Genomic DNA, 54,291 nt, shown 5'->3' with positions numbered 1-54,291 from the left:
TCGTCGCCTCTCGAGTGGACCGCATCCGTCGACGTGACCACGTGGTCTGTCCGTACTTTCACTCTGCCCGGTCCGTCCGGTTATTTCTACGGATATCTGGCCGGCTTTCTGTTGAGCTTTGACTTGAACAATGCCGTGTTCACTCCTTGCGTGCTGCAAGGCTTGTACGATGACTTCCTGACGTGGCCCGCAACCCTGGGCTTCAGCATTGAACTTACCCACCCCGGCGACCCCGCTAACACCATCACACTGCGTGATCAAACTAAGTGGAAGAAAGCCGGCAAGTGCTCCGCCTTCCCAAACATCGTTCTAGAAGGGTCCGGCATAACCATAGATTCCTCGACGTTGCAAGATGGTGGCTACATCGCCAACGGCAAGCTCCGCATGCGATTTAACCTAACCCGTTAGAAGGCTGGTCTTCTCCGCGACTCCATAGCTTTATACCACCACCTTTCGTTTCTGAATTTATTTTCTGGTTGAACGTGTTCTGCGAACACAATGACAATAACAACGCTAAATCCCATTAGACTAGTGAAATATTAATTGAAAAGAAAAATCCACATTTGTTAATTTTGCTGTAACAGGATCATTATTAGGACGAAAAATAAAGACTAAAGTTCCTTTTTTTTGTCCATTGTGTGCCGGAACCCGGCGTTGGCACGTCAGTGTGACGACCCGCGGGTTTCAATTGTCTTTTTTTCGTATTTGAGCTGTTGTAGCTCGGGAAATGCCCTTATACGTTGCGAAGCTTTATATTCGGATTTTATGAATGCAATGTAGACAAAATATGCAATGTACTGACAAAATAAATTATCTAGGCCGGAGTAGGTGCCGTAAAAGTTCATGATATTACGGCACGCTAAAGCGGGAATTTCAAGGCGGCGGCGCCACTTCTCATTTTCCCGCCTTTTCTAGCTCACCAATATTCTTCTCGCAGTAAGAGAGTCCTTTCTGACAGAGGGGCAATTTACTAAAAGAGGTCGAATGACCGCAATATTCTTTTAAAGAACGTGTGTAGCTATCGCGTAGGTGGTGAAGCTTATTCCTTGCTTGCGACCTCCCAGAGGCATTACAGAGGGGAGTGGAACCTATGAAAAAAAGAAAAAAAAAAGACTTACGATATAGGCTTTGTTTTGTTAGACAATGTTATCTGAAAAGATGAGAAGCAGGCGGGAACAACAATAATTCAAGCACTTGACCGAAAACAAACGTAATTAGATACTTAGCTAGTTGCACAGTAATTAACATAATGAAACTGGGCATAGTAAACAGTGGACATGACTGATTTCGGAATATGGTTCCAGTCCTGTGAGGTGCGGGGCATAAATTCTTGATAACCCGTTTGCGTTAAGCACGACATTATTCCCACCTTTTGTGCATGATTGAAACGAGGGGAAACGTATGATGCGGGAAGAATAAGGTGCAGGGCGGGACTGTAGTACATTTAGTGGAAGAGGCGGGTAAACTTGCGGCAACAGACGAGTGGCGGAAGCTGTAAAGACTCTTTCATTAAAGTGATACTGGCAGTACGACTGTAGTTTCCGAGAATAAAGCGGACACAGTTATTTTGGACTAGCTCGAGGGCGTAGGTTAATATATCAGTGCTTGGGTCCCAGATGGAAGCGGCATATTCGAGTTAGCTTCGGACTAGAGTTTTGTAAAGTAGAAACTTTAAAGAAACACGGAGAGATTAAAAGTTTCGCCGGAGGTAACCTAACAAGCGGTTAGCATTGCTAATTAGTTTGCTAAAATGACGAGACCAAGTAAGAGAGGGAGTTATGTGAACACCTAGGGCGTTACGGATTCGAGAGCGGAGTTCTCGAGCAAGTAGGAAATGGGGCAAGAAGTTGTGCGGGAGACAAGTAATTTAGGTGTGTTCAGTTCCATCAACCAGACTTTACACCAGTTAGATATAGAGTTGATTTAGTTTTGAAGGATCATAACATCATTTTGGTCAGTAATTTCTCTGAAGACTACACAAATATTGGTGAATAAGTAAATGTTAGAGGTCACGGCAAGTCATTAATATAGATGGGAAACAGAGGAGGGCCGAATACTGAACCTTGGCGTACGCCAGAATGAACTGGCCTAAATGGGGAATTTAAAGCGTTAGCAGACACGAATTGTGAGCCTCCGGATAGAAAATATTCGATCCAAGACAGTAGTTTCCCATCAATGTTCAATTTGCTCAATTTAAAAAGAAGAAAACTGCTGCAAACTTTTTTCGAAAGCTTTTGCGAAATCTAGGAAAACACAGTCAGCTATAGGACGGCGATCAAGAACTTTGTGTAGTTTGTGCGTGAAGGAAACCAGCTGTGTTTGACATGCAGGTAAGGAATAGACGGAAACCATGTTGAGCCTTTGAAAAGAACGAGTTAGCATCAAGGAAGTTAACGATGTTTGTGTAAACGACATGTTAGAGGATTTTACACGGAATACTAGTGTATGAAATAGGGCTGTATTTTAAAGGTGATTTTGTACTTCCTGATTTATTAACTGGAACCACTTTCCCAACTTTCCTGTCGGATGGCAGCATGAACTCATCAATTGATTGTTGGAATATCTCGGATAGAATAATACTACAATATAGTTTGGTAGTTCTTTGATTAGAAATTAGCATTGATGAGATCAATTCCTGGGCTTGAGGACACTTTTAATGATTCGATATCTTTTTAGATGCCAAGGGTTTGAATAATTCGTGGATCCATAGTTAAACAATCAAAACACTGCACGTTGACAAATGTTGTACACGAGGTTGTAACAAAATTAAGACAATATACATAATTTAACACTAGGGCAGTCGGCAACAGAGATTGCTTCCCCAGCAGAGTCAAGTAATTTACGGTCGGGGTTAATGGTTCGCCAAAACTTTTTGTAGCGTTAGCTACACTGGCCTAGCCAAGCCCGTTTCGCGCGGCACATCAAGAGCCGTGCTGCGCATGCGCAAGGATCAGTGATGTCACACGGCTTGCGCACCGGAGCCGGCACCTCTCGCGCACTCCGCCGCCGCCGCGCGCGACTCACCGCCGCCGGTCTGCGCATTCCAGAGGAGTGACGTCGTAGCCGTGGTAGCATTTGGTGGTAGACGCACTGGCGCTGGCGCGCGCTCGCTGTGCAGTCGCCGTCTGACACTGCGCTTCTGACTGGCGTTTGCCAGTGTGGTATAGCCATGGAGAAGGAGAGCGCAAATGCTGCTCAACAGCGCAGAAGAACAGAGAAGCTTGACTCATCGGATCCCGAAGTAGTTGCCTGGCAATTAGCGGTTGAGCGTAGGAGGAATGAACAGATGAAGGCTATATACATGTGCCACATAATACGTATACCGCGTGCGTGTCATTGGAGCAGCAGTAAGCATGACAATCAAGCTAATCCTTGACAATCTAGACAACCAGGAAAGCTATGAATAATCAGCTGAACCTTTGCTAACCCTACGTAAATCAGAGGGCACGGCAGCTTGCTGGCGGACAGCATGCCTAAATCGCCATTACTGCTTGTGCAGGTTTTGCCGTGGTTTTTCGCCGTGGTATCTACAGCAAACAACGGGACTCAACCAGGTCTCTTCGATGTGCCGCAACGTGGCAATGACACTGCGGACCGTCTACTTGTCAACGCCTACCCCACAGGAGTGACGTCATCGCTGGACAACCTAGAAAAGGCGCATCCCGGCATCGATTTCTTCAGAGGGCACGGCAGCTTGCTGGCGGACAGCATGCCTAAATCGCCATTACTGCTTGTGCAGGTTTTGCCGTGGTTTTTCGCCGTGGTATCTACAGCAAACAACGGGACTCAACCAGGATTCTTCGATGTGCCGCAACGTGGCAATGACACTGCGGACCGTCTACTTGTCAACGCCTACCCCACAGGAGTGACGTCATCGCTGGACAACCTAGAAAAGGCGCATCCCGGCATCGATTTCTTCAGAGGGCACGGCAGCTTGCTGGCGGACAGCATGCCTAAATCGCCATTACTGCTTGTGCAGGTTTTGCCGTGGTTTTTCGCCGTGGTATCTACAGCAAACAACGGGACTCAACCAGGATTCTTCGATGTGCCGCAACGTGGCAATGACACTGCGGACCGTCTACTTGTCAACGCCTACCCCACAGGAGTGACGTCATCGCTGGACAACCTAGAAAAGGCGCATCCCGGCATCGATTTCTTCAGAGGGCACGGCAGCTTGCTGGCGGACAGCATGCCTAAATCGCCATTACTGCTTGTGCAGGTTAGTCAGCGTGGTAATTTGCCTGCTTATCGTAGTGATAATAGGTTTTTGTTGGTCATGCCGTGCCCTCAAAAGTGTTCTGCAATTTTGTCTGACTGCTGGTCGATGCTCATGTTGTTGCTTGTGTCCGGTGACATAGAACAGAACCCTGGGCCGAAGGTTAATGAAATGTTGCAGGTTATTATTGATAAGCAGGAGGTTGGAGACCGCAAGATGGACCAAACAAGAGAGGAAGTTGCGGCTGTTAATGCTAAAACTGATAAGTTACAGGGTATTCTGACTTTGTTTGAGGAGATGAGCAACAAAATTGAAAAATTGGAATCTGTTGTCCAACAGCAAGCATTGAAGTTAATCGAGTATGAAAACAGAAGTAGGCGTAACAACCTCCTAGTATTTGGAATCAGTGAAAGTGCTGATGAAACAGAAATTAAACTCAGAGAACAGGTCCTAGACGGTATTTTTGACAATACTTTGGGGGTCCCCGTCAGGACAGTTGAGAGAATTCACCGTATTGGAAAAGCGAATCCGGATAGGTCAAGACCAATTATGAAGTTCCTTGATTCCAGGGAAAAGGACAGTGTACTAAAGAACTGTTTTAAACTGAAGGGCACTAATGTTCGTGTCAGCCAAGACTATGCTAAAGAAACAGCGGAAATACGAAGAAAGCTATGGGAAAGTGCAGCATCGGATCGGTCAAAAGGCACGAAAGTCAAGCTTATCTACGATAAACTTAAAATAAAAGACAAAATGTACACTTGGGACCTCACACAAGATAAGCGCACACTATGTGGACACGAAGAAAGTAGATCCGGTAAAGAAAAACAGAAAAAAGTTGATACGGCTAGCCGCCCGCCTAACTTGGACGATTCAGGAAGTTCGATGGTGACGCCCAGCTCGTCACCTACGTCATAGCTATGTTTTCTTGTTTTAAACGCACGCAGCATCGTTAACAAAATAACTGATCTGGAATTTCTACTGCTTTCACAGAGCCCTCATATGGTTTTGATAACAGAAACCTGGCTGCACTGTGGTATACAAAATGACGTAATTATTCCCCCTGGTTACCAAATGTTTAGGAAGGACCGCGATTCACGTGGCGGAGGAGTGTGTATCATAATAAAAAATTCTGTCCATGCGACCCTAATTGATAGTGACATCCCTGAAACAGTTTGGTGCAGGATTTCTTTTCAAGGTGTTGTTTATCTCGTCGGTGCAATATATCGGCCACCTGCGACTTCCCTGGACATGCTAAACCAACTGAGCGCATTCTTGTGCGACAATGTACATAGGAACACACGGTTAATTATGGCCGGAGACTTCAATTTACCACACATTAACTGGCAGGACCTAGCTTGCAGCGGCGTTGAAGCATCCAGCGCTGATAAACTACTAGATTTAATGTTTTCTTTTAATCTGAATCAAATCGTTCAACAGGATACAAGAATAACTTCTAGGTCGCGGTCATTGTTGGACCTAGTGTTCCTATCCAATAATATAGAAAATCATTTGTTGACAATTGAGGACGGTATTTCTGATCACAAAATGATTGTAGTGAATGTGACCGCTAGCAATGTGCCCCATAAGAAATACTCTACTGTAATTACGATAAAAAACTACAAACGTGCAGATGACAACTCAATTTTAGATTTTTTGGAATTTTCGTTCGGCCAATTTGAGCACCACGCAAAGGAAAAATCTGTAGATGAGCTATGGCATGAATTTAAGGATGTAGTAAAACATTGTGTGGACCGATTTGTGCCAACTCAAAAAAAAGAAGTCTAAACAGCGCCGTCCTTGGATTACCCGCGGTATTATTCACATGAAAAGAAAGCTAAAACGACTGCGTAAAAAGAAAAAGGGTTCGGACGAAATAGCGAGACTTCGTGCAGAATTAAGACGTACTCTGACACAATCCAAAAAGCAGTTCTTTGAAAAAACACTGACAGGGTTCCTAAAAAGTTCTCCACAAAAATTCTGGAGATATCTCAGCAGTAGGAAAGATAAAATTGAAGAAATCGTAAAAGGCACTGGAACGTTAACAAAGACTGCCGACATTGCTGAGCATTTCAATTACTTCTTTCAGTCTGTGTTTACTAACAACACAAACGCGAATACAGGCGAGCATTTACAGTATATTATACATTATCCAATGGAAAATCTTGTAATCAAACAAGAGGGAGTATTCGAATTGCTGCTGAATTTAGATGCAAAAAAATCTAGTGGACCCGACGGGGTTTCTGCTGATTTTCTGAAACGCTATGCCGAGTGGATGTCCTACTACCTAACGATAATTTCGAGAAATCATTACATACGCATTCATTACCCAAGGACTGGCGCAGGGCCGTAGTTATACCAGTGTACAAAGGCGGTGATCGCACGCTTGTAAATAATTACCGTCCCATTTCACTCACATGTATCAGTTGTAAACTTCTGGAGCACATCATCGCAAAACACATCTTAAAATTTCTAGAAGAGAATAGATTACTTTACTCATACCAGCATGGCTTCCGTACTGGACTATCCACCAATACACAATTAATCGAAGTGGTTCATGATCTCGCTGCAGCCTTAGACGAGAAGCACCAGATTGACGTCATTTGTATAGATTTTGCAAAAGCCTTTGATAAAGTGCCGCATGATAAGCTGATCTTTAAACTGAGAGAAATAGGTATCGATGAAAGGCTAGTGCTTTGGATAAAAGAATACTTAAATGATCGCAAACAGACCGTAAGTTTAGATGGCAGTTTGTCGAGTCCACTCCAAGTGCTATCAGGTGTTCCTCAGGGATCGGTGTTGGGTCCACTGTTATTTCTTATATATATATATCAACGATATCCCATGTGTTGTTGAACAACCGGTGAAACTGAAGCTTTTTGCAGATGACTGCCTAATTTATTCTACCGTAACCAATGTTCAGGATCAACTCAGAATTAGTCGTTGTTTAGAAAATTTCAGTCAATGGTGTAATTTATGGGGAATGAAAATAAACTACTCTAAATCAACATACACACATATGACTAGAAAAGTAAACGTCCTACCTTTTAACTATTACATCGATGGTAATTTGTTAGTTCGTGCTAACCAGTTTAAATATTTGGGTGTTACAGTCACGCATAATCTGACATGGCATACGCACATAGAAAATGTGTGCTCGAAAGCGAACCAGAAACTAGGTTTCTTAAGGCAAAAACTACATCAAGCTTCGCGAGATGTAAAGCTGATAGCTTACAAAACTTTTGTTAGGCCGTTACTTGAATATGCCTCAGTCATCTGGAGCCCTCATCAAAACGCATTGACTACAAGGCTAGAAAAAGTTCAACGTCGTGCTGCGCGCTTCATATGCGCAAAGTACCGCAGATTAGATTCTGTCACACAGATGTTGCAGTCATGTGAATTGGAAACACTAGAAACACGAAGGAAAAGGAATCGGCTCAAAGTGTTTTTCAGGATACTACATGGTCATTTGAAAATTAACAAAGATGAGTACGTGCAACTCCCAGGGAAACGAAGCAGTCGTGCCAATCACCAATATGTTTTGAGACCATACTTTGCTCACAGTGATGTGTTCCGCTATTCTTTTTTCCCCGCCGTGATTGAACTTTGGAATGCGTTACCAAGCTTTGTGGCAAATGCCAGTGATGTTTGTGAATTTGAAAAATCGTTGAACCCGTATTTCTCTGATTTCGCTTCTACTTGATGTACCTGTATATATGATTTGTCTGTATTTAAAACCCTCCCTGTAAGAACCCTCAACAGAGGGTTGACAGTATGATTAAAATAAATAAATAAATCATGGCTAAGCCGAGCTAAGCCACTGCAACTTTTTTGGATCATTACTGAGTATAGTTGGCAAAGTGTTTTGTAGGAAATTTTTACGAGAACGTTTCAATGCGAAGACATAATCATTATTCGCTTTCACATATGCGACCTACTGCTGCTTTCCGTAGGGAGAATGCGTGGCAGAGCGATAGAGCATTTTTTTTCGTTACAAAGTCGTTTTAAATGCGAGTTATACCAAAGTGCTTTGCAATGCGAAGAAATAGTGCGCATAGATATACAGTTGCAGCGGAAAACGATTGACGCAAGTGACCGATAAGATTAATAGCGGCAGGCGACGCTGTTGTGCCCTAGCACGCCGGAAACGAGAGAGTGTCATGTCTCTGAAACATGAATCATGTGGCACTTTAGATACCCGATCGGTCACTTGTGCTAATCTTTTTGCGTTGCAGCTGTGCGTGTCTGTCAATTATTTCATGCACTTACGTTGTAAACGTATTCCATCTAGTCTCGGTTGTTCGACTTCCGAAATCATCTCAGAAAACGTTTAGAAATCTATGCAGTTCATTATTAATAGCTTCAAAGTTGGCTTTGTTGTAATTGCGAAGGCTCTTTTTGATTCTCCGGTTTATAGGCTGACAATATTTTACGTCAAAACAGAGCGCCGAATGATCGTTTAATTACACCACGCAGATACGATAAATCAGGGACCAAAGTGCTTTGGAATGCGAAGAAATAGTGCAAATTAAGCGTCTAAATAACAAATTAAGCGCTTTCCGGCCCTTAGTGAACGAAAACTTGTTGCCTCTTTGGTAACCGCGTTATTACATCAATATGACAATCACATGACGTTATATTACATGAATACATGTGCCACACGTCGCGCACATGTAAACGGTGGTGCTGGTGCGCTGGGAGGTGAACGCAGCGCTCACGTTGCTATGCGTTGAAAACGGCAAATGTGACGTTGACAGAGCACTTCCTCAACTAAGGTACGGTCAAGAAGGGTGCCATGACGGGCACGTCGGTATTCGGTTAATTTCGTTGCAAGGGCGAAGCAGTAAACCAGGACAGACACGAGGGGCCCTACATGTCTATGGGATGGACAGGGAAATTCTCGAAATGCGCATGGTAATGTACGTCCTCGTCGTCATCGTCATCAGCCTATATTTATGTCCACTGCAGGACGGAGGCCTCTCCCTGCTATCTCCCATTACCCCTGTCTTGCGCTAGCTGATTCCAACTTGCGCCTGCAAATTTCCAAACTTCATCGCCCCACCTAGTTTTCCGTTGCAGCCCAATCGGCAGAAGATGTCGCCGCTGTCGATGCTCACCCGCAGCTCCGACAGCATAGAGAGCTTGCTCTACAAGCGCTTCTGCCCGAAGGCCATGACCCCCTCCCTCCTGGGCTTCCACGCCGGGAACGCGTGGCACTCCGCCGTCTACGCACCGGCACGGATGTGCCAGCCACAGCACACGACTTGCTATGGCCTATCCTCACTGCGAATAATCTCCCTTGCTGGGCTGCAGAGCTCAGTCGTCACACTCGATGACTGGATCCTTCCAAGAGGGACCCCTCAACACCGCAAAGCTAGATATGACAGCTTGCTCATCTACCTTACAAGAAGGAAAACCATTAACCTAATCTTGGCACCTCACCGGAAAAACCACTCGGGTTGCATTTTAATGCATGTACAATTTACTTTATTTAATAATCGTCTCTCTCTCTCTGCCGTCCTCGACTGCGCCCCCCCCCCCCTTTTTTTTTCTATCCATTCTGTAACTCTAATGGTCCACCGGTTATCCATCCTACGCATTACATGGGCTGCCCAGCTCCATTTCTCCCTCTTAATGTCAACTATAATATCGGCTATCCCCGTTTTCTCTCTCATCCACACCGCTCTCTTCCTGTCTCTTAAAGTTAAGCCTAACATTTTTCGTTCCATCGCTCTTCGTGCGGCCCTTAACTTGTTCTCGAGCTTCTTTGTTAACCTCCAAGTTTCTGCCCGATATGGTAGCAACGGTAGAATGCAATGATTGCACACTTTTCTTTTCAACGACAGTGGTAAGCTCCCAGTAAGGATTTGGCAATGCTTCCAGTATGCACTCCAACCCAATTTTATTCTTCTGTAAATTTATTTCTCGTGATCGGGGTCCCCTGTGAGTAACTGACCTAGATAAACGTACTACTTTACAGACTCTAGAGGCTGACTGGCGATCCTGAATTCTTGTTCCCTTGCAAAAAAATTAAATATGGGGTTTTACGTGCTAAAACCACAATCTGATTATGAGGCACGCCGTAGTGGGGGACTCCGGAAATTTGGACCACCTGGGGTTCTTTAACGTGCACCTAAATCTAAGTACACGGGTGTTTTCGCATTTGCTCGCAAAGGAAGAATTTTCGTCGAACAATGTTCACATATACATATAAACAGCAAAGTAATCGCGCATATGGAGCAAGAAAGGAAAAAAAAAAAACAGGAGATAAAAAAAGAAAGAAAACACACGATAGTGATAGTTAATCGTAAGCAAACATAAAATATTGTTCGAATGCCAAACGAACACTTGTGTAAATAATAGGTAAACGCAAATCCCTTATCACGCATACATGTCCGATTTACCTGATATGGAAGGCCGCTGCTAATCCTCGCCTCAACTGGTTACCAGTTTTGAAAACTATTTCTGTTTGAAACGAGATAGTACGGATCCCTTCTGCAATGATATGCCAGATCTGATAGCCCAGATTATTTGAGTGACGCCTGATGCCAACATCAGATGATGATAATGACGATGATCGATGTGGCCTTTCTTTTGGTATCCGTGACTGATCTAACCTAGTGGAGATCAGTGGTATCGTGCGGTCTACGGAGAGATAAGGCCGGGATCTGACCTCCAAGTTACAGAAAAAGAAAAGAAAAAAAAAACATTCTGTAGAGAGAGAGAAAAAACAAACAAACAAAAGAAAACCAGGATGTTAATTGTAGTGGCCGTTTTGCCCGTTTTCTGGGCCACTTCGTGTGCCCCATCAGTGTTCGAGTCGCCGCATCATATCCTCAACGACTTAGAGATTGACTCCAACCAAATAAGGGAATTTATTAACCCGACGTTTCGGAGCCAATTCGGCCCCTTCTTCAGGGGATATTCTTCGGAGGTGGCGGTGTGCCGCTTTTAAAAGGTCCATCGTAAGAAGCAGAGGAAGGGGGCGAGAGCGTAAGGTGGGGAGACACTTGACAGGGCACCTGTTCTTTACAGGTGCGCTGTCAAGAACAGCAAACCACATCCGGCAAATCCGGCAAACCACAAGGCATCGGTCGCAAATTCTTTATTAAAAAGAGCCGAAACTCATTGCACATTGGAATCAAATCAAAAGAAAGAAAGGAGAACGGTTCTCAACGAACATAAAAGGAATGGCTATACAACGGAATTCATTCAAAAAACCACCCGACAAAAAAAAAAAAAAAAAAAAAAAACTACGAGACCTCCAACCGTTTCCTTCCCCTCGAGCACAGAAACGCGTGTCCATCCCATACGTCAAAGGTACCAGCGAAGCTCTCAGCCGAATATTAAAAAAAGAAGGCCTAAAAGTCGCGCACAAACCGATGAACACGTTGAATATCCTCATTTCTAAACCAAAAGACCGTCCACCAAAAGAAAAAGCTCAAGGCGTCGTATATAAAATCATCTGTGCCGACTGTCCGGCGTCGTACATTGGGGAAACCAAAAATCTAAAAGAATCAGACAACACGAATATGACGTCAGAAAATTCAACCGAATATGCAGCGCCGTCGCCGAACATTCCGAAGACACCGACCACAAGATTTCTTTCCAAGAAACCCAAATCCTTCAAACAGAGACCAACAGGCGAAAAAGGCTACTACTGGAGTCATGGCATACTCAGAATACGGCGGGTAATGTAAACCGCGTGAAGGGCATCCTTCCTTCTTTGTATATCCATGGCCTTGCAGACGCGACGAAAGGGAGAAAGGGCGCCCCGCTCTAGGTCGCCAACACTAAAACATCTCGTTCCCCCGCCACCTATCACCTCTTTCGTCTGTCAAGAACAGGTGCCCTGTCAAGTGTCTCCCCACGTTACGCTCTCTCCCCCTTCCTCTTCTTTCTTACGATGGACCTTTTAAAAGCGGCACACCGCCACCTCCGAAGAATACCCCCTGAAGAAGGAGCCGAATTGGTTCCGAAACGTCGGGCTAGTAAATTTCCTTATTTGGTAAGGGAGTCAATCTCTAAGTCTTAATCAATTTTTTCCAACCAGACGGGTAATTCTGTTGCAATGTTTACGCATCATATCCTCAACGACTTTCCAGTAGGGCAGCTCGCCACGTTTGTGAAGCCCACCACCAGTCGGGCTTTTAGTTTATGAGGAGTCCGGCCTTGCCCTGCGCCTGGGCGAAATAATCGTCGCTTACGATGTCCTCTGATTTTGCGTAGCTCCAATTCACGAAAGCAGCGACAATTAAATCGGCCGGCATAAAAAAACTACGCTCCAGTTTTCTCGTCTGCTTCGTCGTTGAAGTCTGTCATCGGCTTCTGGGAAGACAAACGGGCGCCGGAAAACGACGCGGACGCCATTTTGCTTTTGCGAGATGCGCGTAAAAGGTGCGACGACCGCCATTTCGGCACCGTCGCAAAGATAGTGACTCGAAAACATTGTGTATCTCTTCAATTTGCATCCTACGGTAAATGAAGCGCTTCTTTAGATCTGTATTTCATGATAGCAAAATGCGCGCGATATGTGGCACTACTTTCTGCAGCGGCGTCACACGGGCACTTCGGTCTCAAAGATGCACCAAGGAAAGCGTCCACGCGAGTCAGTTCTCAGTTGTGAGGAGAGGAGCAAGGGTCGCGTGCGCCCAAGCAGTTTTTGTTCGTGTCACGTGTGACTCCTTGAGCGTCGCCACTTCGTGGACCGCCGTCGGGTGAGTTGTTGCCCAATATTTATTTATTTATTTATTTGTTTGTTTGTTAATAATACTGCAGTCTTGTTGCCAAGATCTTTACCGGGTGGATACGTATTTGGAAGCACAATAAGCATATATAAGATGGAATTACAAATATTCATTTAAAAAAGAAAGAAATTGAGAGTGATGAGATCAATTTACGTGAGCAACAACAACAAAAAAGCATGGTTAATTTAAGTCTTATTAGAATAATCACAGGGATTATTGTTTTACAATGTCGTCAGAATGGTGACAATCCTAGCAAACTAAGGAATAGTTGCAACAATTATTTCTTTGAAGAAAGGGTGTTACGGACCGGAAGTACCGTTTCCGTGTGGTATAACCAGTAGAATAAGTGAGAATATGTTATGCGTCGATTCCGTAATGACCACTGATTAGTTGAAACAGAAGTTTAAGCGGGCATTTACGGTTTCTTTGTACTACAGACGGCAGTACACTTAGTCCAAGGAGCTGGGCGATGGATGTGTGTTTGTAAGAGTTATAAATGAAACTAACGGCCTTTCATTAAACATTTTATAGTTTACTAATGTCACTCTTTGTAAATGGATATTGTATTTTATATGTCACTCTTTGCAAGGGATTTTGTATTTTTTAATTTTAACTCGCGCGGCACGAGGTTCCTTGTTCGGGTCCAGACGGCGGCGACCGCATATCGACGAAGGCAGAACACAAAACTTCTCGCGTACAGTTTAGAAGGGGATCGGAGTTTGGGACGTCCCATTTACTGTGGAGAATGGTAGCGCGAAGCAAAGCAACACCGGAGGGGAGACAAAACAAAGGCGAGCTCTCGTCTTGTCTCCTTCCAGTGTTCCATTCTCGACAGTTAATCGAGTACAGTGCTTTCTTTGGATGTCCAATGAACATCCCTGGTAGGTCAAAATTAAACCGCAGCACTTATTTTAGGGCCTTTCTTATAGCCCTCAAATTAACGTCGGTTACTTCGTGCCGAAATATGTAGAAAAAAATAAATTCTCGATCTGACGGGCCACGATCTGATTATGAGGCAAGCCGTATAGTGTGGGGCGCCGGTTGAAATTTTGACTACCTGCAGGGTTCTTTAACGCGCAACTAGTGCACTGTACCTGGGTGTTTTATTGCGATAGCAATTATATGGACACACCAAAGCGGATTTCTGCCGTCGCCGTGAGGTTCCGTATGACGTCAACGGCGATGAAATTGTCGCCGTGCGCCGTATGCTGTTGCGAGTGAAAGGGCGCGAGGCACGCGCACTTTCACGGGGAGCGAACGCACGGCGGAAGGCACACGCGCGTTCTGCGCCATGCTCCCTGAAGGGCTGCACAAATACGCATCTCTTTCCTCCTTAACAATCACCATTTATAAAGAGCAAACGCGACTTCCGTCGCGCGAAAGGCCGCGGGGGGACGGGAGGGAGCGTTGCTGGTGCTGCTCCCGTCCCTCACCAGCGTTGCTGGTGATGTCGAAGTTTGTACAGCTGATAAAACTACTATCCTTACTTCGTATAGCTCTCGGCTAATTTGCTATTGCAATTGATGCTTCGCCTTTCGGGTGAAACTGTTTGACACGCGCGTCTTCCATAGACGCCGGCCGCGCGCTATCAGCGTGGCTGTAGAACGACAACGCAAGCAGCAGACGAAACCTAACGCTCTGCTCAAACGGCGTCGTAGCGAAGCGTGCGTTGCCGATGTGAGCGTTGTACGCAGGCGTTTCACACGCGCCTTGTCGTGGTCATCGAGTCTCCCTTCACGTCGGTCTGCCTACACCGCATCACGTACAGCTTCTTACTTACTAAGCTCATGTATTATACTACAATTCATATTGCTACCAAAGCCGCTCACCTTACTTCGTATGACATTGCTTTGTGTTGCCCTTAGGGCTAAGCAGTGAATGCGTTTTTCCGAGTGTGAAAGAAGCCCGCGAATACACGCAGAATTGCCGCGCGGCTGGCCGCTCAAGGCACTTTGCATGCATTTGCGAGCTTCTTTCACGCTCGGAAAAACACTTCTATGCACCACGTATTGAGCAACAGAAAGCTGTATCGGTAGTTTTTCAATGTTGCTCTACAACTTTCTCATTGACACTTTGATAATTACGACAGTACTTCGCGAGTTAGATAATTAATTGCAATTAGCCTAATTAAGTGTCAGTAACGAAAAAATTACTGGCGGCAACTCCACTGTACTGGAAACAATACACACTAGGTCTGCTTCGCGTAATGCCGTTCTTTTTTAAAATCGTGCTGCGTGATAGCTGGGACACCATGTATGTATGTATGTATGTATGTATGTATGTATGTATGTATGTATGTATGTATGTATGTATAAAATGAGAAGCAAAACTTCGTGGTCATCTTTGGCTCATTTACCCAACAGTTTCGGTCGGTGGACCGACCTTTTTCAAGGGATAGAAGAAATTCTCGCAACAGCCTTTTTATATCTTCAGGCAGAGAAAGAAGGCGCCAAAAAGAGAGAGGAGAGAGAGAAAACAGAAAATAAAAAAACATGAGGGAGAGAGCCGATGGCCAGAGAGGTTACTTGGTGGTAACGGGGTTCTGCATGACGCGTTCCTGTCATCATTGGCAGTGGGCAGGTCTTTGATGCGGTCCCCGTTACACCCGCTTTTGCCAGATCGACAACGTGCCTGGTGCATTGCCGTCAAATGTGGCAGTAGACATGTCATTGACACGGTCGCTGTTAAGCGTGTTTGACAGAGATGATTGACGAGCACGCCTGTCATTCTGAGCTCTCAAGCAACGGCACGGTAACCGTAAGAATTTCAAGCGCCTTGGACTTCATAATTAAGGGCATAGTTCCGACCATTCCATCTGACATTCAGGACATCAACCAATTTCTTCGCACAATAACTGGACTCGAGATCTCAAAAGAAAGCTTCCTGGTGACAATGGATGTAGTATCCCTATGCACAAACATACCAAAACCAGATGACATTGACGCAACAGTCAACGCTTACATGAAGGCAAACACGCCTGTAAGTCTAGACGAGGACCCTCTGTCAACGCTACTTCGGTTAGTACTAGGATACAATAACTTCGAATTTGACGAGAAATACTTCCTCCAGATAAGCCGAACGGCAATGGACACGAAGATGGCTCCTAATTATGCGAATATTTTTATCGCATCACTTGAAGAACCTTTTCTTGCTGCCAGACGTTTGAAGCCGCTCATCTATACAAAAGGTTCTTAGACGACATATTCTTTATTTGGCACCACGACGAAGAAAGTCTCCTTATATTTGTAGCAGATTTTAATTCAGTTCATCTGTCCATCTCTTTCACTTACAGCTATTATGTCACGGTACAAATTAAAAATTAAATTATGGGGTTTTACGTGCCAAAACCAGTTCTGATTATGAGGCACGCCGTAGTGGGGGACTCCGGAAATTTGGACCACCTGGGGTTCTTTAACGTGCACCTAAATCTAAGTACACACAAATTAAAGATAATCGCATATTCACAACCTTATATAAGAAGCCAATAGACCGCCACCAATACCTTCATTTCAAAAGTTGCCATCCACAACATTGCAGGAAGGCCATCCTGTATTCACAGGCCCACCGATACCGCCGCATCTGCTCTGACGAGAAAGACTTCCAATGTCACGCAAAGGAGCTCAGAACGGCCCTGGTGGCGAGGCACTACCCGGAGCGTCTTATTGATGATGCTATACGTCGAGCACAAGCCTTAGACAGAAATGAAATTTTGACGGGCTCAAAGCCCCTGCCATACTAAAAACCAAACCAACCTTTATCCTCACCTACTCGTCTACATTACCGCACGTGAACAACATCCTAGCCAAACACTTTAATATTATTCAACTGAGCACACGCTTGTCTTCAATTTGTCTTCGCTTGTCTTCAACTGAGCACACGCTTAGCCGGGGAAGGAAACTAAGAGATATCCTCGTCAGAGCTAGAACAACCACGGTTCAAAACATAGAATCAGGCTGCAGACCTTGTGGTAAACCACGCTGCAAGGTCTGCAAGCACATGACTTCAACCTGTCTTGCTAAGGCTACTTCCTCTGATTTCATATTCAAAATTAAGGGACCTCTAAATTGTGACAGCCACAATGCGACCTACATGCTACATTGTGAAGTCTGCGACCAACAGTATATAGGCCAGACTGGAACCGCCTTCAGACTCCCTCTAAATCACCACAGAGCTCACACCCGCGCACTACCACATCTCCCATTTTCAAAACATATTAGTCTGCCTGAGCATTTATTTGACAAAATACGTGTCACTCTTCTCCAGGCAGGCTTCCGCTCTTCTCGTGAACGGGAACAAAGAGTCCTATTTTATCCACAAATTTAGAACAATCACGTGCGGCATAAATGAACACATGGGAAACCTCTCGTTTCTTTGTCCATAAGTTAAATTAGCTAAATAAGAACTGAATCCCGGCATAGGCAAGCCGAACACGTGTGTAGTGTTGACAGAATGCCCACTATTCCAGTGGGGGAGCGGACCGAACCACCCACATTATTGTGCCTTGCTTTTTTTTATTTCATGCTTATTGCACCACGTGTTAATATTTGTAGTTTATTTCTTCCTCTTTCGTGTTTCTTCTGTTTTTCCCTTTTCTTTATCTGGCACGACCAGGTCTTGGTGTCTGTCCTTTTTTTTTTTTTTGCACGTTCAGCTCAATACGGCAGGCGTGCCCGTCAATCATGTATGTCAATTTCAAGCATGTCACACTGCATGGGTAGTGCGACATGCTTGAAAACGCTTAGAATATGGCAGTTCGATTTGTAATGCGAAATTATACTAAATAGCTTAGCATGCTTGAGAGTAAGAGTACTTGAGCTGAAATGGAAAGACCGAAGCAAATGGCTTTAATATTTTTTCCCACAGCATATGCTATTCATAATTCTAAAACAGGTATAGATAGAGAAGCGTACATTATACCACCATCACATATATCGCAAAGAGGAGGCCATAGTTTAAAATTTATGAATTGTCTCTTAGAGTTGACGCGCTGCGTTATTCGTTTCAGTTTCTTCTTTGGACCATATGAGAATGGAATGCTCTTTGCCGCCTGTAAATGTTTACATAATGCGCAATGAGGATTTACTTCGCGCATTGTGCGCTATATTTGAGTGTGAATTATATTCTGCTACATAGGATGTATAACCCCTGCTGTAATGACACTATAGGCGAAGCAGGCACTAAATATATAAATTCATTATTTCATTGTATAATAAGAGAATAAGTTAACCGGTGGGAATGGTTCTCGTAAAATTAACGGAGCCCGTAGTGGCGTCCGATATCGTTAACGTTATCGAAATTCTCTCTAATGTCATTATGCATGTAATATCCCACTGATACTACTTGTGAACGGTCGGAAGGGCAATTGTGTACATATCACAAGAGGGAACCGCGAAATCAGTGTTTTCATATTTTTTTTGCACCTTATAAAGTGGTTAACTGTATTAACGCTCTCTGTATGAAAAGACAGTGTGGAGTAACGCGTTTATGTCAATTTCCTTGGCTTGCCGACAACTGTGTAAATTCTCAAATAAGGTATTGGTGGGGCCGACAGACTTTGCGCAGTTATAATACGCGAACAATTTCCCTATTAGTCCAATGCGTTGTTTCATTTTCAGGTTCCCCTGCGCTTGTAACAGCGACCTCATTTGGACTCTAAAACGCAAACTTGGAGCTATGTCATGCTCAGAAACCGGATGCGGCATCAATTACGCGTCGCGTTTTCATGTAATTACGCGTAAAGGCCGTTCGTTGCTATTCTATCGCGTTTCAGTTTTTAAGCACTGTACACGTGTTAGCAAAAGTAAACTGACCACAGGGTCACGGAGAAAACGAAATTTCTTCGTATTAACACGCATAAGCTGAAATTGACGAGTGTACCGGAAAGTTCGCAATTCCAAGTCCTAAATTTCAAGTTCTATTCACAGGCAGAGGATAAAATCAGCTTTATCGCGCAATCTGTGGTCCGCATATTTTCGCTCACGGGTGTACATCATGCAGAGTGTTCGTCATAAGCATGCTGTCGTCTCGAATGTCTAGATAGCCTGTGCGGGGAATTTGCCGCATCTGCTTTATTTCGACGTGTATAATCATCGACAACCTTTGGTGACTCTATATTGCAGACGCCGGCCACAGTCGGCTGTGAAGCGAGCAAGGCCCAAGCCAGCCACGATGACTTCCACAGTCGGGGCCACCATACAAAGGGTGTTCGGCTTCGGCACCGCCCTGGACCGGATCGCCACCGCCTTTGTGAACGCCTTCCCTTCGACGAGGATGTGCTGCGCCTGCGGAATGGTGCCTTCCACGTTGGTCATCCTGTCCTGCCACCACCCGCTCTGCCGACCCTGCTACGACGAGCACGAGCAGAAATACGGACACTGTTGCCCCGTGGACAAGCAGCCCTACAGAGAAGAAGACCTCACGTGGATGGACTTCAGCAGCGCCGAGCTAATGGCTCGCAGAGTGCTCTGCTGGAACACGCCCAACGGGTGCGGTTTCGAAGGCGAAGCGGCCGACATGGTGGACCACTTCCAAAACGACTGCCGGTTCCACGCCACGACCTGTCAGCGCTGCGGCATCACCTTCCGGCAGCGGCATATGGCTGAACACAGGCACTCAGGTTGCCTGCCGCAGCGTTCACGCCAAGAACCGCCTAGAACAGCTTGCGCGGTCACCGTGCAGTTGGAAGAACCACTCAAACTGATCGCCGAACATATCGGGTCCTTGCTGGAAAGCCTCGAAGTTCTCCAGGACCACCTCTGCCGCGACGGATGCAGTTCTGTCGTGTACAGACTCTCTCAAATGGACAATACCCTCCTTCGCATCGAATGGAGCCTCAACGATGAAGGCCAGAGCGAAGAGTCGCACCCGAGCTGGGGCTTTGTTCGCACCCACGTGGGAGACATTGAGAGGCGCGCCGGAGTCCAGACTAGGGCTATACTGGCTCAACACCGGGCCGCACTCTCCTCGCAGATTAGGACCGCCCTGGATGAAAGCCAACGCACCGCAGCGGCCGTTTTAAAACGCGAGTGCAACGCGGCCGCGGAAACGTTCGCCCAACAGAGGACGAGGGCACAAGACGCGCAGGCCGCCTCGAGCTCGCGAAGCCGTCTACTCTGCGAAGTCAGCCGCAAGATCGACTTGTTTCAAGAGACACTCTCCAAGAAGGAAACGGTGTCCGGAAAGGACTTGGCCAGGTCCATGCAACTGCTGGCCGTCACGTCGCTCGCTGCCACCAACGACGTGACCAACGTCTCGTCGCCTCTCGAGTGGACCGCATCCGTCGACGTGACCACGTGGTCTGTCCGTACTTTCACTCTGCCCGGTCCGTCCGGTTATTTCTACGGATATCTGGCCGGCTTTCTGTTGAGCTTTGACTTGAACAATGCTGAGTTCACTCCTTGCGTGCTGCGAGGCTTGTACGATGACTTCCTGACGTGGCCCGCGACTCTGGGCTTCAGCATTGAACTTATCCACCCCGCCGACCCCGCTAAGAACATCTCACGGTGTCATCAAACCAAGTGGAAGAAAGCCTGCAAGTGCTCGGCCTTTCCAAACATCGTTCTAGAAGGGTCCGGCATAAGCATAGATTCCTCGACGTTGCAAGACGGTGGCTACATCGCCAACGGCAAGCTCCGCTTGCGATTTAACCTCACCCGTTAGAAGGCTGGTTTTTCTCCGCGACTCCATAGCTTTATACCACCAGCCTTTCGTTTCTGAAGCACGCATTTATTTTCTGGTTGAACGTGTTCTGTGAACACAATGACAATAACAACGCTAAATCCCATTAGACTAGTAAAATATTCATTGAAAAGAAAAATCCACATATTTTTGTTAATTTTGCTGTAACAGTATGATTATTAGGACGAAAAATAAAGACTAAAGTTGCTTTTTTTTTGTCCATTGTGTGCCCGAACCCGGCGTTGGCACGTGAGTGTGACGACCCGCGGGTTTCAATTGTCTTTTTTTTTCGTATTTGCGCTGTTGTAGCTCGGTAAATGCTCTTATACCTTGCGAAGTTTTATATTCGGGTTTTCTGAATGCAATGTAGAGTATCTTTACCGACAGAAGAAATTATCTAGGTACGAGTAGGTGCCGTTAAAGTTCATGATGTCACGGCACGCTAAAGTGAGAACTTGAATGCGGCCCCGCGCCACTTCTCATTTTCCCGCCTTCTCTAGCTCACCAATGTTCTTCTGGCGGTCAACTTAGGGGCAATTTACTAAAAGAGTTCGAATGACCGCAATATTCTTCTACAGAACGTGTGTAGCTATCGCCTAGGTGGTGAAGCTTATTCCGTGCTTGTGACCTACTTGAGTGATCGCCCGCAATGTGTCACGGTTTATTTATTAGTATTACCCTCAGGGCCAGAGGCATTACAGAGGAGAGTGGGACATACGAAAAAAAAAAGAGAGAGATACAATATAGGCTTTGTTTTCTTAAACAATGTTAGTTGAAAAGACGAGAAGCAAGCGGGAACAACAAAAATTCAAGAAACGTAATTAGATACTTGGTTAGTTGCACAGTAATTAACATGTGTTTAAAACATAATGAAACTGGGAATAGTAAACAGTGGACATGACTGATTCCGGAATATGGTTCCAGTCCTGTCAGGTGCGGGTTATAAATTATTGATAACCCGTTTGCGTTAAGCACGACATTATTCCCACCTTTTGTGCATTATTGAAATGAGGGGAAACGTATGATGCCGGAAGAATAAGGTGCAGGGCGGGACTGTAGTACATTTAGTGGAAGAGGCGGGTAAACTTGCGGCAACAGACGAGTGGCGGAAGCTGTAAAGACTCTTTCATTAAAGTGATACTGGCAGTACGACTGTAGTTTCCGAGAATAAAGCGGACACAGTTATTTTGGACTAGCTCGAGGGCGGAGGTTAATATATCAGTGCTTGGGTCCCAGATGGAAGCGGCATATTCGAGTTAGCTTCGGACTAGAGTTTTGTAAAGTAGAAACTTTAAAGAAACATGAAGAGATTAAAAGTTTCGCCGGAGGTAACCTAACAAGCGGTTAGCATTGCTAATTAGTTTGCTAATATGACGAGACCAAGTAAGAGAGGGAGTTATGTGAACACCTAGGGCGTTACGGATTCGAGAGCGGAGTTCTCTAGCAAGTAGGAAATGGGGTAAGAAGTTGCGCGGGAGACAAGTAATTTAGTTGTGTTGAGTTGCATCAACCAGACTTTACACCAGTTAGATATAGAGTTGATTAAGTTCTGAAGGATCATAACATCATTTTGGTCAGTAATTTCCCGGAAGACTACACAAATATTGGTGAATAAGTGAATGTTAGAGGTCACGGCAAGTCATTAATATAAATGGGAAACAGAGGAGGGCCGAGTACTGAACCTTGGCGTACGCCGGAATGAACTGGCCTCAACGAGGAATTTAAAGCGTTAGCAGACACGAATTGTGAGCGTCCGGATAGAGAATATTCGATCCAAGACAGTAGTTTCCCATCAATGTTCAATTTGCCTAATTTAAAAAGAAGAAAACTGCTGCAAACTTTTTTCGAAAGCTTTTGCGAAATCTAGGAAAACACAGTCAGCTATAGAACGACGATCAAGAACTGTATGTAGTTTGTGCGTGAAGGAAACCAGCTGTGTTTCACATGCAGGTAAGGAATAGACGGAAACCATGTTGAGCCTTCGAAAAGAACGAGTTAGCATCAAGGAAGTTAACGATGTTTATGTAAAGGACGTGTTAGAGGATTTTACACGGAATACTAGTTAATGAAATAGGGCTGTAGTTTAAGGGTGATTTTGTACTTCCTGGTTTATTAACTCGAACCACTTTCCTGTCGGATGGCAGCATGGATTCATCAATTGATTGTTGGAATATCTTGGATAGAATATATTTTGGTAGTTTCATTTAAGAAATTAGCATTGATGAGATCAATTCCTGGGCTTGAGGACGCTTTTAATGATTCGATAATTTTTTCGATGCCAAGGGGTTGAATAATTCGTGGATCCATAGTTGAAGAATCAAAACACTGCACGTTGGGAAATGTTGTACACGAGGTTGTAACAAAATTACGACAATATACATCATTATTTAACACTAGGGCAGTCGGCAACAGAGATTACTTCCCCAGCAGAGTCAAGTAATTTACGGTCGGGGTTAATGGTTCGCCAAAAATGTTTTGGATCATTACTGAGTATAGTTGGCAAGGTGTTTTGTAGGAAATTCTTACGAGAACGGCAGTACAAACAGACACAACTGTTAGAGACAACACAAAATCCATAACCGAAGCATTCACACAGACACCCACACGCTCGCCTGCACACGCAACGGCAGTACAAACAGACACAACTGTCACTGTCACAGACAACACAAAATTCATAACCGAAACATTCACACAGACACCCACACGCTCGCCTGCACACGCAACGGCAGTACAAACAGACACAACTGTCACTGTCACAGACAACACAAAATTCATAACCGAAACATTCACACAGACACCCACACGCTCGCCTGCACACGCAAGGGCAGTACAAACAGACACAACTGTGACTGTCACAGACAACACAAAATTCATAACCGAAACATTCACACAGACACCCACACGCTCGCCTGCACACGCAACGGCAGTACAAACAGACACAACTGTCACTGTCACAGACAACACAAAATTCATAACCGAAGCATTTACACAGACACCCACACGCTCGCCTGCACACGCAACGGCAGTACAAACAGACACAACTGTCACAGACAACACAAAATCCATAACCGAAACATTCACACAGACACCCACACGCTCGCCTGCACACCCAAAGACTCAAACAGAAACAGAGGTGGAACTAAGTGAGGCAATGCGGAAACAAACCTGCCAAACAGAAGCAAACGACACGCAGATCTACCCGCCAAAATGCAAATAAATGACAGTCATTGCAAGTTAATAACCACTCTCAGCCACGCAGTACAGAATTTCTGTAGGCTAGAAAAGTTACCAAGAAACGTGCGTGTTACACTTTCCATCTGAAAACGTACACAGACTGCACACAGAACAATATAACCCCCAAGGGACTAACCCTGAAGGCTATACCAGCTCTAGGAACACTCCCACCCCATCATCGTGCAAACTGGCAGACAACATTATACAATGCCTCCTTCTCACTTTTGAATATACTCACGGAACACTGCGAAGAACAACTGGAAAGTTTTAGCCATAGACTTCAGAACATAGCTCTGACACCGGATGAGACGAAAGATTTAGAACAGTACCACGAAGCAGTCTCGAAAACTGGTTCAAAAACAGAGGAAGAAAGCGAACTTCAATCAGAAAACAACCTTCCAGGCAAATGGCTACCTCACGCCAACAAAAGGGAGCTCGAATCTACAAATACCAGACGTGGCTGAAGTCTCCCCAAAATTAAATCAGTCTAATGTTGTAGACATTTCAAAAACATTAAGTAGGGAAGAAATAGGCGTACTTAGCAAGGGCCTAAACTTTTGTCCCACGAACAACACAATAAATGAATTTGAGCTTCACAAGGATCTTTCGGAATTTTCCCGACGAATGCGGATAAGACATTTTTTCGCCGACAACAACACACCAGACACCGGGACGACCCCACTTAGAGCCCAATCTACTTAGACTCCTGAACCAGAACAAGCCGTAGAACTCGACCTATACCTTAAAACTGTCACTAAAGAAATTATAAGCCAATCCAAGACAGCTAAGCGACCTAAAAACATAACTTTATCAGAGAGTCGTATCGTTTCAAATCTTAGTTGCCGGAACGACATTGTCATTAAGGAAGCAGATAAGGGTGGAAGTATAGTTATTTGGCCGATAGATAAGTACAAGCACGAGGCTTACAGACAGCTAAACAACCCTGAGCATTACCGTAAGCTAGACAACGATCCGACGTTACCATACACACTGAAAATTACCAACAGGCTGAAATCACTTTTGGATGATGAATTGATAACACCGTCAGAATTCAAATTTCTTAAACCAAGCAAAAAAGCTGCAGGGCGCTTCTACCTCCTTCCGAAAATTCATAAAATTCGACCCACTGAACTTCACACCGCTAATATCCCAGGGCGTCCGATAGTACCGAACAACAACACCCCGACAGAAAGCCTCTCCACATTTCTTAACCACTTCCTTGGTGACTTTCCGAAAACACTTGCGTCATTTGTACAAGATACCCCCCATCTACTCAGAATTATAGAGGACATTAATACAAAAGGCGCACTACCGCAAAACATAATTCTCGCAATACTAGACGTCACGGCCCTGTACACCAACATTCCAATCCCTGATGGTTTAAACTCGATAAAAGAAACGCTGTCCAAACACAATGCACAACACTCTATTGAAGTATACTTGTCTCTTCTTGAGCTAGTTCTGACATATAATTACTTCGATTACTTCGAATTTGAGGAAAATTACTATCTACAAATACATGGGACAAGTATGGGCACACCTTTTGCACCAACGTACGCGAACATATTTATGGGTACTCTAGAAACGGATTTCCTATCTCGTTGCACCCACAAGCCCCACACATACCTACGATACATAGACGACATATTCATAATATGGGAACATGGTCAGGAAAGTTTAGATAAATTTGTAACTTTCCTAAATTCTTTTCACACAACAATAAAATTCACATCGGAATCTTCAAATGAGTGCATAAACTTTCTGGACACAACAATATATATTGATAATGGGACACTAAAGACAACGCTGTATAGAAAACCTTTTGATAAACAACAGTACCTAGAATATACAAGCCACCATCCCAGACATTGCAAACAAGGTATCTTTAAAGGCCAAGCCACACGACTTCGTCGCATTTCCATTGAAAACCATGACTACATAGACAGACTCGATCACCTTAAGGAAATCCTATTAAGCAGGAACTACCCGAATACTGCCCTTCAGAAAGCCTACACCGCTGCAACCAAGCTTGATCGAGCCAAGGTCCTCAAACCCCGACCTAAGATCACAAGGACAACAATGCCTCTTCTTACTACTAAATTCTCAAACGCACTCCCCAACGTGAACAATATCCTTAGTAAATACCACCCAATTCTCACCAGCAACCAGAAACTTAATAAGATCTTTCCCGACCTGCCCAGAGTAGCCTACAGACGGAACAGTAATTTCAAGGACATTCTTGTACACGCCAAACTAAGGACAAAGACGAAGCCAACATCCGGTCCCTGTGGCCGCTCCAGGTGTTCCACATGCAAACATATTCACTCTACTACTACAGTAAAAAGTACAGCGTCAGATTACATTCACAAGGTAACTTCGAATTTCACCTGCACGTCAAGCAACGTAGTCTACTGTCTAGAATGTGCCGCTTGTAACAAGCAATACATAGGTGAGACTGGACAAGAAATGCACACGAGACTCAACGGCCATCGCGCAGATACAAAACACAATTTACCTAAAGCAGTAGCCAGCCACTTCAATGAGCATGGCCACATATTTGATGAAGCAAGACTCTATATACTACAAACAAATTTTCGTTCACCTCGCGAGAGAAAATATACAGAATCATACCTCATACACAAGTTTAAATGCCTGCACCCGACGGGGATGAATTTATCACGTGGCAACTTAGAATCGCTAAAAGCAGTGACATAAACCTTAAATTGTTATGCCATTAACAAAGGCGCAAAACAAGTTAAGCCTCCAGCTAATCTCGATGCTCAACCTCACCTATTCTCCCATTTCCAGTCCTTCCCTGCATCTCCCCTACCACTCAATTTATTATCCTCCTCCATGCTTTTACTCATTGATCAACCATACGAACGCTTTTCCAGGTACACCTGTCCCCCCGTGTTTATGTTTCAAATTACATTTCTTCCGCTGTCACTCTCCTGTGCCGTCCCCCCCCCCCCCCCCCCCCCATCCTCCCTCAACGTTGACTCACCTATTCTTCCATTTCCAGTTCTTCCCTGCACCTCCCCTACCACTCAATTTATTATCGTCCTCCATGCTTTTACGCATTGATCAACCATACGAGCGCTTTTCCAGGTACACCGGTCTCCCCCTTCCCGCCCCCATGTTTTATATTTCTGATATTTTTTTCTCCACTGTCACCCTCCTGTGCCGGTCTTTTTTTTTTTTTTTCTCCTCACAAGATCCACACCGAGACAGTCCAAAATCCCAGACGCCAGGATACAATTTTCGGCGCCTTGATCACACAGGGTCTCGCCAATTCTGTATACCACCGCGACGACGCCTACGGCGAACTAGTGAGGCTAACGTCCCTTGACGGACCAAGCTGCTCTCTGTCAACCACAAAATTACCCGATGCTACGCTACTCAAGTCATGCTTTCAACTCGTATTGTTACTTGCACACTGACCGGCTCTTCAGGGACCCCAAACGCACGCCGCCCACGACACCTCCGAACGCTCACTCGCCTCTCGCTCCCCCAACCCCCTCTGACGTTATTTCTTTTTTTTCTAAATTTTTTTTTTTTTGCCGCTTTCTCGCTCTCCCGCTCTTGTCCCCTCGTCTTAGAAACCGCGCCTAGCCAGCCAAGCGCCCGAGCTCATTTTCTTTTCAGTCTCTCCCTTTACAGCCAGCCACAGCCGACATCGACGTGACGTCACTCCACTAACCCTTTAAAACTAACCCGCCGAGGATGACGAGACCGCCTTTGACGAAGATAGGTCCTCCTATCGAAACGTTGGCCAGCCTTTCTGAGGCACCTTATCCCTGTTCATAATCCTTATTCCTCGTGTGCTACTCCATTAGTCAGCCATCTTTTTTTTATTTTGGATTACGAGAACGTTGTAATGCGAAGACATAATCATTATTCGCTTTCACATATGCGACCCACTGCTGCTTTCCGGAGGGAGAATGCTTGGCAGAGCGATAGAGCAGTTTTTTTTTTTTCGTTACAAAGTCGTTTTAAATGCGAGTTATACCAAAGTGCTTTGCAATGCGAAGAAATAGTGCGCATAGATATACAGTTGCAGCGGAAAACGATTGACGCAAGTGACCGATAAGATTAATAGCGGCAGGCGACGCTGTTGTGCCCTAGCACGCCGGAAACGAGAGAGTGTCATGTCTCTGAAACATGAATCATGTGGCACTTTAGATACCCGATCGGTCACTTGTGCTAATCTTTTTGCGTTGCAGCTGTGCGTGTCTGTCAATTATTTCATGCACTTACGTTGTAAACGTATTCCATCTAGTCTCGGTTGTTCGACTTCCGAAATCATCTCAGAAAACGTTTAGAAATCTATGCAGTTCATTATTAATAGCTTCAAAGTTGGCTTTGTTGTAATTACGAAGGCTCTTTTTGATTCTCCGGTTTATAGGCTGACAATATTTTACGTCAAAACAGAGCGCTGAATGATCGCTTATACCTCACAGATACGATAAATCAGAGACCATATCAGGACATTTCGTTAGTATAAGGTCTAGCGTATTTGCTGTTTCCCAATAGGTTTTCCAGCCACGGTTTCCAGCTTGTTTCCCAATAGGGTGGGAAACAAGCTGATAAAGAGAAAATACGGAGCAATGATTGATTGAAAATGCGGAGCAATGAATTATCAAGTTAAAGCGTTCTGATGAAAACGGTCTTGAAACCGGAGGATCAGAAGATCAGGAAATGTAGGGAAAGTTAAAGTCTCCCAGGAGAAAAATGAAAGCGTTAGGATGACGTACAATAATGGTATCAATGGCGTCATGCAAATGGGCAGCAACATTTGAGCTATCATTGGGCGGACGACAGCAAACCCCAAACACAAAGCTTTTATGACCCATACAGTTTCAAGATTAGTTTGAACACGAATATAAGAAGAGGGAATATCTCGCGAAATAGCCACCATAACACCGCCTCCTATACACGTGATTCACGGTCATAGCGATAAATGGTGAAGCTGGGCGCGTCCCGAAATATTTCGTTGTCAGCAATTCTTGGGTAAAGCCAGGCTTCCGTGAGCGCAATGATAGCTGAATTGCACGTGTCAACAATTGATTTAAGTGACTCTTGCTTATTAAGTACGCTTCCGACATTTGCCAAAAGTACAGACACTGGGTGCCGGCAACAAACCACCACGTACCTTCGCGCTCATCTATGCTGGTGTTTCACCACTCAAGTTTGGAGCAGATACACTGCTAGACGATTCACCGGAAATGGGTGGGTTTAGCTCTTTAGTAGAGAGGAATAGCTTGTCCGAAACGCAGGCGGACCGGGCGTTGGGGCGGAGGCGTAAACGTGAGCGGCCTGTGTGGTGCTGCTACCTAGTGGCGCAGAGATCAAACAGAGAAAGACAGCTAATATAGCAATAACCAAGTGTATTCTACTTCGCTGCTGGTGTAAATTTTCGGCAGCAACACGATTACGTGCACCACTATATTTTTTTAAAAAGGAAAAAAAAAAAGACGAACGTTTAGTTGCGGCCGGAGGACCGGCCTTCGTCGGAGGTAAACATTCTCACTCCGACGAAGGACACCAACCGAAACGTTAGTCAGTAAATATGCCATAAACGTTCGTATTTTTTCCCTTTTTTTTAAAATATACCTTCGGGTCTAGCGCGAAACCCTTCATCTTGTATGCATATCTTCTGCTTCCTTCTGGGGTATTACGTGCCAAAGTATGCATATATATATATATATATATATATATATATATATATATATATATATATATATATATATCAGGATAGTATTCTGAAGAATGCTGGACCCTGGGCCAAAACGTCAATGATTCCAAGTAAGATTGCTGTGGCTACGGTTTTATGTAGCAGACAGATATAATCTGCACGCGTAGAAATCGTGCCATGGCCGACACGTTAGTAAAGCCGCGTTTTCGTGCGTGTGCCATTTCCTTCTTCACACACTCACACTTATATATATATATATATATATATATATATATATATATATATATATATATATATTGCTGCCAAGTTGATAGCGGGTGAAATGCATTCCCTGAGAAAAGTATAAGTACACGTGTAAATAAATATAGGCAATGACATTAAGAGAGCAGTCTAACACAAATGACCACCAATTGAATCACCGATATAAAGCGGGAAGTTCTTTATCTGAGAGTGCATTTCTGGTGCACTGACGTAGCACAAGCAGAACTACTTAGTCAAAAGCAAGCGATTCTGCTGACACGTAGATGCCTTGCTGGACTGTCAATGGATATAACATCAGCTACTCAGTTACAGCGCCGCCTCATCGTGAAGCCACAGAACCACAAGCCTAATATCAGGTGCGCCTTCACCAGGCGCTTCGTCCCTCCTGCCTGTCGCACTGCGTCCATGCAGTGTTTAAGAGCGCCACAGCTGCACCACACTCGGTACAGTAACGGTATATACAGTACAGCTTCCATAATACCCCAGCCACAGATTCTCACGCGAGTTCGCCCATGGCCTTCACCACCAAGCAGACATTGTTCGGCTTCGGAAGCTGCCTCGACTGGCGGCCCACGTCATTCGTGACCACTTTCACATCGGACAGACTGTGCAGCGTCTGCAACCTCGTCGCTCCCACGTTGGCCACGTTGCCCTGCCACCACACAGTGTGCAAGACGTGCTACGACCTCCGCCCACGCGACCACTGCCTCCTGGACAGTCGACCCTTCCGGGAGGTGCACGTCGTGTGGAAGACCTTCTGCAGGGACGACGTCCTTCGCCTCGACGTACGCTGCTGGAACGCGCAACACGGCTGCGACTTCGTGGGCGCCGCTCCCTCGATGCTGGAACACTTTGCCAATGCCTGCGCCTACCACGCCGTGAACTGTCGCACGTGCGGTCGCAAGGTCGTGCACGGGGACCTCTGGAAGCACCTTGAGTCCGGCTGCTCGTCACATTGTTTCGCCACCGAGCGAGAACCGCTGAGCGGCAACCTCGCGAACACGGGCCTGGAACTCGGGCAAGACCTCGAAAAGCTCGAGAACTCCGCTGAGCGAGTGATCGTCGCACAGCGGCCTATTGCCGAGACGGACAGAGCGACGTCGTCAGCGAAAGTCGCCGACGCAGCCAATGCCGCCCCGCGACACGCGAGCGAGGCCAGCCTCCCGGTCGACAGTCGAACCGCGCTCCCTGGGGACGACCGCGGAGAGATCGAGGATGTTCCTGCTGGAAGAATACAGAGCGCCGCAGATTTCCTCGAAGAGTCGAAGCGGAGCTTGGAAGACCAGGCCGTAGAAGCAGCAGCTGAAGGAGCGGCTGCGGTCCTCGCCGCCTCTGGTTCCAACACCGAGGCCTCTGGTGCAGTCTGGACTGCGGTGGTCGTCCCTGAGAACGCACTGGCTCGTAGGAGAGCGGCGTCGCAGAGAGAAGCGGGCGTGGGTCTGCGACACGCAGCTGGTGTCGGCGCAACCGCCAGTCATCCGACAAGCGTTTCCGAGCCTTATGAATGGCGCATAGATGACGTGCCATCCTTCATAGCTTTTCGGTTGAACTCGGATCGTCCGAAACGTCTGTTCAGCGCAACGCGGTATTATTACGGCTACCGGATTATGGCGGAAGTTGTTGTTTCTCCCACGCCTCCTTACAAAATTCGACTCAAGGCGTACGCGTTCAGTGGAGCATTCGACCAAGTCCTGACGTGGCCCGTGAATAGAACGCCGACGCTGCAGTTCGTTCATCCAAGCGATTGCAGCCGCGACTTGATAATGAGCGAGACGACGCCGTGGGGGAAGGACTTTACCAATGGCACCCCTCGAGGAGCCCTCTACACGTGGTCGGGCGAGACGTTCACAAGCGTCGCCGATTTAAAAGAGCGAGGCTACATCGCAAACAACAAACTTAGCTTCCGTTTCAATTTGGAGTAGCTGGCAGCTGATAAACCGATGTTCATACTTGTCCACAGACCGCTTGTCCACATTAGCGTGCGTTTGCTTTGTTTCGCTGTGGCCAACATTGTTCTTTTATTTTAATTTTTATTGTACGCACTCGGACACGCAAACCTCGTCTTAAACGAGGAAAACATTTTTAGCGGCACCAGGCGAGGACTACACAATGCGCTATCCGTCCACGACTGCTGGCGCTAAATCTGTTCGCCAAGTTAGTGTACCAACATGCCCAACCGACAGCAGTATTAAACTTCGTTTTTAACCGCGCTTTTACCCTTCCGGAACACAATTGGCGGATACACGCCTTGTTTTATTTTGCAGCGCTCGAAATGTGCGAAATTCTTGTTTTCGTTCCTGCCTGCGATACGTGCAATAAAAGTCAAGATCTGCATCCTGCGAAGCATTTTGGTTCGCCGTAAATTCGTGTCCACTATAGGTCTATGCACTGTGCTGTTTCCTTGGCAATAAATAAGCGTATTTTGCTCGGTAAAAGCTGGAAGACTTCTCAACACAATGCTTATTGAAGAACGGGAAACACTTCTTGAAAAATACAACCCGCCATGGTGGCTTAGCTGCTATAGTGTTGTGCTGCTAAGCAAGAGGTCGCGGGATCAAATCCTGGCCGCGGCGGCCGCATTTCGATGGGGGCGAAATTTTAAAACGGCCGTGTCCCGTGCACTGGGGGCACGCTAAAGAACCCCACGTGGTCAAAATTAATCCGGTGTCCCCCGCTACGGCGTGCCGCATAATCAGGTGGTGGTTTTGGCACGCAAAACCCCAGAATTTAATCTTTTTTTTCGAAAAGTACTTTGGTCACTTTCTGCCGCAGAGACTGCGGCTGCTCACCCACGCTGGAAAGGACCGAGGTGGTGTGCAGAGAAGTAAGCAAACAAACTCGGTAAACATCTTAAAAGCGATAGATATTCACAGGATGAGGGACGCGTGTGTCACCTACACTTCGGGTTTCTTTTTTTTTTTTATATGCGGAAGCATTTCTATGTGCCTACCCAACGAGGAAACCCGTCCGTCACGGAAGACGAGATCGCTTTCAAGATAGGCACGCAGCAGCGAGCAAATTGACTGAGCGGCGAGAACACAGCGCACACGAAGCTATCGGCGCTCGGCGCACTCTGTCCCCTTGGCAGATAACTTGGGCGCGGACGCGCCATAGGCAGTACGGCTGATAATGGTTCGCATGGAGGAGGAGGCAGCATCATCGACCACGTCAACGTACGAGGTGCACCAAACGTGACACTGTTCAATTACGTCACGTACTACAGCATGCATCGACCAGGGCTCATCATCCAAACGCACCATCACATAACATGCGTGAACATTGCTACTACTCGCCACTTCGTCGTGTGATTTTCTTTTCTTTCCTTCCTTTTTTAAATTCTTTATTTTTACTTATTTTTTCTCTCTCTCTCCTTTCGCATCCCTTTACCCCTCCCCCGGTACAGGGTAGTCAACCGGAGATAACCTCTGGTTAACCTCCCTGTCTTTCCTTTACCTTTCTCTCTCTCTCGTCGTCTCGGGATATAGTCTCAGTTAACATTTCGGTATTGCAACCGCGCTTCTCCGTTTCACGATCATTTCGCGGTGTTTCTTGCAAATATGACAATGACAATGATGTTTATTTGCATCAGTACATGACGCGAGGGGCATGCAGAAAAAGCCACCACACGGACAGCTTGACGAAGCCGCAGCCCCCCCCCCCCCCCCCCCCCCCCCCCCCCCATTGGCGTTTACGCGACGTTAGCACACACACAGGCAGTACATCATTGTTTGCGAATGTCATTTGCACAAAATTGAGCATCGCGAACCATGCAAAGCAAATGAAGAAAAAAAATTGTGTCCTAACAACAGGGCATATTAAAAAGAAAAAGAAAAAAGCATCTCCAACCAATAAGGAGAGATAAGCAATGGTAGGCTTAACGGTATCGCAACTGTTCGAAAAAACACGAGGGCGAGAAAGATACAATCAAAAACACAAGCCGTAACAATAACATTTCTCATACAGACTAAACAAACGAAAGAACCAAGAATATATTATATACAATGGGACTAGTTAGTTCCGATAAGGGAAAAAAAAAAACTTTGCGAAAGCCAGGGGAAAAAAATCTAGTGCAGACAGAAATAACTATACAGAGCTTTCAAAGAGGTATTTATTTTCCAATCCACTGGTTTCGTTGTGCAATTTATTCAGTAGCCTTGGCAGATAGTTACGAAGAGTTTGTTGTCCGTATGTCGTTATAACAGTTTCCACTTTCCAACACTCTCTCGTCCTTGTCGTATATGTTGTAATGTTGATTTTTAGATCCGCTAGTGTTCTTAGAAAGCTGACTCCATTTTTTATTTCTTGTTTGTATGCTCTACAGAGTACTCGTACATATTGGCAATTGGCATTATATTATATTTTATGAAAAAAATCACGCGTATGAACATATTTTGGAACGCTTTCTACGACTCGTAAGATTTTTTTTTTTTTTTTTGCAGTACATAAAGTTTTTCCAAATTTCCCTGTGGTAGTAGCCCAAACTAAGTGACAACAGTTTAGACTAGAAAGAAACAGTGTGTTGAAAATCAGCATCATTATTTTTGTTGGCAGTATATGACGGTTACGGTAAACAAGCCCGATTGTTTGAGATAATTTTGTCGCAAAGGAATTTACATGCACATACCAAACACAGCAGCATACGACGACGAAACAGTAGGTGATTCGCAGCAAATGCTTACGTATCCCTTAGATAACTCTGCGTGCGCTTTTTTTTTTTTTTTGCCACACACCAAACACTCTGTACTACATGGTATGGGAATGCGACCGAAACACTAACATCCCCCTTGTCCTACAAACCGGAGCAGTGGCAGACTTAGCTCACCAGCCTCAATTCCGATGACCAGTGCCAGCCAGTGAACAGGGCAATGAAGGTGGCCAGGTCACATGACTTCCTGGACTAAGGCGGCCATCCGCAAGGAAGGCGACCAAACTTAGTCTTTTCTTAGAAGTCCATTGTTTCCCTCTTTTTATCTATTTTATATCTCTCTTCGAACCCGATGGAGTTAAAAAAACCTACACCGCTCTACCCTCCGACTTATCCGTTCCACCGACGACGTGAGCTTGACCATTGGCACAGGGCGAAAAAAAAATGGACATTCATCGCAGCTTTTGGAATCTGTGCAAAGTGAAGCTGTCGTGAAGCGGTTAATTAAGAGCTTTAAAAATGTTGGTAATTTTGAACCGATTTTGCAGCGTAGCAATCACGTGCGCGCTGGGTAAATCAGCAAGACGCGGAGATCCTCCGCACGTGACCCACGCGATCACTAAGCACACTATAGCTGTCTTCGGGATCTGCCCACTCTTCATCACGCTATATCTGGAAGCAGCGTAGTCTGCAGCGCTATATCTGGAAGCAGCGTAATATCCGGGACCGGCCCACCTTTCCCGGCAAGAAGTCGACCGAACAGACCACGCCAAATTCCAGTGGAAACGACGTGGAAAGCGTTGCTTCAATAAATGGATTATGCTCTTCTAGGAGTATACTTGTTTACTGAAGATATTTAGGTATACCGTTTGTTGTTCCACGGCGTAATTCTGTAGGGAACTGGCCACTTGCACACCTTTAGAGGGGTAGAACAAATAGGGGTGCATGTAAGCCCACGAGGGTTGCAATGTGGGCTTGGTGCATGTATGGTAACGCATTTTGAATAACTTTTTACCGTGGCGCGATTAAAAGATAGGACAGAAGAAGACACACCCGGCGCTGTGTGTGTCCTTGTGTGTCTTCTTTTGCCCTGTCGTTTAATCGCGCTACGGTAAACCTATTCAAGATGCATCTAAGCCGATCGTCGCATGAGTTCGCTCCTGCAAGTGAACTCAGCAAAGCCCTAGAGAATTCGGCAGGGGTTCGCACGAAACGATGTATTTGCCCAGAAGCACGATTCGGACTCTTTGAGGTGCGGACAGGTGAAGATGGAAGCTGGATACGCTGTCGCGCAGTTTCGGCGCCTGGTTATTTGTGGTGCGCTTTGTTTCAGATGCAGGCTCCGAGAGTGGCGGTACCTGTCCGCGCACATCACGGAGGCCACAATAAGGAGGACGATGAGACACAGTGGCGTGCATCTCGGAGATGCTCTTGAGAAGGCGGCGGTGCTCTTTGTGATAGCTACACAGCTGGTCTTGCAGTAAGTATAGCCTTGAGCAGGAGAAATTGCTGGTACACCGTGACTTGTCAATTTCCCACCGGACGTCCGAGTTATTATGGCTCGAGGTTTGCGAAGCGGTGCTATCATTGCAGATAAAAACGACTACATATTGCTAGCAATCTGTAGTATATTGTAGTTAGTACTAGTTAGTAGTACTAGTAAGTCCAGATAAACAAGAGACGTTTAGAGTATTGGCGGAAAAAATTACGGAAGAGATTGATAGAAGCGGAGTCGTTGCAGGCATAGGTTGGCGCTGCTGTTCCTCGACTGTCCCCGGATTCCCCTACGGTCATCGACAACAGCCGACGCGGCGCCTATAAAGCTGCCTCACCTACGCGCGGCGCTCTGTGGGCTTGGTGGCTGTGCCACGATGCAGTCATCTAACCCGTTCGCCTATGCTACGCAGGTCAGTAAGCTGTATTGTCTTTTCACAAAAAAATCAAGCGACTACTGTCTTCTGCAGCTACCAAGCCCACAGTGCTGCCTTTCCGTTGCTATTGAGTGTGCTGATGTTGTACGTGCTTTGTTGTTATTGGCCGGCGATGTCGAGACAAACCCAGGTCCTGACGCGGTTCTCGATGAACTAAAAAAACTATCTGCTGGTCAGTCACAACTACTCACCGAGGTTCAAGGTCTTAAAAATCAACTAAAAACTACGGAACAAGCTATATCTGCCCTCAGTAACAGATTATCCGACCTAGAAACTCACTATCAAGACCTGGTTGCCCTACGCACCGATATAGATTCGATATGCGCTAATGCCACCCAAACAGCCAAAGACATCAGAGAAATAGAAGCCCGCCTGGATGACGCGGAAAATCGCTCGCGGCGCAACAATCTAATTTTTTATAATATCGCAGATAACAATAAATCGGAAACCTACGCCGAATCTGAAGAAACAGTCCTTCGCCTCTGCCGTGATCACCTAAATATAACCATTGACCCGAAAGAAATTGAACGGGCTCACCGTCTTGGACGCCATTCTGCTGGGCGTGTTCGCCCAATAATAGTTAAATTTACATTTTTTAAAACCAAGGAGTTTATCCTTTCCAATGGCCGTAAGTTGAGAGGGACTGATTACGGCATTGGGGAAGACTTTTCACGCCCTGTCCGAATCGCACGAAAGCACCTCATTACATTTGCCAAAACTAAAGCCACAAAATTTTCCTTGCGCTACAAGACATTGTCCATTGGCCCTAAGCGCTATGTATTCGACGAGCCATCGCAAACGATAAAAGAAATCGCATAGCATACGGCCCGTCGTCAAGTAACTAAACTTCCTCGTAACAGCCCTCGCGGTAAATTACCAGCTCTTTCTTTTTCTATTATCTTTACAAATATACGCAGTTTCCTCCCCAAGCGCGAGCACATTTGTAATCTTGTTTCATCATCGGCCAGCAACATACTTATACTAACGGAAACATGGCTAACAGATGACATCACCGATACAGAAGTTTTAGCTGACCTACCTAACTTTAATATTTTCCGTAAAGACCGCAAGGGCTCCAGAGGAGGAGGTGTTCTAATTGCCACTAACCAGCAATTGCCCTGTTCAGTCATTAACATCCCATCAGAACTTGAAATACTATGGGTAATCTGCCGTTCTGCACCTCAAACCGTCATACTAGGCGTCTGCTACAGACCCCCCCACAGCTATCCCAGTTTTACTTGTAACCTAAATGATAGCCTAAATCAACTTAATGCTGCACATCCCAACGCGCGCATCCTTCTTTTTGGTGATTTTAATTTTCCGTCTATTGACTGGCAGAACTTAACACCAACAAACAATACAGAAATAACCAACTTCGTTGACGTGTGTTTAAATTTCAATCTCACGCAGTTAGTAACTAAACCCACACGCGTCGTACGTGAATCGTCAAACATCCTGGATCTCATACTAACTAATCACCCTGAAACTTTATCAACTCTTACTTATCTCCGCGAAATTAGCGACCACAAAGTTCTGCATGCTACTTTCGCCTTCATCCCGGAATCGCGCCAAACGTTCCATAAAACGATTCGCCTTTACGACAAAGGCAATTACAATGAAATCAATCACCAATTGCTGGCTTTTTTTCCAAACTTCGAAGGGTGTTTCCATGAACGATCAATTGAACATAACTGGCTTACTTTCAAAACCAAAATTACAGAACTAACAACCAAATTTATTCCCACCATTACATTTCGTGCCAATCATAATAAACCATGGTTCTCAAAGTCATTGAAAACAATTGAGAACAAAAAGAAGCGCCTTTTCCGTGCAGCAAAACAAAACCCGAGCGCATGCGTATGGAACAAATATTACGAGGCCGAGTCAACATATTTACAGTCCATTAGTAATGCCAAACGCGCATTCTTTCAAACTGACCTGCCGAAGATATTAACCAATAACCCGAGAAAGTTCTGGCAAGTTCTAAACCCCAATAAGACGCCCATCATCACACTTACTAACACACTTGGTGAGGAGGTGAGCGACGTTGAATGTGCAAATATGTTTAACACTGCATTCTCATCCGTCTTCACAAACGAAACCGATATGCCACCATCTGTTCCAACTGGCCAGCCGAGATCACTTATGCCATCAGTCACATTTTCTGCGCATGGCATTAGCTGTATCATTGAACATATTAAGATGTCATCTTCTGCAGGTACTGATGAAATCACCAGCAAACTGTTAAAGAATACTCGACATGCCATCTCAGTGTATCTATCATTACTGTTCACGCAATCACTTTCCACAGGTAGCATACCCAGCGATTGGAAGGTCGGGAAGGTCGTTCCGGTCTTCAAATCAGGTAACAAAGAATCGCCCCTCAATTACCGCCCCATCTCTTTAACAAGTGTACCATGTAAAATCATGGAACATGTCATCTATTCTCATATAATGAATTTTCTTGACTCTACTAATTTCTTTCATCCTTCTCAACACGGATTCCGTAAGAACTTATCCTGTGAGACTCAATTAGCTATTTTCGTCCATGACTTGCATGTAAACCTTGATTCTAACCTTCAAACTGACGCAGTCTTCTTGGATTTTGCGAAAGCTTTCGACAAGGTGCCTCACAAGCGGTTAATACTAAAACTGTCTTTGTTAAATTTACATCCTGACATATTGCAGTGGATAAAGGAATTTCTGGCTAACCGTACCCAATTTGTCCGCGTTAATAATCACACCTCTAGTTCTCTTCCAGTAACGTCAGGTGTACCGCAAGGGTCAGTCCTTGGTCCCCTCTTATTTTTAATATATATTAACGACCTACCAACGCATGTCTCTTGTAACGTCCGTATCTTTGCTGATGACTGTGTTATCTATCGCACTGTTAATAACCCCTCTGATCAACTAGCTCTCCAAAGTGACCTAAACTGCGTCCAGAACTGGTGTAACCGATGGCTCATGGAACTAAACCCCAATAAATGCAAACTCGTGTCGTTCAACCGAAAACGTAATCCTCTCCTGTTCCCTTATACTATCTCGCATGTCACCATAGAATTAACACAGTCTTATAAGTACCTCGGCGTAACGTTGTCTAATGACCTAACCTGGAACGCGCATGTCACTAAAATCGTATCATCTGCTAACAAAAGCCTTGGATTCTTAAAACGTCACCTACGTCACGCGCCACCAGACCTAAAACTGCTTGCCTACAAGTCACTCGTACGCTCTAAGCTGGAATATGCATCTGCCATCTGGAGCCCTAACCAAAAATATCTTATAAAGTGCCTAGAATCAGTACAAAATCGTGCCACAAGATTCATTCATTCATGCTATTCATACAATACCAGTATATCATCGTTGAAAGCAGAGTCCGGCATATCAACCCTTGCTTGTCGGCGTCGTATCGCTAGTTTGTACTTATTCCATAAGTTTTTTTACAGCTCACTTAATCATCCACCCTACATCAGTCCTCCGGCACGCATTTCACTCCGCATTGGTCATCCCCTCCAAGTCGCCTGGCCACGTGCGCACACTACCACTTTTGCCTCATCATTCTTCCCGCGCTCAGCCTCGGACTAGAACGGCCTTCCACACGACATCGCCGCAATCACCTGCCCATCCGCCTTTTTGAACAGTATAACTTCCATATTTAACCGCGAGCAAACATGTACTTAAACATCCTTTCCTTGGTGTATTTACTTACTTTATGTGTATTTATTTACTTTATACTTGTTGCCCACCCCTTATGTAATACCCCCAACCCTGGGGGCCTTTAAGGTAATAAAGTGAAGTGAAGTGAAGATAGGTAACTGCACAATATACAGATAGGGGTTTTAATGAAGAGAGAAAAGATTAAGGAGAGAGAGGCAGAACGCTGGACGGAGATGTAGCAAATTCTGATTATCCCAAGCAGGCTATTCGCCCCGTTTGAAAATGAATTTCAATAAACATCATCATCATCATTTTTACTATAAAGGAGCCGCATATTCGTGAAGGGTGCCTGCAAACTCTCCTCCTCGAAGGGGTGAGGGGAAGCGTGCACTAGGCACACTACTGTCTTGAGTCGCGATGGAGTGTAGAGTGAAGAAACCCTCTAGGGTAAGCCTTTATGGCTTCCTTCGATCTTGAGTCGAGCAGGTGCAGGTCTGCTTTATGATCAAGTGAAAATATCGAGTGGTGCCTACGACATAAAACGCAGCGCAGGAATTTGAAACTGCTCCCTGAGTTAATAGCACTACTGCATGAGCTCTACTGCACGGTAAAAAGTAAGGCAATTAATGGACGCTGCATGAACAATCACATCCCATAACCGAAGCAAGCAGCCATAAAAACAACGTAAAGAAACGCTTGCAAGTACGGGTAGCAATCACCATCATCGTCGTCATCATCATCATCAGCCTATTTTATGTCCGCTAGACGACGAAGGCTTCTTCCAGCGATCTCTAATTACCCTTGCCTTGCGTACCTTTAACACTCGCCCATTTCATAACTTCATGACACCCCTCTGCCGTATTCGACAGCGCTTCTGTTCTCCCTTTGCAAAAACCGGTCATCTGTCCACGCATTACATACCTGTCCAACTCCATTTTCTCCCTCCTAATATTAACTACAATATCGTCCACTCCCGTTTCCTCTCCAGTGCACACCGCCGTCTTCGTGTTTCTTAACGGTAGACTCCTATCATTCTTGGTCCATTGCTTGTTGCGCCGTCCGTAGCTTCCCAAGTTTCTTTGTTAAATGAAACTAATGTTGCGCTTGGTGGTTTATGAAACTTCGGACAAAGCCAATACGCAAAGCGGACGAGTACGAGAGGGCAGAAACACGGAATGGCGCTCCCTTATTTTTTAACATACAAGTTTCTGCCCCATAGTACCGGCAGAGTGCAATGATTGCGCACTTTTCGTAAGCATATTTTTCTGATCCAACACGACTGTTTCTGGTATTAACGTATGTCATCAAAAAGAATGGATGTCAAGGAAGTACTGTTACAAATGCTAAGAAAGAATAAAGTTTCTACGTTAAAGAGGACTCGATACAGAATGAAAACATGAAACCACGTATCTTCAGCCCAATGAGAAACAGCTATAGCAACGTTGGAGCGCACAAAGCATCATGCAGATGTTGAAAGAGCGGGTATTATTGCAATTCTGCGAATATTGCACGTGCACGACTTTAGAAATGGCCATATTGCATTTGCAAAACTGGCGCACCCTACTATTCCAGAAGCCGCTCTATATTGAATAAATCAACATAGAGCCCTCTGCACCGAACGGTTCATAGGTCGCATTTCTGAACGAACCATTTCATTTCCCTTTATTTTCAAATATTCACCGACTCTTTAGATGCCCTAAAGGCACTCACGGCGACGCCCAGAGTAGGCACGTGGGCGCATGATATTAAGGTCGCATGCGCATCCCTTCATCGGGATTACGGCATGGGTGTGCGAGTGGACTGGGTCCCGGGGCACTCGGGCAGCATCGGCAACGGTGCGGCCCACAGTGCAGCGAGCGAGCTGTTATTTTCCCGCTCATCTCCCCGGGGCCCAGTCCCTCTCACTCATGTGCGTCTGGATCCGGATGAGGAGCGCGAGCGACTTAAAGTCCAAGCCAAACGGGAGCTGAAGGCGAAGGTACCGCACAATGCCCACCCTTTGCCCAAGGGGCTTCCTCGGGGCGCGCAAGTCCTGGTGCATAAGGCCAGGACGGGCGCAGCACTCACCGAAGACGTTCTGGCTAAGTGGCGCGCGTACGCCGCTTCAAAGAAGACGCGAGGCCATCAGAGGCAACGTAAAGACAATGAGGAGGAGGAAGAGACGGAGGCGAAAGTGATGTCTTCATCAGTGACGTGCAGTACGTGCGACATCGGTGCTCGACCGACAATCAGGCATCTATTGTGGGACTGTCCCGGTCTCGCGGCAGTAAGAGACAAGCACAAGGGACGCGGCATTACCTCACTGGAGGCATGGACCACGCCGCCCCCTCAGGCCGATGCCCGACGAACTATCAACTCCTTATGGGAGTTTGTGCGCGAGGCCGGCTTGACCGGCAGGTTATGAATGTGTAGTGTTTTCTTGTTTTTTTTGTGTGTTTTTTTTCCTTGTGAACCCCGCCATTGACCCTTACCCCTGCTTAGGGCATTGAGCCATTCTTTTCATTAAAGTTCTCTCTCTCTCTCTCAAACGTCGTCATTGTTTCGCAGCTCGGGCGCTGCCGCGTCGCTGTTATCGCTGGCATCACCACTCAATTTTGCGTGTAATAATAAAAGTTGTCGCAGTTTCACCTGAAAGGCGAAGCATCAATTGCGATAGCAAATTTGTGGAGAGCTATACGAAGTAATGATAGTAGCTTTATCAGCTGTATAAACTTGGACATGCAGCAGCACCGGCAACACGCAGAACTGTTGTCGACGCCGTCGGCGTTTTGCTCGCGTTCGCACAAAATGCGTGCGGCGTTGGTGACTGTTGCCGGAGCCTCTGATATAAATAGGCACTTGGTGCCGCAGCTAAACGTCGCCTCCCTTCCCTCGTCCTCCCCCCCTCGGCCTTTCGCGCGTCGGAAGAAGGCGCGTTTGCTCTACATATATGGTGATTGTAAAGGAGGAAAGAGACGCCTACTTCTGCAGCCCTTAAGGGAGCACGGCGCAGAACACGCGTTTGTTCTCCGCCGTGCGTTCACTCCCCGTGAAAGCGCGCGTCCCTCGCGCCCTTTCACTCGCACACACAGCGTTCGGCGGCGCGCGGCGACGATTTCATCTGCATTGACGTCATACGGAACCTCACGGCGACGGCGACGCCGACGGCAGAAATCTGCTTTGGAGTGTCCATATAATTGCTATCGCAATAATAAAAAAGAAGAATGCAAAATGAAATTCAACGTTACAACTGTGCAGCAGAGCTGATTTTGGGTTCAAGACCACCATGCCCCCCCCTCCGTCACTTGTTCATGCGGCTAACAGTGATGCGACAAAATACGAAGAAAATAAATCTTTAACAACGTGCTTAAAGAATTTCCTGCGGCCTTACTACGAAACGGCGACAGAGCAGTAGAGTCAGACGCTGGCAGCAGAAGCCAGCAACGATCCTCGGGCGCATTTTACAGTGAAACGGGGTCGCGAGACCGGCGACAGGTCTGACCAAGGAGGTATTAATACACTATATATATATATATATATATATATATATATATATATATATATATATATATATATATATATATATATGTATATATATTGCCGCGCCTGTACTCTGATGAAGAGGAGGAATATGCGAGCAGGCACGCGCGTTTCTATCAAGGCGCGGTGAAGAAGAAGAAGTCGCGGCAGCGCGCTGTATTAAAAAGGCGACCTCCTGCTATTCCTCTTGATCAGGGCTGTGCGACCTCTGTTTCTGACGTTGCGACACTGGTGGAGGTGCTGGAGCCTTGAACCTCATGCGTTCAACCCCTATAAGGACTCGTACACCCAGTCCGGAAGCTCCACTTCTCGTCACGACTCCAGTCCATCGATTCAGTCGGCGCCTGCTCGGCCTGAGCCCGGAATTCCCTCCCGTTGCGCCTCCCACCAGCATGGCTGTTCCAACACCATCGGCCACTCTTCCTTCTTCTCAGACGGCGCCGAGCATTTCCCAGGTGACTCTTGAACAGCCTCACGTTCCCGCAACCTTCCATGGTGATGCTTTCGAAGATGTCGAGGACTGGCTCGATCAGTACGAGCGCGTCGCTGATGTCAATCACTGGACCGAGCGACAGAAACTCACCCATGCTTATTTCGCGCTCGAAAAGAGTGCTCGCACGTGGTACGAGAACAGGGAAGCGAGCTTCCACACGTGGGGCAATTTTCGGCGTCAGCTCCTCGATTCATTCGCAAGTTCGGACCGGCGCGATTACGCGCAACAACTTATTGAGGCTCGCGTACAGCAGCCGAACGAATCTGTCGTCATGTATGCGGAGGATATGGCCCGTCTGTTTCGCCGAGCTGATCCCGATATGACCGAGGCGAAGAAGGTGCGTCACCTTATGCGGGGAATTAAGGAACCGCTGTTTGCAGGCCTTGTCCGAAACCCGCCCACAACGGTCGACGACTTCATCAAAGAAGCGACTATCATTGAGCGGGCACTTCAGCAACGTTGCCGCCACTTTGACCGCCTACCCAACAACACACCAATAAGCGCCGCAGCTCAGGGTGTTGACCAGCCTTCTTTACGGGAAATGATTAGAGTCATTCTACGTGAAGAGCTGCGAGCCCTCGGCATTACTCCTACGGAGTCTCCAGTCGTTTCGGTTGCCGAAGTCGTGCGCCAAGAGTTGCGGCAAGCCTTCTCCTCACCACCTCCATGCCCTGAGGCACGTCCATTGAGCTATGCCGACGTGGTCCGACGTCCTCCCCCTTCACCGGAGGTACCGCCATTTCAGCCTCGGACCGTTCCCGTGCCGTGGTGGCAACGAGAGTCTGTGAGACGACCTCCTGTTCGCCGTACTGACTTGTGGCGCACGGCCGACCGTCGACCACTCTGTTTCCATTGTGGGGAACCTGGCCACATTGCCCGCTTCTGTCCCCATCGAGAGGCTGGGGTGGCAAGTTTTTCGCCCGCCGCTTCTCTGCGCTTTGACGACCGTTGTGCCCCGAATCGTGATCACCTGTCGACCAGCCAAGCAGCTTCACCGCGTCGTCGCTTGCAGTCCCCATCCCCTGTGCGTTACACTTCCCCAAACCGCCAGAGTTTCGCTGACGTCGTCAGGGGTGGTCGTTCCCCTAGTCCGCGCCGGGGAAACTAACGGCAGCGACCTCCGGGGGGAAGGTTGCCCAGTGTCGCGACGCCAAAAATACCCCCCACGCTACCCAAGAGGACGATACGACGACGACGAATACTACCGCCGACGACGTTGCCCGTGCCGATATTAGCATTCTCATAGATGGACATCACGTTACAGCACTTGTTGATACTGGCGCAGACTTCTCAATCATGCGGCAGGAGCTGGCCGACCGCATTCGGAAAGTGAAGACGCCGTGGACCGGGCCACACATAAGAAGTGCCGGTGGCCAGGTAATAACACCAACAGGAACATGCACCGCTCGAATTCACATCGGTGATTCCAGCTTCGTTGCCACTTTCGTCATTATCCCCGACTGCTGCAGAGACCTCATCTTAGGGATGGATTTTCTGCGAGATCACGGCGCCGTCATAAACATTCCGGGCCGTATGGTGACGTTCTCTGCAAGCCCCTATGCCGACACCACTCATGACGGGAAACATGAGCGTCTGCGACTCGCCGACGATGTGACCATTCAACCGCGCTCCTGCCGCCTTGTATCTGTCTCGTGCCGGAAGCCCTACCATGGGGATGTGATCGCGGAGCAAATTGTTGCACTATTGCTATCCCACGGCATTTCGATTGCTAGAGGCCTACTCGACATGACTCATGGCCAAGCGGAAGTCCTTCTGACGAACTTCAGCGACGAACGCCGTCACATTCAAAAGGGCACCGCAATTGCCTACTGCGACGAAGTCATTCAAGTAAAAGATTGTTTGGCTTTACAACGTCAAGAAACGACCGTTCCGGCCTCGACACATTTGTCTTTCGACGTCAGCTCCACCCTGTCGCCTTCTGAGGGACAGCGCCTCTTGGAGCTGATACACCAGTTCGAAGATTGCTTTTCGACTACGTCAAAAGTGAAACAAACACCGCTGACCAAGCACCGTATAATCACGGATGATACCACGAGGCCGATTCGACAAAACCCCTACCGTGTAGCTCCAAAGGAACGTGAAGAGATTCAAAAGCAAGTGACCAAGATGCTCGAGGATGACGTGATCCAGCCTTCGAACAGTCCCTGGGCTTCACCCGTGGTCTTGGTCAAAAAGAAAGACGGCAGCTTGCGCTTCTGCATCGATTACCGCAAATTAAACCAAGTCACGAAGAAAGACGTCTACCCGCTGCCACGCATAGACGATTCGCTGGACAGGCTGCGGCATGCACGTTATTTTTCATCAATGGACCTACGAAGCGGGTATTGGCAGATAGAGGTCGATGAGAGAGATCGTGAGAAAACGGCCTTCGTGACCCCCGACGGTCTTTACGAATTTAAGGTACTTCCTTTCGGTCTGTGCTCAGCGCCAGCCACTTTTCAGCGTTTAATGGACACCGTACTATCAGGCCTGAAGTGGCAAACTTGCTTGGTCTATTTAGACGACGTCATAGTGTTCTCGGCTACATTCGAGGAGCACCTAAGCCGGTTACTCACTGTTCTTCAAGCCATACGCTCAGCTGGCCTGACGTTAAAGCCCGAGAAATGTCATTTTGGCTTCAGTGAACTGTGCTTCCTCGGCCACGTCGTCAGTCACGAGGGTGTACGACCGGACCCAGATAAAATAGACGCTGTGGCAAAGTTCCCCACACCACCCGACAAGAAGGCAGTGAGGCGCTTCCTGGGGCTGTGCGCCTATTACCGGCGGTTCATTGCGAACTTCTCTCGTATTGCTGCCCCGTTAACACGCCTTACACGAGACGATGTTCCCTTTCTGTGGGGTGAAAATGAGCAAATAGCATTTGACGAACTACGCCAGCGCCTGCAAACGCCTCCAGTTCTTGCGCACTTTGACCTGGAAGCCCCTACAGAACTTCACACCGATGCGAGCAATGTTGGTCTGGGGGCCGTACTGGTGCAGTGGCAAGACGGCTTCGAAAAAGTAATCGCTTACGCCAGTCGAACACTCTCTCGTACGGAGGAAAACTACTCGACTACCGAGAAGGAATGCCTCGCCGTGGTGTGGGCGGTTACCAAATTTCGCCCATATTTGTACGGCCGTTCATTCAAGGTTGTCAGCGATCATCATTCTCTTTGTTGGTTGACTAACTTGAAAGATCCATCTGGCCGTTTGGCGCGCTGGAGTCTTAGGCTTCAGGAGTTCGACATGACCATCATTTACAAATCAGGGAAAAGGCACACCGACGCCGACTGCCTTTCGCGGTCACCCGTAGAGCCCGCAGGTACCGATGACGCGGACGTTGACGCTGCATTTTTGGGAGTCGTCGACGCCGTCACCATTTCACAGGAGCAGCGCCACGACCCAGAGCTGCTCCCACTCATTAATTTCTTGGAAGGCCGAAGTACAGACGTCCCGCGACTCTATGCCAGGGGACTGCCGTCGTTTTGTCTGCGAAATGATGTTCTCTATAAAAAGAACTTTTCTGCCAGCGGCAGCACGTACCTGCTTGTCGTACCGATATCACTTCGCAAAGAAATACTAACAGCATGCCACAATGAAGCCACCTCAGGTCATCTAGGCTACACGAGAACACTGTCCCGACTCCGACGCAAGTACTATTGGCCAAAGCTACCCGCTGCTGTGAAACATCATGTACAAACATGCGCCGACTGCCAAAGACGCAAAGCACCTCCCGGCAAGCCTGCAGGTCTCTTACATCCAGTCGAGGTACCAGGACAGCCTTTCACCCAAGTTGGAATGGATTTCCTGGGCCCATTTCCAACTTCTACAGCCGGCAACAAATGGATCATTGTCGCAACCGATTACCTGACGCGCTACGCGGAGACTAAAGCTACGCAGCGGGGCACAGCAGCCGAAGCGGCTCATTTTTTCATCGAGAACGTCGTCCTTCGGCACGGTGCCCCAAAAGTAGTCATCACAGACAGGGGAACTGCCTTCACTGCAGAACTTCTTGACTCGGTTCTCACACTAAGTGGTACAAACCACCGGAAAACAACCGCATATCACCCCCAGACCAACGGACTGACCGAGCGGCTTAATAAGACCCTCGCAGACATGCTATGCATGTACGTCGACGTGGAACACAAGAACTGGGATCAGATTTTGCCTTACGTAACTTTCGCATACAATACCGCTCGACAAGAAACTACTCGAATGACGCCCTTCAGCTTGGTCCACGGTCGCGAAGCCACGACGACGTTGGATGCCATGCTGCCTCACGAGTGTGACGACATACCTACCGACGTTGTCGAATTTACTCAGCGCGCCGAAGAAGCTAGACAGCTTGCCCGCGTACGTATCTGCTATCAGCAAGGCCAAGATGCAAAACGGTACGATCTTCGACACAGGTCCGTTATCTACACTCCCGGCGATAAAGTATGGGTTTGGATACCCATACGCCGTCGTGGACTTTCTGAAAAACTGCTAAGACGGTACTTTGGGCCATACAGAGTGATTCGACGCCTGAGCGACGTGACCTACGAGGTCGTTCCTGACAGTGACAGTAACTCCAGTCGCCGCAAGCACTTACCCGAAGTGGTGCATGTGGTGCGGATGAAGCCGTATCTGTCGAACTAAGTTTCGTTTGTTCTTTTCTGTTGTTTTTTTGTGGTTTTGTTTTGCGTGTCTTACTCTGTGCCATTTGTACGCCGCCCTCATATGCTTAAGTTACGCATCGGGACGATGCTTCCTTCGGAGGGAAGCAAATGCCGCGCCTGTACTCTGATGAAGAGGAGGAATATGCGAGCAGGCACGCGCGTTTCTATCAAGGCGCGGTGAAGAAGAAGAAGTCGCGGCAGCGCGCTGTATTAAAAAGGCGACCTCCTGCTATTCCTCTTGATCAGGGCTGTGCGACCTCTGTTTCTGACGTTGCGACAATATATATATATGCGTAAGCATTCTGCCATTAGTTCATCTCCACGCAGCCGGATGTCATTATTAATGTTATGAAACTTGATTCGACCAGAATAAACCCTTATCAACTCTTATCCGTCCTTATCACCCTGGATGTCCAGCGAAGCTGTTGCAAAACCACCACTATACAACTGCTGAGGGGGGTATGCAATGCTTTACTGGTGGTTCGGATGCTTGTTTTGAGCTTGTTCTTTACTGAAACGTATGCTGTCCTGTGTGTTGTATGCGTGATTTCAATGAATGTATGCACTGCTGGCTTCACTTTTCTGAGCGCTTGTAGCCTCTGCCTTACGGACGTATGAGCCATTGCATTTTTTGCTTGCTGACGGACGTATGATCGAGCCATTGTTTAGGGGGGTATGGGCCATTGCATTCGCCTTACGTGAAGGAGAAATTTCTCGTTGGGTAGGCATAGCAAATGCTTACCCAGTTAAAAGTTTCCATAGAAGCCCATACGTCCTGCAATGGCGGCTTGTGGAGGCACGGCAACGCCATCTACATTTCGCGGGGCCAACGTCATGGCAGAAAAAAAAAAAAATCAACATTTACCGCTCGAGGCTTGCTGCGCCAGGTCACATCGCATAGCTATGACATCACATATACTGAGCACACAACAATGCAAATGAAGCGTAGTAAGTGAGAACATTCGCCACAAAATCGCATCACAGTCTATCCTCAATACACCCATCCATTAAATGCGAAGCATTTCTTGGCGAACATTTGCTACTTTGACAGTATCTATCTATCTATCTATCTATCTATCTATCTATCTATCTATCTATCTATCTATCTATCTATCTATCTATCTATCTATCTATCTATCTATCTATCTATCTATCTATCTATCTATCTATCTATCTATCTATCTATCTATCTATCTATCTAGCCACCTACGTCTTCGTGCTCTCATGGCCGTATCGTTAACTTGGTATGTACCAAAATTGGCATACTATGACAAGAGTATATGATAAACATAAATGAATGTCATGACATGACATGGATGTCATGAAATGCGTGTCATGTAGGTCATGAAGCAGCCGCCTATGCCTTGGTGCTCTCATGGTCGTTTCATTAACTTGGTAGGTACCAAAATTGGCATAGTATGACAGCAGTGTATGACGAACATAAGTGATAGATCATGACATAAATGTCATCACATGCGTGTCATGTAAGTCATGACAATGACCCTGCGAAAAAGATTAACACTCAAAAACCACAGAAATGGGTTCGGACGTGGGTACTAATTGAAGGAAATACTAAAGGATGCTGGTAGAAGTCATAGTCATGAGCGTGACTCAGCAAAAGTGTCAATGACTCAGCGAAAAATGATTAACACTCACAAAATCCTAGAATGGGTTCAGACGTGGGCACTAAGTACGCATTACGTACGCAGTACGCATTACACTGGTGAGCCTTGAGAGTTTTGCATGAATTCAGAGCAATGGGTTTAGCCAGATTTTGAACGAAGTAGCATATCCATGTGTCCTAAGTACCAACACACATCTGTTGGTTCAGCGTTAAGATAACATCAACATTACACTGAAATGATTCACGAAAACCACACTTTAATCTACACCAACACAGCACGCGTGGCACCTGTAGTTTTCCCTGGTACTGAAGACATAGCTAAAACGTAATGTTTAGTGAAAAGGCAGTTCAGAAATAAAGTTACTGATCAAAACTTGTAAGGTTAACACTATATATATACATATATAGCCATTACTTTTTATCGCTACGCATGAGAGTCTTGACGATATTACAGTGTTAAATACGGTAATACAATCTCGGCATATCTCAGCACGCATCGCCACGAGCAAACTTCTATTCTGGACATTCCGCCATTTTCTTCGAGGCGTGACGTAGGCGCGACGCTTACAAAATGGCGCTGATGGCCCCGATTTGTTTTCGTAACGTGACGCAAATTTGACGTTCTGCCTAAGAAACTGAAATGAAGGCACCGAACCTAAAATTCCTGATAAAGCAAAACAGTTTTCCTCTTCAGTAAAAATAAAGCAGCTGGCTCAAAACGCACCATTATTCCGTCAAAACCGCTTCTCGCTTCCGTGGTCTGCTGCGTACAAGCCATCGTCTGCATCTTAAGGTATGATGCGTGTCCCTCGGGAAACTGAACGAGTCATCATTGGCGTCCACGCGCTTCCTTTCTACCTTGAGACAACATACGCGACCTACCAGTGGTGATGAGCACACGCTCTAGGCCGCGTTATCGCTATCTCGTGTAACGCAAGTGACTCAGTCCGACTCGTCTGGCTGAGAAATATCATCGATAGCGTTGCACGCGCCAAAGGTATCCGCTTGCGCGACACAAGCGCCGGCGCTGCCATCTCTTGTTCACTTCGCTGCTTACTCCCACCGCGTGAGGAAACTTAAAGGAGCCGCCTTGCGTGCATTTCTTTTTATAAATTAAAAAGCCGTCGTTGTCATAGCCTCTGATAACGCGAAAAGTCATTAATTTTGATTACGGTATACAAACGCAGCAGTGAAAAGTGCAGAAAGTAGCAGAAAGTTTGCTATGTTCAACCAATATTAGTTCAAACAAACGTGTTTTTATAAAAATGATGGTTCAAAACACAAATGTCCACACCTCCCGAGAGCGACGCAAATGCTATGAGCACGCGTTACGAACAAAATATTTTCACGGCCCTAAAGGACGGGGGAAATGCGGCGAAACGCATGCCTCTCGACCATCAATGAATATGGCCGCTCATTACCATAATTCGCCCGGCTCGTTGCACCACAAATTATGGCGCAAGATCTCTGCAGTGGCGGCCCAGCGCAACGTCACACAACGTCAAATAGATGGCTTGCACTTACATCATTGTAGCCGCCATGTTGGTGCACCGACACGATGATAAGCTGGGTCCGTAACGTCACGTCAAAGCTTTCAATAAGATGGATTGGACTGAAGTGCTCGTAGTCGCCATGTTGGTGCACCGATGCAGTGATAGGGTGGGTGCGTGACGTCACGTGAAAGCTATCAATTGACGTTTACGAAACGGCGCCCTTCCTGTGACGCTCCTCGCGGGATATTCCTTCAGCCAATCAACAAGCTGACATGCCGGCTGTCTTGGAACGCCACCACATATTCACGAAATTGCAAATGCATTGCACGGGCTTCTGCGCGCTACGGTCCACTTTTATTTTAAAGCGTTAAAGTCGCAATAATAGGTGCCAAGGACCACAAAGAAGTATTAGTCGATAAAATTTGCAGCTCCACGTCACGTTTTGTCATTCTGATGCAAACGCAAAATTGCATTTTGCAAAAACACCGTTTCCCGGCACAAATTTAAAGACACGTGACCTCTCGACAGCCAATGAGAGAGTCAACAGGGCGGATAATGGCGGCCGTGCAGCCGCCATGCGTGTCGAGAATAGGGGCTTTGGTGTGCCGACTGTTGGCGACTGCGTTTTCCTTCCATTAAACTGTTGGCCACAGCGTTTTCCATCCTGTAAACTGCTCGCGTCATCAGTCGGCATACCAAAATTGTTCTCGTGTCAGTGTAGTGTGAACACGGTGTAAGATATACTCTTTAGGTGAGGACACTCGCCAGACTCGATAGACCAGATAAAGTAGCAAAGGCGCGCGCCGATCTGCCCGGTGACGGCAGCGGATACCTATCGGCAGTACGACGCAACTTCAACAGAGAAAGCTTTTTATTGGTTTAATCTCCCATTGTTATAGCAACCGGCGGTTCGCGGGAAATCCGAAATGATTGAGTGACGCACGAAAGTAGGTCACCGGGGAGAGGGCATGCGCGCGTTCCTTGTCGGCGCACGCTCTCGCCTGCGTTCTAACTGAAGTTGCGTCGTTCCGCCGATAGGTATCCGCTGCCGTCACCACCCTTGCTACTTTATCTGGTCGATCGCGTCTAGCAAGCAAGCCGAGAAGTGTCCCCACCTAAAGAGTATATATCTTACACCGTGAGTGTGAAGCAGCCTTTATCGTTTACTATGTTGCTCTATGGAGCACCCGGTGCGCATGTTATCGACAGCCCTCAGCTGTCGATAACACCGGCGCTGCTCTTGATAAAACCGGCCCGGGAAACGAGAGATAACTCGCCCACTTCTGTAAACCCGGCGCCGTGTACTGTGTCGGCGAACGCTGTGCGGTACGCTCCCGAAAGTGTTCATACGGCGATCATGGCTCGTGTCAGCACGCAGACGGTGTTCGGCTTCGGTTGCGGCCTCGACTGGCGGCCGACGTCGTTCGTGCCCGCTTTCCCGTCGACCAGAGTGTGCAGCGCCTGCGGACTGGTGCCCCCAGCCACGACGACGCTACCCTGCCGTCACCTGCTATGCGAGCCATGCTACAAATGACGTGGGAGCAACCGCTGTCCGCTGGACAAAGAAACGTTCGACGAGGAGGACATAGTGTGGTCATTTCGTATCAGGAAGGACTGTCTGCTGAGCCGCAAGGTGCGCTGCTGGAACGTTGACAATGGCTGCAACGCCGAGGGCCCTGCTTCGGATATGCTGGGGCACTTTACCAACGTTTGCCGTTTCCACGTCGTGAGCTGTCCCAGGTGCAGTGGCAAGGTACCGCACCTGCAAATGACCGACCACCTAGAGTCCTGCCGTACGCCGCCCAACCTTCCTGAGCAGCCGGCGCTCGACGACAACTTTGTCAATGCCGCACTGGAAGTCAGGGAGGCCCTGAGAGGGATCTCGGAAAAGTGTGCCTCTGTAGAGTCGAAGCTCGACTCGTTCGAGGAGCGTCTTCCCTCCTTCAGAGACGACTCGATAGCGAAGCTGTCCACCATTTTAGCCCAGACCGTGAGGGGCGCCATCGAAAGCGCCACCGAGACGTGCAGAGTCGAGACCGGGGATTTGCTGGCTCAACACAGGCACAGAGTCGTTTCGGAGATCGAGGAAGCCCTTCTTGAGAGAGAGTGTTCGAAAGCGGCCCTGAGAGTGATCTCGGAAAAGTGTACTTCCGTAGAGTCGAAGCTCGAGTCGTTCGAGGCGCGTCTTCCCTCCTTCAGAGACGACTCGATAGCGAAGCTGTCCGCCATCTTCGCCCAGACCTTGACGAGCGCCATCGAAAGCACCTCTGAGACGTGTCGAGTCGAGACCGATGCTCTATTCGCTGAATACAGGCACTTATTGGTTTCGGATATCGAAGAAGCCCTTGTTGAGAGAGAGCGTTCGGCAGTCGCGGCCGCGCACTAGGCCGCGCAAAGCTCAAGGGACAGCGAAGCTGGCCGATTGATGGCGTCCTCTTGGTTGT

The 54,291-nt window shown here is 46.9% G+C and overlaps 2 protein-coding genes and 1 pseudogene across 2 annotated transcripts; all 3 read left to right on the top strand.

Annotated features, from left to right (window-relative positions):
- Positions 1–12,850: 12,850 nt before the first annotated feature.
- On the top strand, positions 12,851–20,619 carry LOC119452766 (uncharacterized). Its single transcript, XM_037714714.2, has 2 exons — positions 12,851–12,930; positions 19,080–20,619. Exon 2 carries the CDS (start codon positions 19,129–19,131, stop codon positions 20,617–20,619), a length of 1,491 nt encoding a protein of 496 aa, XP_037570642.1. The 5' UTR covers positions 12,851–12,930; positions 19,080–19,128.
- A 15,659-nt stretch (positions 20,620–36,278) lies between these two features.
- On the top strand, positions 36,279–37,616 carry LOC119452765 (uncharacterized). Its single transcript, XM_037714713.2, has one exon. It carries the CDS (start codon positions 36,344–36,346, stop codon positions 37,220–37,222), a length of 879 nt encoding a protein of 292 aa, XP_037570641.2. The 5' UTR covers positions 36,279–36,343; the 3' UTR covers positions 37,223–37,616.
- Positions 37,617–53,120: 15,504 nt separating this feature from the next.
- LOC119452764 (uncharacterized) lies at positions 53,121–54,233 on the top strand (annotated as a pseudogene).
- Positions 54,234–54,291: the final 58 nt, after the last annotated feature.

Source organism: Dermacentor silvarum, chromosome 5, assembly GCF_013339745.2.
Source record: "Dermacentor silvarum isolate Dsil-2018 chromosome 5, BIME_Dsil_1.4, whole genome shotgun sequence".
Classification (NCBI taxonomy): domain Eukaryota; kingdom Metazoa; phylum Arthropoda; class Arachnida; order Ixodida; family Ixodidae; genus Dermacentor; species Dermacentor silvarum.
This window is presented reverse-complemented; position numbering and strand designations above follow the sequence as displayed.

What these genes read in the sequence shown, in the direction of transcription:
- LOC119452765 (XM_037714713.2), top strand. Translation starts at nt 36,344, where the DNA reads ATGCAGTCATCTAACCCGTTCGCCTATGCTACGCAGGTCAGTAAGCTG.
- LOC119452766 (XM_037714714.2), top strand. Translation starts at nt 19,129, where the DNA reads ATGACTTCCACAGTCGGGGCCACCATACAAAGGGTGTTCGGCTTCGGC.